Here is a 72,089-nt window from a genome sequence, read left to right as displayed (position 1 = left end):
TGTTTCTGAAATTGCTTCCACACTCCTGTAGCTCCAACAAACACTCTTTGTAATCAGAAAACACGGCTCCTGTCTTTCCCAGCAGGGATGTATTTACGCTTTATGTCAATGGGATCTCTTCCAAATGTCCATAGGGTGACATGACAAGTGTTCTTCAGTCTCCCTCAGCTGGCCCTGGAGTTAATGAGAATGTTGCAGACAAACTTTTTTCTTGTTCCCAATGTTAAAAATTAGGACTTAAAATTAATACTGTAAAAATCGTTGTATTTCCCATAGTAATATGGAAACCCATACTGTAAACCAACATTCCCTACCATCACCATATAGCTGGCCACTCCTTCTTTGCCCCTGGAAAAGATCCAAATCAGGGACATTTTTTAAAAGACCTCAAAAAATAAATAAAATAAAAAAATAGACCACTCGAATGGTTGGCTGCCCACTAAAACAAATAGAGCGAAATGGTAACTGTATATTCTAGGTGTTACTAGAGATAGTCACTGTAAAATTCTTCCGTATTTCCCCCTCAGTTTCCTCGGGGCCTCAATTTTCCTATCTGCAAAACAGGAGCATTGAATTAGTTGAGCTTAAAGGGTTTTCCTAGCTGTAAAGTTTTTTCCAAAGGGCCACTTCTCTAGTTGTCTTAATTGCAGAGAAAAACAGGAGGACTTCCCGCAGACTCTAAGGTGGCCCACTCATATCTCATCCTCTCAGTTTTCCTCTAAATCCATTCTGTTTTCCTAAGACAGTGGGAAGGGCACTGGCTTAGAGGTGCAACTACCAAAGAAAGGCACCTTATCCTGAGCAAGACCATTATCTCCCTAACCCTCAGTTTCTTTATGTATTTGGGGACAATAATATCCACATCACAGGTCCAATGTCTAGATAAACTGACATAATGAATGTTAACTCCACCCTCCCCCCCCCCCCCCCCCCGCAGGGGAAACTGAAAGTATTCTCATTATCTCAATCACTCTGTTAATTCTCATCACTTCTTCCTGTTGGCCAGAAGAGGTCATCAAAGAGTTTTCTTTCAGAATTGAGACAGGCTCCCAAAAGGCCGAATCCACCCGCCCTTCGTTCGGAGCAGCTGGCATGACTAGACATCGCATGACTAGCTCAAGGGTTCCCTCACTGGTGAATCACTCCATGCTCGCCTCTCTGCATTGAAGAGAGACCTAAATTCTAGGCTGATTTCCCTTATCTAGCACCTGCATTCCTTTCCCCCAGATATGTGAGCACCGACTAAATAGAAGGCACCATATTAAGCTCTGCAAATAGTTATCACTCATGTGAATAAGCCTTTATTGCAATGCTGTTACTGAACACCACTGTAGGTCAGTGCCTTTAAACTAATTTAATTCCCACAATAGCCCTGTTCTTATTTCTCATTTTACAGTTGAAGACATCTAGACTCCGGAAGTTTATTTTACCAGCCCAAGTAAAGCCTTGGCAGAGTTTGGACATGATTCTATAGACAATGGGAAGCTATGATTTGGAAATAGGCTTGATATGTTTATCCCTTCAACTTATCTGTTTTTGACCTTCAACAAATTATTTCACCCTGTGACTTTAGTCACCCACCTGTAAAGCTCTATCTCCCAAATTGCTGACTATAAAAACAATTGACGTAGCTTGTCATTAAAAAGCAGTCTATGTGAGACACTTATTAGTCTGTTTTAATTTAAATGAATCTTGTAACTTAATAAAAAATATGGGGCCTTTTGCCTAGGTATATTCCAGTATACAAAAATTTAACTCATATAATCTGTTAAATGCCAAGGAATACTATCTTGTACTAGACTAGAAATCAAACATCTTGGTCAAGAACCAAACAAGGCAATCCTTGGTCTTCATCTTCTCAGGACTTGGTCATAAATAATATAAACCTATCAGCCCACCTTAAAAGGTTGACAGCCTACTAATCCAGTGTTTGGTACATGAAGGATTTAGAGTTGATGTGGAGCCATGTTCTAGCTACAGAATTGTGGAAGAGTAAAAGGAGTAGGCAACACAGCAGTGTGGAAATCGATGGGACTCAGAGGACAGTGAGAACATGCTCCCTATTAAATAGTCCTGCAGAAGAGACTTGGATGGAATGACTTGTGCCTGGAATGACTTGGGTTTGGCTGGAATTGAGAGTAAGGACTAGATATTTTCTGGAAGTCTTTCCTAAGTCTGGAATCCCTTTAAAACATTCACTCAATTAAGACTAAGAACCTACTACAAACAATGCAAGGCACAGGAACCAAAGATAAGCGCTGTCCCTAACTAAATAAGTTAACCTTAGTGACGTGAGATGTGATATGGACATGAATTCAGCAACTCACGGGAAGATGTGGTAACGGAGACCAGAGACAGAATTCTGAGGCGAGAAATTGTGTCTTGGAGGAACAACACTCCAAGGTCTCTTGGGCGATGGGATAGTTGAGCTCAGACTCTAAACAAAAGGTTATTTTCCATAGCAGTCCACTACCTGGATTTAAATCTTTCAAAGGGTTAAATGCAAGTAACTACTCCCCCAAGCAGGTGTTCAGGTAAAGAGGGAGCACCTCTCTATGAGATACCATTGAAACGAGTATTAAGTGGCAGCATGACCAAAGTCCCAGTAAAGGAGGGTCTTCTAATGACTTTACCCCATCCATGCTCTGGAAATAATGTGAGAAAATGGAATTACAGGGAAATGTGGGAACATATCCTCTAACAACAAGAAAAATTTTTTAAGTAGAAGCTGCCGCTTGTCTCCCAGTCCTTTTGTTCCTGACGTTAACAACCTCCTAGGTGATTTGATGTATATAAATGAAGCCAGACCCATTCACAGGACAAGGCCTCTGCTTACTAGTTCCTTGGACCCACTTGGCCTTATCTGTCTCTCCACCTGCATCCAGAAGCTTGGCCTTTGGCAGAATAGGACCATGAGCTACTGCAGTGACCTCAGGATGTCTTAGCCACTGCTGAGGGCCAGGGCCAGTCCCGCATAGCTCTGCATGCTGGTGAGACAAATGGCACACTGAATGGACTGTTGAATGACCTCAAGTCAGGGTCAGTGGGTCTCCAGGTAGCTGCTACGTACTTGCCTTTGATTTTTTGAAATGTCTCAGCATGGAGAAAGCAGCTTAGCCTTTCAGAATTCAAGTCAGAAGTGGAAGCTCAGGGAAGAGGTCTCAATAGCCAGTGTCAGAGCCAGGACTAGAATATATATATTTTTTCTTTCCGGTTTTCTATAAGCTTTGTTTTTAACCTCCCTACACTTGTCATACATCCACAGGCTACTTATTAAATCAGTTGTGGCAAGGTGGTATACGATAAAAGCAGGCCATCGGAATAAAGCACAGCCTCTTTTCTTATAATATAGGAGGGGACAATAGAAATAACCACAATAATCACTAATAAGAATGCAGGGAATATGTGAGAAAGGAAGGTGCCATGAAGTGGGCAGAAAATAAATCACGGAGCCTTTCAAAGCCTAAGGGCCACTTGGGCAGTAGTACCTTAAAAAACAGGTGAGATTTTGGCAGATGGGAAAGAGTATTCCAGTAAAGGGACCAACAGGAGTAAAAACAAGGAGGTAAAAACCAGGGGCACGTACAAGGTACAGGGATTATCCATTTGGCTCCAGTGTAATGAATGGCAGGCTCAGCTGGAAAGATAAGACTTGGAGTACATCCTAACGACGTTAAATGCGGAGTAAGCTGCAGGGCTCTGTAGAGGATGGCTGTTCTCAAAGACAGGCCGTTAGCCGACACTTCCAGCCTCATTCAGATCCTCCTGTACTTATCTGGGGGGAACTTACCTTTCCCTTCATCTTAGGAGAAGATATAGCATCCACTAGAAACTCACATCTTCAAGGGCATCGGTTCAACCTGAAGCACTTAGGTTGTGCTCGGCAGGCGCTGGAAAGGGGACAGGGGTACGATAAAGCCCTGATTCTGCATTGAGACTGCCAGTCCACAGGAATTCTGAAAAACTTCTAGTTTCCCCTTTTGTCAGACAGACAGCTGATACTTAGTACAATGCAGGGATTTCTAAAGGAGAGCTTATGGTGCAAACACTATTACCTTTTGTTGAGCTGAAATCAGTACACAAAGCAGACCTAGAATAGTCTAGTCTGTCCTTATTTTCGGCTACATCTAAAATGACTTCTCCAAAGCTAGAGAGCATCTGCCGATTCAAAGCATGAAATCATGTCCATAGTGAAAAAAGGTAGGGAGGAAAAAAGCCAAATGTGAACTTTTCTCAAAAAGACAAAATGTAACTGGCTTTTAATCAAGCCATTGCTAGTATGTAAAATGAATAGTTTCTTCCGGAAAGAGTTCCTTTCTTGGGCGAACCCTTTAGAAAGAATATTGTGGGGAAAGAGATTAGTATTACCTACCCTAGTAAATGATTGGCCCAAATCTTTTTAAAAAGTGGTGCTTACATATTAAATAAGTAGTTTGCTAAGCTCAAATTTTTTCCACATTAGGTATTTCTACCTCATTCAAAGGTGTACGTACCATGCTCTCGGCACGCCATTTAGCCAGAATGTAGCAAGAAGCTAAAAAGCTGGATGTTCCCATAATGCATTTCAAAGCATTAAAATTAAAATTTATACCATGAATTTAAAATTCACACTATTTCATTATTTTAATGGTTCAGTGTTCCAATACTTAATCCATTATAGTATTTTCAGCACTAACAATAGTTAAAATGAGTGAGCAAAATCCCCAAGGGGTGGGTCTTGCTACCTGGTCTGTTGGACAGAGGCGAACTCCCTACCCAATGTGATTCTTGTGCATAGTAGACAAACAGTAGTGCAAGGGTCTCAAAAAGAACCCAAGAAAGCTACACAGCCAAGTTCTACTTTCAAGACAAATACTGCAGGGACCTCAGCTGCCTCCAATTTAAGTTTGAAAAACTGGACAGAATATACACACTTCAATTTCTGTAATTACACTTGAAATGTACAAAGTTCAATCGACCTGCTGGCTAAAATCTCGTCTCTAGACTGATGAGAATAACTAGTGTCATTTGGGCAAAGAGTGGCTGTTGAATGACTGGACAGTGTTTGCTCACTTTCTAAATGTCCAAACATACTACAGTGCTTCCAAATCACAAATTATTTGGTTGTGTCTCCCAGGAAGGCCATTTCCAGACACCTCATCCTCAAACTTGACTGGCCAGGGGAACCCATGGGAGGAGACCAAGTTAACTTGCAGCCATAGTTGTGAACATGTTGGAGCCATACTGGGCAACTGGCCCATAAAGAACTGGGGATGAACAGAGCTACTAGTGATACCTAACGCACAGCTAAGCATTAATGAAAAAGCAGTATTAGATTGACTTAAAACAGTCCAAAATGAGTCAAAACGTTATCAAATAAAGGCTCAGTCAGTTCCAGGGGAAAAGGGTATTTTATTTACATGATCTTTCATAAACTTAGTAACTTTTCTTTTTTTTACTCAAGATTATCCACAAACATAGGCCAATTTCTGCCAATAGAACCAGTGTTCAATCTCAAGTCTTACCCAACTTTGCCAAAGCAAGACTTCTGCATAATGGGCAGTCATCTCCAAAGGACGCACCCTTCATGTTTCCCTCATTTCATGCACATAGATATTTGCACAAAAGACCTACCCTTTGTCTTAGTTACCTGATTTGATGTTTAGGCAAAAGAGTAAATCCCATGTTACGACAATTCTTCTGCAAGTAATTTTACATCTCCTTTTTTCCAAAAAGGTAGCTGACTTAAATGAGTCGTGACACATGGGGGTACAGGTTCAGTATTAACTTTCAACAGCTCCAGGGGATGTTACCTGAAACCTCACTTTCCTTCATTACACTATAACTATTCAGTTATTTTTAACCCCAAAGAACAGAAGGAGGGCACCATGTAATTCTTTAGGTCACAATGTCAGTGTTTGGCTGTGAAGTCTGTTACAGGTAAGACAGTTGGAAGTTACAATTCTGTGATTCCAATACTTTAGGGAGATGTAAAACATATGCTGGGCTGGGCAGTGTGAATTAGTTAAGCTACAAAGTGCTTGATCCCCTAAGACAGAGGAGGAAGTTGAAGATCACTCAGACTTCCCTGTAAGAGACTACAAAAGTCAAGAGCCCACAGAGCAGTAACCGACAGCCAAAGTAAGAGTTCCAAGAAGTAGCCTGGGGAAATCTTAAACTATTACTTGGCCTGGAAAACTGGGTCAGAATTACTCACAAAGCTCCTCATCCTTTCCCACAAGAAAATGTGATAGTATGTCTTTTATATGGAAATTTCTTTGTATATATGTATAAACTTGTATGGCCTTAATGCTGCAGTTAAGGATTTGTTTGGCTACCACCTTAAGCAGCGTGTTAAGCAATCGCTTCCTTAATGTAACATTTTTACTTCTTACAGGACTCTCAATCTTGACCAGCCAATTCCCTTTTACCCCTTACTCTTCCCTTTTTTGCATGAAGTCATAAAAGTTATGGCAGTTATTTTTGGCTTGTAAAAAAAAAAATCTATTTCTGCAGTTTGAAGATGGAATGTAAAATTTCTGTGATACATGTATATAAAAATATATTTATTGAACCATCCATATACACATATCCATGCTGATTCCAATGGAAAAAAATTAAAGTTTTCTGAAATTTTCTCTGTGGTTAATCCATAGTTATTATTCAACCAACTTTACACATGAGAGAATTTTGGAAGTCTTGCAATTACCCCAGAAAGAAACCTACATCTGATCTGGAAAACATCAGTTCACTTACAACAGGCTTTACGTTATTCATTCAAGAAATATTTATTGATATGTGCGCTATGGGAGATACAAAGACGACTCAGACACAGATCCTGCCCATCAGGAGCTTACAGTCTAGCAGGGGAGATAGAACACATACATGGGATCATAGTTAGAGCTATGTTTCAGTAAGATGAATCTAGCATGGGATATAAGGTAGGCTGGGGTAAGAAGAGGTCAAGGAAGCTGAGGCCACTGAAATTATCCAGGTGAGAAGAGATGTGAAAGACTGTTGAGGTAGAACTGACAGGACTTAGCTGACTGGATGTGGGGAGTAAGAAAAAGAGAAGCAGATTAACTTAGACTTGGGGCATGGGTGAGGACATGAACCAAAAGAATGGAGGTTTGTGAAATGAAAACGGGCACATAAAATTCTTCTTCTGAGTAGAAACCAAGTTCCTGGGATACACTGGGCAGTCAGAAAGAAATGACTAATTACTCAGACCAGGGATGGAAGTATCCTCAAAATGACCAGCGATTTCCTCTCTCCCCTGCCCACCCCTCAAAATTTCCCAACAATCCCCTCCCTCCACTATGCAATGTCATAGTGCCTAAAATTTATTCAATTAAATCCGAGCTCTAGGCATGCCTCCCTTGTGAAAATGAAAAATACATTAATTCATTCAACTCAATGAGTCATCATTTAACGACTTTCCTATAAGTAGCTAGACCTTCTGGTGGAGTACAGGGCTTAATTAATTCCCCCAGTCCTTGTCCTCGAGGAGCTTATGGTCTAATAATGTAGTAAAACAGGTCATTCTCATTCTAGGCCGAAGGCATAAGTGTTTAGTTAGGACAAAGGTGTAAAGTGCTCAAGGAACAGTTTTTTTTAAATGGAGGTTGGGACTGTCAAACGGGAGGGACAACGTGGAAGTAAAGATGAGAATGAATTTGTTCCTCATTTCAAATTCTGGCCAGATCAACCACCAGAGATGCCCCACTCCTGCTGCAAATCTTTTCTTTCTTAAGAAAAAAACCCATCGGTTCTTGAACTGGATCTTCAAAAAAATGACTTCAATAGCAAGGGATCTGGACAGGGAAAGCAGATGCAAGTCTATCTTCATCAGGGAAGAGGCACTTAAAGCCACGGAGTGACAATGCCTGGCTTATGAGAGGAACCAGGAGTAGTTCAGGATGGCTGGAGCATCACTTCCATGGAGAATGGGAGAAACCACTGGAAAGGAAGGTTAGGACCCTGATACACACATGGCACTGCCAGGCACTGAACAGGGTACATGCCTAAGACCAAATTGCTGCCCCTTAGGAGCTTACAGTTATAACAATACAAGGTGGAAAAGCACCACAATGTACAGAATGTAAAATGCTGATAGATTTGAGAAAATTACAGCTGAGTTTCAGCTATTAACACATTAGGATACCCAATAGCTTTCTGACAGCTAGTAGTAAACCCATCCCTGAGGGGAGCACATGGTAATGTCCTTAGACAACAGGCCCTGGTAAAAGTGGGCATTAAAGACAGTTCTAAGAAAAGAGACAAAACCTAGGTATGAAAACTGAGCTATATAGAAGCAACTGAGTGAGCATATAAAATGTGGCTCCTTCCCCTTTCTCCCGCATCCTGACCTTTAACAGCTCTGGCTTGCTATAGTGAGCCCTGGGCAGACTAGTAACCCTTGACGGTGCTCCATGTTACTCCCACAGGCCTATTTGGGGCTCCACTAATAATCAATTCTCAGAGCCACCTATATCCTTTGAAAAATGAAGAGGTTACACAAATCACTTTAATCCTTTCCAGTACTAACTTTCTATGATTCAAGGAATTCTAGGAGCCTCTTCTGTCTCTTGTGGTAATAATCAGAGTGGGAAAACTTTTATGGGAATATTCTATTGTTTCTCATTTAAAATTATTATTGTCCATATAAATCACAAATTCCTTTATCAACAGCTAAGTTCCACCTCCACCCCACTCATCTTCAAAATCTAACAGCTACCTAATGAATTTATTTTTAACAAGACATGTCCAACAAAATTTACTTAAGTGTGCACTGAATCTTTAAAGAAAGGAGGTCCTTTTCTCCTCCCTACTTCCTTCTGCCAGCTTCTCGGTATGTCTTCGTTTAAAAGGGCCAAATCAATATACATGTACATTCTTCACAGCAACATTTAAGAATTTAAACCAAATCCAAAGTAAAACAGGGGACACCACAGCATGGGGAAAGCTTCAGTAACCAAAATGGTTAATTATAACAACAGTGTAGATTTCTGCAGTTTCCAGGTCACATGGTTTATGGAAGTAATAGTGGAACTGACTTCCAATACTCTTTTCTTCTCCAGGGAACTAAAAAAAAAGGCTACCAGGTTCAAGCGGAAATTGGAGGAGGGGAGACTGTCCAAGGTTTTCAGAACAAGTCATATAATCAAAAAGCGAACAACCTTTATTCTAAGCCATACATTAGCATAAATCAAAACTAAAGCTAGTGGTTTTAGGCCACCTCTAATAAACTCTTTATTCATGCGGGCCATGATGAGAGACTACTTCATGAAAGCACGAGCAAAGCAGTCTAATTTAAGCAGCATCCTAAGCTAGATAGTCACAAAAAAGAATGTAAATAAAAGTTTTATTTCACATGTGCCACCATTTTTCCTTGACCAGTAAGAGTTCACAAGCCTGCCTATGGTCCCCAAGACTTCAATATCACAGTATACAAATACAAATCCCAAAAGGTATTACTAGCTTAAAACCAGAAATCCTTACATAATTGTCTGGTACCACATGGCTATTACTTGATCAGAAACTTTAATCTATAACCTCATCTCACACAAGACATTGCTAAGTTGCTAACATATTCCTAAGGTTTTTAAACATTTGTGGAAGACTACCATAACTATCCAATGCCCATTTTCAGTATATTAGGCAGTTAGCTAGAACTTCATATTCAAATAAATGTTGAAGTTGCTTATTTTTCTAGGTTCAAAACTGCTGGACTAAAAGGTCACCTGTATGCAGGTCCTGCAGAGATTCTTTTTAAGTAGCACAAAAATAAAACTTCAATATAAAAGACATCTTTAGATCAGTAGGTTTGACAAATGCAACCATTTACATAAAAGAAAATAGGCCACTCAGCATAAACAATGATCTACAAACTTACACCTCACAGAAAGATTATTTCCATTTAGATTCTAACAAATTGTGTTCTATAAAGTGCCTCATTTTCCACTAACTCATTAAACTCTACAAGGGTTTTCAAATAAAGGAAGAGAAGTGTCAGAGGATGGCAGTAATAAGCACAAAACGTAACTGCTATAAACTCACCTGGATTATGATCTAATAAAAGTATTATTATCCACATCCAGCTTTCAAGACTGCACTGTTATTATCAAGTCAGATAAGAAAATAATTAAGAACAAGTCATTATTATTACCAAATAGTCTGCAATTGAAAGAAGCCCTATACAAATCAATGTTTACTTATATTGTTTACCCTAAAGGAAATGGAGAACAGAAATGCAAACCTTGCTATCAATGGTTTATATCTGGTCTCTATAATGTAGTAATTATATGGTCATCTGTTATTATCTTAATACTTCACTCAAAAGTACATATGTAGGCATTTTGGTTCTAGAGAAAATGCCTCAGTTTTGGAGGCCAATCTGCTCCTTGCTACATGGATAGCTTGGAGGTCTAGTCACGTAACTGCTCTGATGCCAGTTCTCTTTTATCTATTACTTTGGCGAAAATAGTACCTAATCCAGAGAGTAGTGAAAATTAGTTTTCCAACCTAAAACTAAAGTGCAATTTAACTAACGCTATGGCAGTAACCTACTCAAAGTCAAATAATTACTTTGGATTATCCATTTCACTGCTCCCCAGCAATAGCTCAAAAAGTTGAGAACAGAGGAGTACACAGGAAAAGCCCAACCTCACCATAAAATCAAACACAAGAACTTTTTTAAGTCCGAAGGTGTATTTATTTTCAACATGTCTTAAAAGACTAAGATGCACATTGAATCAAATAAACCTAGTATCTAGAAAGATACTAGTTAAGAACATCAGTGAAGGGCATTAAGCTCAGTAGAAAAGAACTATACTTGGGCCATTCCTACAGATGAAAATGTGCATTTTAAAACCAGAAAGGCTAAATGTGATGAGCTACTACCTATAGGAAAATCCTGCCCTAAACCTATTTTATTTTCACTTTCTACCTGTGTGAATATATGTATCTGTATGGTATCATGTTTATTCCATCAGCAATGTCAACAATGATACTGGGATTTTTATAGTGTTAAAAATACAATACTAAATCCTATTTTTAAAACTCCAATGCTATTCAAAACTCCACAATCACCCAAATGCTGATGAACTGAAATTACTGAAGCAAACTTGTTTTCTGAGATTATGCAGTAACACCCTGCAACAAGTTACAAGCAGCATTTACCATATTGTTACCTCTCAAAAATGTTCTTAAAACCACATATTGGTATAAATGAAAAAAAATGAGAGAACTTACAGTAGATGTGACTATCATTCCTAAAAGAGATACCTACTTGCTAATTTGTTTATTTTTATCTGAGGCTTTACTGCAAAGGAATGAGTCTTCAACTCCAGCTGTAATAATCTACCACTCCACCCACCATGCATTATAGGAATAGGGACTATCCGTGTTTTCAATGCAGTTGCTTCATTTTACAAAACATGTGGCCTTACTGGCTCTCACCCACTAAATGCCAGATGCAGTGCCCCCCTCCAGGACCCACCACGATCTCACATACTTCCAAATGTCCTCTAGGATATAACAGCCCCAAATAGAGTATCACTGCATCTAGTTAGTGCCCTTAAATCTCTGCGTAGGAAGAACTCCTATTTTGAAATGTATGGTTTAGTATCCACTTGTTAAAAATTATTTCTAGGTTATCCATAAATTATGACCTTACAGTTACTGCAAAAATAACTCAGGCTAAGCTTTCTTTCTTTCCACCAAAAGCTTAATATAAGCTACAGAAGTATAACCTGAATTTCTCCTAATTATCACTGGCCTGGGCCAAATGAAGTGGTCACCAAATAATTATTTAAACTGACCCCCAAAACAGCCATGCAATTCAGTTATGTAAGTTTCTTTATATGAAGGAGATGCTGCCAATTTTCAAATATTTGAGGTACTTAGGACTGACTGATAACATCGTATTTCATTTTAGTTTAAGACTACACCCTTCAGCAAACCTAGTTTCCCAGCAACAGAAAAACAAAACAAACATTCCTATTCCTATCATCCTATCCTCAAACAACAGTCCTAAAGATGAACACTGTAAGAAGAAAATAAATAAGTTAAATTTGACAACTTCACTGCACTTCAACTAGTAATGACAAGATATCACACAAAGGCCTGCTTCACAAATGTGTAAACAAAACCTTCACCCACATCACACACAGCACTCAACAAACAACATACTTTGTAAAACAAGTTTTAGTCTATATTGCCAGGTCAAATTTTCTTCCAGAAATATTTTAATAAAAATTGGCCATTTCCAAGAAACACCCACTGCATGCCCATCAATAAAAGAGAACCATTAACAAAATAGAAAATTTATCATATGGCTATGATTTAAAGGAAAAAGACTAGCAGACACTCAAGCACATCAGCAAAGTCCAATACGAAAATCACATTCCTTCTTGTGGGCTGATTAGAATTCTGAAAAGATACCAAAATAAAATGCCAAGCTATTTAGGTCTAAGAACCTCTAAAGAAGCATCCGTTCTCAAGGCATTCCAGTTTGAGACCCAATTTCAAATGAGGCATAACAAATAAACAGAAGACAGCAGGTGAAGAAGGGGTCCACAATTCCCAACATACTCTGAACCTGAAAAACAAATCTAGACTTTTTTTATTGTTTTTCTTTAAACAATTGCCAAGACTGTAATCAGAGATAAATAGAAGGCACAACAGTTTTGCTCTGGTTTTGTGGTATTCAGATTGTGGGGGAGGGGTGTTGGTCTTTTTTTGTTTGTTTTTACAAATACAAATAAAACATGAAAACAGATTCTACTTCAAAAAAAACCTAATAATTCAAGAAAAGCACATCAGTTGCATTCTAGACATTTAAAACCTATTTCACAATTTAAATTTCAATGGTTAAAGCAGATTTTAGAATTGTTTTGTGATCACATACCAAAAGAAAAAAAACTTTACTAACACCTTTTATTCAGTTTTTAACCATACCAGTGAGAAGCAGAATTGTCAATTTTTCCAATGGCAGTTTCTCCACACCAGAAGGTAGTCATGACTCTCAAAAGAAGAAACAATTTGGGTTTTTCCTGCCTTCAAAATGTCTATTAAATCTTGAATTTTTCAAAGGCTTTCGAAACACATAGAAAATAAGAACTATCCTAATGAATGAAATATACCAAATGTCAGTAATAAGCGAGACACATTCCTCTGGGGAAATGGCTTAAAAAAAAATCCAGTCTGTATATGCAAAGTGAAGCAAAGAAATTCAGTCTTTTTTTTCTTCTTTAAAAATCCATTTTTCCTAAAATATCATTCCACAAAATTGGAAGTGAAGGACTAAAAGGTGAGGGGAGGGAAGAGGAGGGGAGGGAACACACACCATTAACACAAAAAGTAAAATTGTACAAACTTAAGCAGTTTATAAGAGACCAGGGTCATACTGCAAGATGCCAAAGGGTGGCTGAAGAAATTCACCATTCTGCAGGAGCGGGGGTTTGTACTGCTGAGTGAAGATCAGAGCAGAGCAATTCACTGCCTTGGAGCAATTCCCCTTCCGACGCCAAATCCTGGTTTCTGCACCATGCCTCCACGGGGAGGGCCTCTCATGCCACCACCCAGCCCACCTCGAGGGCCTCCAGGTCCCCGAAGGCGGTTATCTCGCCGGTCCCCTTCCCGGGCAGCTCGATTCTTCTTCTCCTCCACATTCAGACGGACCTCACCCCTTAACATGATGGGCTGCAAGAGTCAAGGGAAGAAGACTTACATGCAGCACTGACAGGCTACCAACTATCAAAGCTAAAACATTAGACAGAACAGTAGCTTACAAATCACCTACATTCACACAGTTTTTGTTTCAAATTCAGAATACATAATGTTCCCATTAACAAATACATGGAAAAGTGATTAGGTATGCAAGGGTATGCAGGCTAGTTCAAAAAAGTCCATTTAAACAGCACAGCAGCGCAAGTAACTCACCTTATACTTATTAAAGTAAATCTTATTTTCCTATAGAATTACATAAATAGGATATAAGAACTGCTACCTTTTCGATGGGTTGCGAGGCTCAGAATAAAACCCCAGGATCACCTGATGTGTAAAGACTGTGCTGCACATATTTATGCAAAGTTCATATGCATCTCAAAAACATCATTTATTTCATCTAAATATAACTTTCACAAAATGCTAGTTGGCTTAACAGAATTTTGAAAAATACTGAAGACAATAAAGATAACATCTTAATGAAAGGAAAAAGAAGATACATGCACACCAAGTCTCTGGCCTTCTTTTTCGCCCAACAGAACTAAAGCAGGAAACAAAGGATCACTCAAGATTCTAATGAATTCCATGTACTCACTTCATTGGCACTCACTGGTTTGCTAAGTAAAATACTTTTTAAAATAAATATCTAACAACAAAGCTAACAGTACTTACTATAGATACATGTACTATATACTTCACATTTATTCTCATTTAATCTTCACGACAACCCTCTTAGGGTTGTTATTATACCTATTTTTAAGAGACCAGCAAACTAAGGGCCAAGAAGGTTAAGGAACTCTAATGAGTGATGTAAGAGGAGTGTAAACCAAGCCATCCTGACTGGAAAATACAAGCTTTGAACCACTATGCTACACTAAAGTATGTGAAACACCATGGTCATCAGGTTTATAAGCCACTCATAAAAGCCACTCATAAAAAATTACTGAAGGGACTTCTACCAATACAGTGAGATGGGGGGGGTGAAAAAAATAAAAAATCAAGATACACTTGAAGTTCCCAAAATACAAAGGAATAATCTAAAGTGTACATTAAAAGTAGCCTTTTTTTGAACTCTAATTCCAATTTGTATTTTAAATTCTGATTAAATATATATTTATATTTGTACCTTTATAAATATATTTTATTTAACTCAATATAAACATTATAAGTATTTTATATACACACTATAAAAATCGCTTCACATGCAATCTGAAGCACTGTTCCAGGCAATGTTCCAGATACAAAGGGAAAAATAAAATCATGTTAAATTCTGAAAGATCAAGGGGAGAGAGGGTGGGTCTAGTTATGGAAAACGCCCCTGAGGAGTTATCACAAGGGTAGAAGCAATCTTAATGAAAAGGTATCAGACATACAGCCCCTTTTCTGAGGAAATTTACCTCAAGCAATTCTTATACAAAAAGATGTCAAGGCTTAACCGCATTCATTAAAAGAAACAAACCCCTTATCTTGGGCAATTAACTAGGAAGCCAGTTATCAAGTCTGAGCTCCTCTGGCCCATTGGGAATATCATACCCTGTGAGGAAACAAAGAATTTAAGGCTGCACCAAAAAGGTTTGCCACTGGACCTATTGCATGCTCAATGATGGATTTATCCACAAAGCCTACTGGAGATTTCTGGGTTCGATATTCTGTGGCCTTGGTGAGACAAGCCCCTGTTCTCTCCTCACATCTCGAAGTTGTGCAGGAGATGCTTCACAAAAATAGTGAATTCAACGTACACACCTCACTGACACTCAAGACAATGCACACCTGCAGATTTAGGCTCACATAATGTTAAGACCACAACATCAAACTTTGCAGTACATACATTAACGTTCTGGAGAACCTCTGGGAAATAATGATTTACTACATTTCTATTACATGGTTAATAAAACTTGTAGCTTTAATTTGGAGAGATTGAAAGCAGAACAGTGGTTGCCAGGGCCTGAGTAGAGAGAATATGGAGAGAGACTGCTTAATGGGTAAGGGACTTACTTTTTTTTTTTAAATCTATCTTTATTGATTTCAGAGAGAAAGGGAGAGGGAGATAGAAACATCAATGATGAGTCACTGATCAGCTGCCTCCTGCACGCCCCCTACTTCGGATCAAGCCAGCCACCCGGGCATGTGCTCTGACCAGGAATCTCCTGGTCCTAGGTCAATGCTCAACTGCTGAGCCATGCCCAGCAGGGCAAGAGACTTACTTTTAATGAAAATGTTTTGTAACCAGATAGGCAATGGTTGCACAGCAATGTGTGTTAATAAATGTCACTGTACTGTACTAGACTTATTAGAAGGATCACCTCCTAAATTACATAAACGTCAAACCACTACGCTGTATACCTTATAATATTCAACGTCAACTGTAATTGAAAAAATTTTTTAAAAGAAACAAAACACATTAAAAAATTAAAAATGAAAATAAGATGGTTAATTTTGTTATGTGACTTTCACCACAACTTTTTAAATAGTGAGGTTTTTAAGGTCCCATACCCATCTCAGTAAATTCACAATTATTTACTCCTCTGTTCCTCTCTACTACTAATACTACAAAGTGTTTTTGCTAATGAAAGATGTGGGGGAAGGGAAGAGTTCTTCAGGAACTACACAGTAAAACAATTCAGATTCTACAAATCCCTCTGTAATAAGACTAACAGTAATGCTAATAAAAGTGGTTCCAGGCTTGATGAGTCCAAACCCAGACACTTTCTAGACTAAAAGGAGAAGCTCGTCATAGCTATAACCAAGGTAGCAGTTTTACACCAAGACTGCCCTGGGCAAACAGGCTGGTAAGTTATCTTTGCTAAATGTAACATTGTACTTCATGTTCTACACTAGAAGCCACCACCAAGAAAAGGAATTTGCATAAATCTCAGGGCATTGGTAACTATTAGTCATTTCATTCTCATCACTCACTTATTCAAAAACTAAATTATTTAGACAGAAGCTTTGTTTTTCTAAACTCCCAGGCAGTGCTTTTGATACTAATGGTTGAACGTGATAGAATTTTTACCCAAACATGTTAGAATAAATTGCACTTTACATAAAAGACATAGTTGTAAGGATGAATATTCAAAGAGCCAACATACATGCTTATTGGGAAGAAAAAAAAAAATCAAGATGAAAACTGCTTACCCTGTTGCTAAGGACCTTTTGGACAGGCTCAGAATCATCAAACACAACGAAACCAAAATTGGGTAATTTCCCACCACTGTTGATGCGCAGTTCCACCACATTCCCATAATCTGCAAGTGAAATACAAATTCTTAAATAAACTATTAGAACATTTCTTTTAAATATTACATGAACACTATACAATACAGCATAGCTACAGAGAACTCAAAATGTGGCTAGTCCGAAACAAGACCAGGTGTAAAAACACGACTTCGAAAACTGAGTATAGAAAAATGTATACCATCTCTTACATACTTTTACATGTTGAAATGACAGTTTAGACACACTGTGTTAAAGGATTACATATGTGGCCCATCTTCTATTTCTATTGTGCAGTGCCGCATTAGATTAATCCAGTGTTTAAAACTGAATCACCTACTTTGAAAGAAATCTTTAAGCTCTGATTTGTCCACCTCATGAGGCAGATTGCCAATGAAGAGTTGGTGACTGTCAGGGTGTCTCACAATTCTTCGGGGTTCAACATCACCTTGCTCACCAGCTTCACGGACTTAAAAGAAAACAAAAACAGCAATGAAAGGCAAAGACACCTTTTAGTGACTACTCCACATAATCGTTCTCTCTACCCTAAATACAGGTTAATTCCGCCAACTCTACAATTTTTTAATTTAAGTGAACAAATATCAAGCACCCCTACCCCCCGGAAAATAACGAGGTCCCCCCCCTCAAAATCCCCCAAACTAGGAAAATCACCCTTCTGAGCTCTTACTTGGTCTGGGTCCCCTTTGGGAAGGAGTATTTATTCGTTGTTCTCGAACTCTTTGATCCCTCTGAGGCCTCTGCGGTGGAATCTGAGATTCAGGCTTAGACTCCGGGCGAGGCTGAAAAATTTGTTAACTTTTGTGTAAAAACAAAGCAAGAATACTTTTTTCTTGTTAAGTTTCTTAGCTAACAATAAGGTTTAAACTAGAAAAATGACAATTCTCTCTCACACACATGAAAAATCTAAACCATCTTTTACCCTTCTCCTCTGTCCTATATATCAGTTCCCACATCCTCCATGAAACCACATTACACAAAATACAAGTATATTTGCCTTAACATATAAGCTTAATTAGAAATTCACCTGTGAAGCGGGTACTTTAACAACATGAGGTGGTATCCCAGTAACTGGAACAGCTCCACTGGGTGGAAGGTTCTTACTGGTCACAGATGCCCAGGAAAATGTCTAAGGTAACACAACACCAACACCAGCTGATTACACCACAACATCAAAACAACATAAAAGCTATTAGATCTTGATTTCTTGTATATAATATATGCATCACATTTTCATGGGCAGGATAGAGTTTACAAGTATCTTGAGATTCTTCCCTCCACCCCCATTTACAAATTTAGTACTAATTTCTTAGGACTGCTATGATACAAACATAATGATCAATTATACCAACTTTAGAATTATGGTAAACACCCCCCTTCAATCCATTTCAAAATCACAAAATCCTTTTAATTCTTAACTATCTTCTTTCCACCTCCACTGCCAAGTCCCTAATCCAAAATATTATTCTCTGCAGAATTACTATAATAGCCACCTAACAACTGGTCATTTATTTTCAATCCAGCCAACCTACTTTTCTACCTGCAAGCTCAAGTCATGTCACTGTTTCTTTCCTACTCACTCACTAGGCTAAAGGAGACCAAAAACCCTATCCGTTTGACGGATAGTTCCCATACCTAGAAGACTGCCTATCACACAGGCACTTGAATTAACTGTCAGAGACATACATGAATATTATAAGAACTCCATAAATACAGCACTAACACATATTCCTTCACAGAGTATCAAATGTATCAAATGTAAAGGTTCTGTGACTTCAATTAACATCCTCCTGATGTGACTTAGAAGTAACTGAAAAGCTTCAATATTTTGAAATCAGGTATTCTAATTAGGAATACCTTATATTTCAGCAATTTGCTTCTACTCCTACTATAAAGTTATCCTCAGTTAGGTTTCATAGGAAAAGGCAGGAAAGTCTGCCTTTATTTTTTAAAGATACATTATCACTTGTTTATTATAACAAGTATGTAATAGTCTGCAATTTAAAAGACGAAATATTAAAAAGATGAGGGGTTGTTGATATGGTGACAAAATAGCACCTGAAATTTCTGGTCTAAAAAGTATTCAAGTTTCCTTAGAGGGCTAAAAAGGCTACTTTTGAATATTTTATAAAGCAATATGCACATTCTTATCTGAGGCATGGCTCAATATGTAAGAAATTTCCCTGAACCGATATGCAAATGCACCTACAGAAGTCAACCAAGCAATAATGGAGAATAGAGACTTAAAAATAAACTAGAAAGAAAAAAAATGAAGGCATGTTGTATACCCTCAAGTCTTCCTGCACGGTCTGAGCGATGTCTGTGGGTGCTGGAGAAGAACTCTTCTGGGCATCCTCAGGAGTAGTTTCCTCCAATACTGGCTCACACTTTTCCTCTTGGATTTCAGATACAGGTTCTTGCTCTGGTTCTGGTTCAGGATCAGGCTCTGGTTCAACAACAGGTTCCTCCAGATGTTCTTCCAAGTCATTGCTTTCACAGAAAATTTTGAGAAATATCATTCTGCTTCCACTGATTTAGCAAGAAATTCCCAAGTGTTTATTAATTAACTATAGAAGCCTAAACCCAAAAAAAGATCTAAGAAATACATGTCTGAGTATTAAAACAGAACTTTTTTGAAAAGTACTCAATGAGCAATCTTAACTACAGTTAAGCAAATGCATCAAAATGGATCAAAATGAACCAAACTAGTTTCTCAGTTAGAATCCCAAAACCATTACAATTTACCTATCACACATCACAAAACTCTAACAGCTGTGAGGAGAGGACAAGGGCAGTTGAGCTGTTCGATGGGTACAGTTTCAGTTTCCAGGATGAAAAGTTCTAGAGATGTGCATTTAGTTAACACTACTATAGAGTACACTTAAAAATGGTTAAGTAAATTTTGTTATTCGATTTTACCACACACACACAAAAAAATCTTTCATAATAAAATAGGAAAAGACATTAGTTATGATTCAGAATAGTTCTTAAACTTCCACATAAATCAGCTTGTTAAAACTGCAGATGTTTTCTCCCCTGAAATTCTAATTTAATAGGTTTGTGGTAAAACAAATCGTTTTCAACCAGGTACCCAGGTGAGTACTGTGATTAGTTCATCAGTACACCTTGAAAAACATTTGAAAATATCCTTTAAGCACTGAATATTAACATTGCTAGTATCACATGGCAACAAGTAAATACTGTACTAATTTCTATTCCTAGCAAATACATTTCTGTTCTGGTTGCAAATTAAAACACACACACACACACACACACACACACACACACACACACACACACTCTTAAGATACAGTCATGCATTTATTGTCTGAGTTAATTAAGGAAATTCTTTATTGTTATAAATCAGGTCTGAATGTCCATTGGTTTACACCTAATCTCTAAATAAGTCCCTGTACACTTTATATCCAACCCACCCCCCAAGCACTTAATGCGGTGGCTTGATGTGTTTGTTAATTACTTGGTAAGAAATCCCAACTCTTTTTCACTTACCACCCAGAAGAAAACTAAGTCAAAAAAAGCAACTGGTGGATACAACTTAAATAGTCCTCATACTGCAAACTATATTAAACATGTTATAGATTTTTTGGAAGCTTGAAGGTCCCAAAGTAAAACCCTTCTTTGGAGAAATTACCACTATTTTCTGAGATAATTCTGAGACTACACTACCGCCCTCCAACAAAGGGAATGACCAGACAACCCAAATTCTCATGCAGCTCTGGACAGATGAACCAAGTTTTCCTTACCTGACAGTCTGATCATAGAAAGTTCCAGAATCATCAGGTACCACCTCAGGTGTCTGCTGTCTTTCTTCAGGTTCCTCTACTTCTTCCTCAGATTCTAAGTGAAAAAAATTTTAAGTAATTTGTGCTTACTTCACAAATAAATTCACTTTCACAATGTTCATCATAATAAAAAAGGCAATGACTTAAGTAAAGCAGATATTTATTTAAAAAGTCAAGAAGATAAGGCAATTCTGTAAAATCATAGAGCAGGCTTTAAGGGCAGGATTAAGGCGATTATGGTGCCGGGTTAAGAACATGGAATCTGAGATCATATTGCCAGTAATCCAATACAGGCTCTGCCACCTAACTAGCTGTACTGACATCAGCAAACAACTTCTCTGTGTTGCATTAAAAATGGGAACAACAGTATCTAAAGTACTTATCTATAAGGCTGTTATATTACATAATAAATACAAAGCACCTAGAATCATATCAGCCATACAGCTATTGTCTGAGACAATTCTCCATAGGTCTCTTGTGTTTCTACATGTCTTACAATTGAGGCAATGACTACCATTTGTTCTGGACAATCTTTTAAGAAAATTTACACAGCAGACAGCCTGGGAAAATAGGTCTCCCTCCAGAGCCAAGGGCAGGCATATTTACTGCCCATTCTAAAAGATTTGGGTTTCCTAAACTTTAGGTTCCATTCTTATTAACGCACCCCAATGTCATGCAGGTATCATATGAACTTCAATGTCCTGTGGAAACTGACAAAAACCCTACTATTTTTGCTGTAAATAACCTGTCTACTTCTGACTTAGGAGTTTTATGTCTTCTATCAATCCATGAAGTAGACTAACCTGTTTCAAGTAGGTTAAAAACTCAGGCCCTTCACACATCTTGACAATTAGAAGTTATTAGGGAAGAATAGAGTATGTTTAAAAACATTCAAGAAGCCCATATTCTATTCTGGCCAATTAATGCCATCAAAAAAAAATTTAAGCAAGTAACTTACCCTCCTGAGGCTCAGTAACAAATCCACCAAAGACCTCATCCTGGTATCTGAAGATATCATTGTGAACGTAGAACTTATTTGCAACAGAGCCCTGCAATGCCAACAAAAAGTTTTTACTTATTCAGCAGACTTTTAAAAAGCCAAATCACCCTACACTGGAAGTTCTCAGCTGAGGGCATTATTGCCCCCTACCACCCCAGAAGCCACATGGCAATACCTGCAGGCATTTCAGTTTTTCCACTGGGGAGTGCAACCGACAACTACTGAGTAGAGAGCAGGGTTGCTGCTAAACATCCTTCAATGCATAGGACAGCCAGCCACAACAAAGACTTATTTGGCCCAAAATATTAATAGTGCCAAGTTTGAAAAACCCTACTCTACATCATGGCTGTTAAAAACTACACTCAGCCCAGCCAGTGTGGCTCAGTTGGTTGAGTGTAGTCCCATGCACCAAGAGGTTGCCAGTTGATTCCTGGTCAGGGTACAAGCCCAGGTTTCGGGCTCAATCCCCAGTAGGGGGTGTGCAGGAGGCAGCCAATCAATGTTTCTCATCAATGTTTCTCTCTCCCTTCTTCTCTCTCTAAAATATCAATATATTTTTTTTAGAACTACACTCAAATATATGGCCTCCTTTATCTTATTTTATTCAAATTATAAGAGAAAGTTTATTTAGAAAGTTACAGAGGTAGAAGTGAGCCAGCTGGGCTTCGTAGGCTCAGGAAACAAGTTTCAGAGGCAAAAGAAGAGCCCTTTGAGCTCAGGAGACAGATAGGCAAAGGTAAGCACCTGGGGGAAGGGGGGGAAGGGCGGTTGCATATTCCCTAGAGGGAGAGCCTCAAATATATGGTTTGCTTTACATACCAACAGATGGATACCCAGTTTGATAAGCTTGTAAGTATGTAAGCCGACACAGTCCACACCAAATCATTTCTTGAACAATAAATACCTACTGGCAACTACAGTAGATATTTTAAATTCCCTAAATCTGTATCCAAGACTACTGATACAAGTACTGAAGGGTGGTGTAGCTAAAAGTTTTCCTATACTAGGTTAAGACACTCTTGAGTCTAAATCCAACTATGTCAGCTACTAGTTATTCAAACTCTAAGGCTGTTTCCGCATCTGTAAATAACCTGTCTACTTCTGACTTAGGAGTTTTATGTCTTCTGTCAATCCATGAAGTAGACTAACCTGTTTCAAGTAGGTTAAAAACTCAGGCCCTTCACACGTCTTGACAATTAGAAGTTATTAAGGAAGAACAGAGTATGTTTAAAAACATTCAAGAAAATGGATACCAACATTTACCTTAGAGCTTTGAGTATTAAATAAGCTAGATTCTTCCTCTTTGATATCCCACCTAATCCCATGCATATTTAGAAGTCCACCAACATTTTTACATTGCAGATAATCTAAGCCTTCCTCTAAAAATCATGACAAAATGACCTCACGTAATTTTTCAAAGACAATGGATTATTTTATATTCAAACAGTAAAATGATAGGGGTTTTAGATTCACTATCCTAAACAGAAAATTATCTTCAGAGAAATGCTAGAGAAAACATTTAATCAGCAAGTCCTTACTAAGCCACTTCCGCATGCTTATGCAGACAGATAAGCTTCCTGCCGTGGTTCAGTCTGGACCAGTTGGGAAAACAGTACAAATGCAATTACTCTATAAATCTAGTCCTTTCATGATAAGCATGATAACTAAAAACAACCATGGCTCCTTGAAGAAAACAGCTGATCCCAGGGCTGGGGCTGGGGCTGGAGCAGAGACAGTGCAAGATGAACCTGAAACATCATCTGGCACAAAGTTGCATAGTACACACACACACACACGCGCACGCCAGCTTAAAGGGGGTCACACTTACCATGTCTAGAACATTTTAGACATTGATATAAAGTTAGCAATGGATTAAATTCATTAAATAAAGACTCCATTAGTGATAACAGATAGGAGAAAAGGAAAAGTTCTTTACAGTAGAATACCAACTAATAAATACAGAATGATAGAATCAGATAATCATCATTTGTAACTATCAGAGTAGCTGTTAGTTCTGGCAAGAATCATTAAGGAACGCAAAAACTAGAACATAAGTTTAATGAAAAACAGGTATTTGCACAGTCTCCAAAAATCACCTACAATTTACTTACTAATGAGTAAAGTAAAAATACCAACTTCACAATCGTGAAACCTATTGACCATCACCTTAAGTAAGCGATCCAAGTTAACATCACTAATAGGACTAAATGACATCAAGAGCTTCCCTAATGTGAGGCACTGAAAGGCAGTATGTGTATAACTTAAATCTAATCACAAGTATCAGACAATTCCAACTGAGGCATTCTACAAAGTAACTTGATCATGCTCTTTCAAAATGTCAATGCCAAAAAACCAAAATATTAAGAGAATTACTGCAAATAAAAGGAGACAAAGAGACATCGTAGCTATATACAATGTGTAATCCTGGACTCAATCTTGGATAAGAGGTAGGGGATTACTGTAAAGGACATTATTGGGAAAGATAATCAAAATTTAAATATGAACTATAGATTAATAACTGTATTACATCAATACTTCATGAATTTGACAACTGTACTATGGTTGTGGAAGAGAATTCTTTATTTTCAGGAAATGCTCACTTAAGTATTTGAGGATGACTAGCCTAATATCTCCAATTTACTATCAAATAGTTTAGAATTTAAAATGATAGGTTAATAGAAGAATTATAAATGTGTGGACAAGTGTTGACAGTGGCTCTAGGTAAGGAGTAGGTGGAAGTTATTATACTATTATTATAACTTTTCCGTAAATTTGAAATTTCAAAATGAGTATTTTTTAAGAGATGCACAACCATTCATTGGTTTTTTTCCCCATACCTCAGGAGCAAGAACAAATGTCTGCATGAATCTCCTCAAAGCCTGGTTGTTATTGGAGAGCAACCCCATCACCTGGACCACCACACCATCATTCAGAGTGGCGTGAGCATCAACATGGCGAATCTTAGTGTGGCAATTGGTGAAGTTTTGTGACATCACTTTCCTATGGATTTCCTAAGGAATGGAGGCATGGGTTAATGCTTTAAAACTGATGTAATCTCCAACAAAAATAAAAACTTTCCAACACAACACAGGTAAAGAGAATTTGCATGTTTAAATTAAACTACACATACCCTACTTGGATTTGTCTTCTTTGTTAATATGAGTTTGAGCCAAACTGATGACATAAACCAGGCAGCAAGATCTCAAATGCTCCCCTAATCATTATAACCACCTCTCTAAGCCTTTAAAATTATTGTCCTGAATAACATACCTAAAAACTGTTTACAATGATGATCCCCATGCTAAAACCAATAATCTCCTAATATAAAAAAACTTCAGAATATATCATACAAAATAAGCAAATGTGACATCATAAGCATTTCAATAGCTATCATATTAACCAAATAACTACTGAATACCTGAATTTCTATAAAGCTGACAAATTTGATCTTTAAATATCAGCAAATCCATTAAGCATGCATCTACTTCAATTTTAGGGGTTGTTTTCTAGCTGCTCAAAAGCCTACATAAAGCTTAGTATACTTACTTTCTGTCCATAGACTGCATCTGCTGGCTTTCCATTTGAATCCAATCCCCCATGGACATAAGAAGAGTTCTTTCCATAAAATCTATAAAACAGGAATATAATTTACTTCTCATTTTCCTAAGACCAAGTATTAATTTTTTATGTTTGGTACCTAACTGCCTCAGCAGCAGATTCTTGGAAGCAGGAATATTTTCCTCTTCATCTTTGTTTGCAATCATAGGTGCATCCTCTGCATATCAGTAAACACTGCTGAATGGGAATGCATTCGTCAATGAGGCGAATACTTATTTTACAAGTCACAACTTCCAGGTTTCAGGGTAGGATGATCATGTTGGGAAGGATCTTGCAGTTTGTGTCAGGAAGGCCACTTAAAGCAAAAGTTCCTCTTTTCAATCAAGAAGAAAACAGGCAGTTTTGATATAGATGAGGATACCTATATTCTTCATAGACTTAGAGTCCTTTTGTATCTAAGAATGCAAGTGAGGAATTCCATTAAAACCCAGTAACTCACCATGCAGAGAGGTTGTAGGAGTAGTTTTTAATAAATTTTGCTGATGAATTTTGCTGAGAATTTAATTCCCATAGCTTTCATTTTTCTCTATCCTCAATTGCTGTGTTTTCATTACTATACTATACTGGATCAGAAGAGCCAACCCAGGGTTAAACACACTATAAAGATTACTTGATATCTGTACTTCAGATAAACAAATTTTTTAAAATATTTTTTATTGATTTTAGAGAGATGAAGGGAGAGGGATAGATAGAAACATCAATGAGAGAGAAATATCAATTGGCTGCCTCCTGCACACCCCCTACTGGGGATAGAGCTCGAAACCCAGGCTTGTATCCTGGCCTGTAATAGATCCTGGTTACCTCTTGATTCATGGGTCAATGCTCAACCACTGAGCCACATCAGCTTGGCCAGCTAAGCAATTTTTCACAAATGAGCCCATACGTGACTTCACCTCCCCCGCTCCTCAAAAGGCGAAAAATCTGGGCCCACAAGACCCAAAGCATACTTTTGTTGTTGCTGTCATTAATCCTCACCTGAGGACGTTTTTTCCATTGATTTTTTTAGAATGGAAGGGGGACGAGGGGAGAGAAACAACGATGTGAAAAAGGAACAGCTATTGGTTTCCTCCCACACGCTCCTGGACTGGGGCCAGGAATCAAACCTGCAACTTAGGTACATGCCCTGCACCAGGAATCGAACCTGAAACTCTTCAGTGCACAGGCCAGCACTCTAATCACTGAGCCACGCTGGCCAGGGCCCAAGTATACCTTTCAATTGTTAAAGTTATTAAAAGATTGCACATCAGCTAGTGAAATCAGTTCACTGCTGCCTAAGCCACTTCTCATACTTCTTAGAGATGAAATGTGAAAAAAAGGATGTCTTAGAATCAGTAAAATATCAATATTGACAAGAAATATATGAATGTACTTGGTCAGTTTCTCTCAACTCCTGCATCCTTTTTAAATTCATATTTACCTAACTTCTAAGGGCACAGAATAATGTGACCTAATACACAACAAAAAGAAATAAAAGTTTGGAGACTTTTTCTATCCCTAATAGTCATATGAATACCAGCAAATTCTTAACTCCTTAGCATCTTTATCTGCAAAATGAGGTTAACTCTCTCCTACAATACCTTACTAAAAAGTTTGGAAAAGATCAAGAGGAAACAAGTGAAAGTGTTTTGGAAATTATAAAGCCTTTAAAAAAAAAGAGATTTTCCATTTTCAGAGCAAGGCCTCAAAGAACCCTCCCACACTGCTGATGGGAATGTAAAATTGGTGCAGTCACTATGAAAAACAGTATGGAGGTTACCCAAAAAATTAAGAATAGACCTACCACACCGCCCAGTAATCCCTCTCTAAATACCTACCCAAGAAACTTGAAAACACTTATTTATAAAGATGTATGTACCCCTAAGTTCACTGTAGCATTATTCACAGTGGCCAAGACAGAAACAACTTTAGTGTTCCTTTGACAGATAATCAGACATAGAAGATGTGGGACATATATACAATGGATACAACACAGCCATAAAAATATAAATGCATTGCCATTTGCAGTAGCACGGATGAGTCCTGGGAGCACTGTGCCAGGCGAAGTCAGTCAGATGGGCGGGAGGACAGACTAGAACTTCACTCACGTGGGGCATGGAGCAGTGAGCAGCGAAGGACAAGCAAACAAGCGCCAACACCAACAGAACAGCGCTTACCGGGGGCCAGGGGTGGGGAGGGCGCAGGTGGGAAAGGGGCCAAATACAGTGACAAAGGAGACTAGACTTTGAGTGGTGAGCACACAACCGGGTATACAGGTGTTGTATTATAAAGTTGTACACCTACAGTCCACATGTTACTAATCAACGTCACCGTAATAAGTTTAACTTTTTTAATTGAATATAGTAAAAAGAATTTCTAATTTTTCTTTTGCACCTAACAGTCATGTGTTACCCAATATGCAAGCTCGTCAAAGTATAGAAGAAAAACAGTTCCCATCCAGCAAACAGACATTTTGGAATTTCTAAGAATTTCAACATAAAAAGTCCACATAAATAGATTTAAGAGTTATGTATAATGCAGCACTGTTTATAAGGGGAAATAATGGAAGCAACTCTTCAGGGGATTAAAGTATGCTACATCTCTATAAATACAAACTTTGTGGATACTAAAATTAATGTGAAACATGTATTACCCATGTAAAATGACACCAGATTATCAAATAAAGAAGTTAAAAAACAGTATATTGAAATGTTTGCATATACATAGAAAAACTGTTAGCATGGTTTTACTTCCATGTTTATTTCATGCTTTAACTTAAAACAAGCATGTACTGTTTCCACTAAAAAGATACCCCAAGTTTTTAAAACACATCAACACAAAAGTATGTTATTATAAGAGCAGTCTTCAATACTCAATACAGTCTTACTAAATAATTCAAGTTACTTCACCAAAAACAGCAAAACAAAAGCATGAATATTACACCTTTACATTTTCAGGCACTATTTTTCTGATAATGTATAAGTTCTGGTAACCTAAGTCTAATTTTTAAATAACATTTACATATTCTATTTTAAATGATATCATTTTAACAACAACATGTTATCAGCATTTATACAAAGCACTACTAGACTTCTTGACTTGGGGTGGTAAACGCACAATACAATATACAGATGATATATTGTTGAATTGTATACCTGAAACCAATATAATTTTATTAACCCATGTCACCCCAATAACTTCAATTTTTTTTTAAAAAAAAAGCACTATTATGCAACAACCCTGCAAGGTGCACGATGAATAAGAGATTCTCAAGGATAAATGCCCACATACTGAAAAACAGCACTTGACGATGCAGGCAGAAAAACTTACCTGTGTAGCATGTCTGGGGCCTGGTTCAGCAGTGTGTAATACTGTCTCACGAATTCCCGCCCGACCAGCAGGGGACTAGGCTTCTCCGTAACCATTGCTTTGGTCAATTCAACCTGGGGGGGGGGAAGTTAAATATGTTCAACCAGAAAGATCAAGTACAAAGGGAAAAAGTGGTAGGGGATGAGATAATCATTTAGCTAAAACCAATTCAAAGTAAGACAAGAGGACTTCAGAAATTCTTGGTTTTGAAAAGAAATAATTATAAAATCAAAATCCAGACCAGGTAAGATTTTTTAAAATTTATCTTTATTGTTGAAAGTATTACAGATGTCCTTTTTCCCATTGACCCCCTTCTACCCTGAATCCACCCCACCCCCCACCACAGGCCTTCACCACACTATTTGTCTGTGTCCATGGGTCAGGCATACATGCTTAAATTCTTTGGTTAATCTCTTCCCACCCACCCACACCAGGTGAAATTGTGTACATTCAAATTTATTGCAATCAGATAAATACGGGGAGAAAAAAATTACTATGATTAATTAATCATTATTCCCAATAAACCTCAAAGGTACGCATTTCTAACATGCATCCTAATTTTCCTAAAGTCAATTAAGAATATTCGAGTTATAAATTACAAACATATTCTTATTTATGGAATTATTTCATTCCAGAGTGATAAAATCAAGCAATAAACATAGCTTAGACATATAGGAAAACACTACATTTCCAGTCAAACTAAGAGAAATATTTGGTATCTTTAAAAATAAGACCACAACAACTAGAAGTTCTAAATATGCTTAATTTATTCTATAATGGGACCAAAAAAAATCTGAAAATAATATGGGTAAAAGTTAACAAACAAAATGTTTTTACTCAACAAAATAATCTCTATCATCTCAAAATTATCATGATTTAAAGTTAGTACTTTGAGTGTTGTCAAGAAAGGCACCTGACAATCCTCAATCATTGTCTGTTATTTTAAAAGAAACTTTTTAAGGACATGATTTTTCTTTTCTTTTTTAATGTTTTTATTGATTTCAGAGAGAGGAAGGGAGAGGGCGATAGAAACACCAGTGATGAGAGAGAAAGTCATCGATCGGCTGCTTCCTGCACAGCCCCCACCAGGGATCAAGCCTGCAATCAGGGCATGTGCCCTGACTGGGAATCAAACCATGACCTCCTTGGTCCATAGGTCGATGCTCAACCACTGAGCCACACCAGCTGGGCAGTAAAATCTCAAACTTAGAAAAAGAAAAACTTTGAAAAAGATATTTGGCATGAGATTAATCCATTTTAAGGAGATAAAATTACCTTGAATTTAAAAGCAAGCAGAGGAATATATACAGATTAATTACAGTATAAAAGGAGACAGATTTTTAGTTTTCTTAAAGGATGGGGAAACTGAGTATGGTTGGTCAATTCCTGCACAAGCAACTGTGGAAACATGTTTACCTTCATCTAGCACAATTCCTCTCGATTCTTTTTTTTTCTTTTCCTTTTTTTTAAACTTTATTTTTATTGTTCACACTATTATAAATGTCTCTATTCTCATTATTCTTTTTTTTTTTAAAATACATCTTTATTGATTTCAGAGAGAGGAAAGGAGAGGGAGAGAGAGAGATAGAAACATCAATGATGAGAGGGTCACTGTTTGAGTCCGCAACCGGGCATGTGCCCTGACCCGGAATCGAACCCCAATTGCCTGGATCCTAGGTCGATGCTCTACTGCTGAGCCACGCCCAGCTGGGCCATCCTCATTATTCTTAAGTCTGTCTCACCTACTACTTGTTTCACCAATATCAAAACAGCAAAATGCCATAATAGCTCATGATATGTAAATACAGGTCTAAATTAAGAAAAAAACACAGCAGCATACAATAAAAGATTAGTACCCAGAATGTGTATAATACTCCTATACAAACTGCTGAAAAAAAATAAATAACCCAAGAGAAAAATAGCCCAAGGGAATGGAACAGAGAATCCTCAGAAAAGTAAATGGACCACAAACAAAAGATAAAGTAACTAGTGAAATGCAAATTAAACCTAGCACTTCTCAACGGATTTCCCCCCCTCCCCAGTATTAAAATAATACCAAATACTGCCCTGGCCGGTGTGGCTCAGTTGGTTTAGCATTGTCCCAAGCACAGAAAGGTCACTGGTTCAATTTCAGATCGGGCACATGCCCAAAATGCAGGCTAGATCCCCAGTAGGGGCCATGCAGGAGGTAGCCATTCGATGTTCCTCTCTCACATCTACGTTTCTCTCTCTCTCCCTCATTCCCTTCCTCTGTCTCTAAAATAAATTAAATAAATAAGTAAAGCCTTTAAAATAAGATAATACCAAACACTGGCAAGGAAGTCAGGAAAAGAGAACCTGCAAAAATCGTTGAAGGGGTGTCAAACGGTACAACCACAGGGAAGAAATATTTTGCAGTTATCTGAAAAATAAAAACATTCTGATGAATTTAGCAATTGTCTTCTAGATATTTATTGGGTGTCCTCAAAAAATGTATACACACCTTGCAGCTGATAGCTCAACTGATGTTTCTTTCTTTTCAGATTTAACCCATTGGAATTAATAATTATTCAAAGGCCCGGCAGGGCGTGGCTCAGCAGTTGAGCATCAGCCTAGGATCCAGATTGCGGTTCGATTCCCAGTCAGGGCACATGCCTGAGTTTTGGGATCAATCCCCAGTCGGGGGCGTGCAGCAGGCAGCTGATCAATGATGACTCATCATTGATGTTTCTCTCTCTCCCTCCCTCTCTCTGAAATCAATAAATATATACTAAAAAATAATAATAATTATTCAAAGTACGTATACATTTTTTTGGGACACCCTGTATATAAAAGAAACTCACCTGTCTGCACAAAACATAGAACTTAACTGCCATTCTAGTTATAAAATATAAGACAGGTAACAATGTGCATGTCTGTCAAACTAAAAATGGATTAAGTTGTGGTTTAGTCACAGCATGGAAACCTCTATATCTAAAATAATCATATAGGGCACTTATAAGACTGAAAAGTGGTGCTATTAATAATTATACCAGGTTAAATGGAATAAATTAGGACTGTCCCTGGGAAACCAAAATATAAAGTCACGCTATTTATAGCAGTCATAAAGTCAGCATGAAAGAGAAGTCAAAACCTGTTAAAATGAAGTCAGTCGCCAAGTATGTACTGTATAATAGCCTTTAAACATGTTTAGCCCGGCCGGGCGTGGCTCTGCGGTTGAGCGTCGACCTAGGATGCAGGTGATCGGGGTTCGATTCCCGGTCAAGGCACATGCCCGGGCTGCGGGCTCCATCAATGACTCTCTCATCATTGATGTTTCTGTCTCTCTCTCTCTCCCTCTCCTTTCCTCTCTCTGAAATCAATAAAGATATTAAAAAAAAAATCAAGTTTACATATGTTTCTATGAACAATATCTGGTATTGTTTTGTGTATACGAAAATCACTTTTAAACATGTTTGTTTATTTTTTTAAAATGTATCTTTACTGATTTCAGAGAGAGGAAAGGTGAGGGAGAGAGAGAGATAGAAACATCAATAATGAGAGAGTCACTGATCGAGCCCGCAACCCGGGCATGTGCCCTGACCGGGAATCGAACCCCGATCGCCTGGATCCTAGGTCGACGCTCAACCGCAGAGCCACGCCTGGCCGGGCTAAACTTGATTTTTAAATAATCCAGATGTAATAATAGATCCATTGACCAGAATAAAGTTAAGAAATATACCCACACATAAATGGATATAAATTATTTTCAACAGAAGTGCACACAGTTCAGTAGAAAACAGACACTCTTCTACAAATGGTGCTAGAACAATTGCATATCCACATATGGGGGGGAAAAGAACCTAAGTTCATGCCTCACACTACATTAAAATTTAACTCAAAATGGTTTTAGGTAAAATCTAAACCTATAAAACTTCTAGAGAAAATCTGCATGACCCTGGGTTAAGCAAACGTAGATACAACACCAAAAACATGATCTATGAGAGAATAGATAATATGGACTCAACTAAAATTAAAAACTTCTGCTCTGCAAAAGACACTAGAGATGAAAAGGCAAGCCAGACTGGGAACATATATTTACAAAGCATTCATCTGATAGAAAACTTATATGTAAGATATATAAAGAACCCTTGAAACTGTGTAACAACCCATAAAATATGAACAAAAGATATAAAGACATTTCACTAAAGAAATTATTTGAACACATGAAAAATGCTAAGCATCATTAGTAATAACATAAATGCAAATCAAAACCACAGCGAGTTACTACTACCCACCTGACAGAATGACTAAAATTTAAAAGGCTGACCATACAGTGTTAGCCAGGATATCAAGGAAATGGAACCCTCAAACATACATTGCTGGTGGAAATGGAAAGTGGTACAAACACTTTCCATTTGGTAAGTGGTACAAATGTTAGGTAGGTTTTTGTTTGTTTTAATATATATTTTTATTAATTTGAGAGAAAGAGAGAGAAAGAGAAAGAGAGAGAAGGAGAGAAACATCGATTTGTTGTTCCGCTTATTTATGCATTCATTAGTTGCGTGTGTTTGCCCTGACTGGGGATCAAACCTGAAACCTTGGCCAATCGGGACAACACTCTAACCAACTGAGCTACACAGCCAGGGTTTAACGTTTCTTTTTTTTTTTTTTTCTATTCCTCACTGAGGATATTTTTTCCACTGCTTTTCAGAGAATGAAAGGGAGGGAGAGAAACATAGATATGAGAGCGCCGCATCAATTGGTTGACTCCCGCACTAGCTCTGACTGGGCCTGAAATCGTGCCTGCAACCAAAGTACGTGTCCTTGGCGGGAACAGAATCTGGGACCCTTCAGTCCATGGGCCAAGGCTCTAACCACTGAGCAAAACTGGTTAGGACTTAAGGTAGTTTCTTAAGCAGCTTTTGTAATGGCCAAAAGCTGGAAACAAACCAATGTCCATCAACAGGTGAACAGATAAACAAAGTGTAGTATACTTACCGAACAGTACTACTCAGCAATTAAAAATAATAAAGCATATTATATGATTCAATTTACATAAAAATTCTACAAAATGCAATCTAATCTTCATTGACAGAAAGCAGGTAAGGGATTTCTGAGGGCAGAAGAGGTGGGAAGTAGATAGGAAAGAGGAAATGCAAAGGGCTCAGAGAAAACTGGGGGGAGGGGTGATGAATATGTTCATTATCTTGATTATGGTAATAGTTTCATGGGTATAAACCATGAGTGGGGAATGTTGGGCCTGTGGGCTGTATACCGCCCAAGAAATCTTTTGATCTGGCCTTTCCGAGGCCTCACCAAAGAGAAGCAGTTCCAGCCATCATATTAGGGGTGAGTAAATTGAATGTTTGAACAATATAGCAGGCTAATTTTTAAGTTGATAATTTTATATCGCCCACAAATGATGTTATAAATATCCAAATGGCCCTTGGCAGAAAAAAGTTTCCCTACCCCTGATATAAATGATGCCAAAAATTACCACTGTACACCTGACATGTGTTCAGTTTATTTTATGTCAGCTGTATCTCAATAAAGCTGTTGTGGTAGTTGTTCTTCTTTTATTTAACCCACCAATAAAATAGCCTAGAAAGACAAAAGGTCATCTCAGGGGAAGAGATAGGATGGAAACCTATACAGGAAAATAAGAAGTCAAACATAAAAGAATGAGGCAAAATGTTAACTGTCAATTCTGAGTACAATGGTATTTAAGTGGTATCTTTTTACTCTATTTTAATTATTTATCCAAAACACTAAGGGAAAATATACAAGGGTTTGTGTGTACTAACATGAATATCAATTATCATACATTATGTTGCAAGGTTATGCTATGTTGCAAACATTTGAAACTTGGTTTAGTTATTAGAGAAACAAAAACGTTTTCCCAGAACCTAAGAAACTTTAATACAGAAGCCAAAGTCTGTCCTCAGAGGAAGAGTAGTCTCACCACCACTGGATCTACTGTTCAATCTATCTTCTAAATGCTTCACATTTACCACCTGTCACCTCCCTTCAAAATTCTTCCTGACAGCTCCTTGGAGCAATAGCTGATTCTAGGGCAGGACAGGAAAAATACAAGATGGGCCTGAAGCACCTGGTAAAGAAAGAAAATGCTTAGCCCAGGCAGGTGTGGCTCAGCGGTTGAGTGTCAACCTAGGATCCAGGCAATCGGGGTTCAATTCCTGGTCAGGGCACATGCCCGGGTTGTGGGCTCGATCCCGTTGGGGGCGTGCAGGAAGCAGTAGATCAATGATGGATCTCTCATCATTGATGTTTCCATCTCTCTCTCCCCCTCTTCTTTCCTTTCTCTGAAATCAATAAAGATATATTTTTAAAAAAGAAAGAAAATGCTTAAAAAAAAAAAAAAAAACACCAAAAAAGGCACAGGAGAACATGATCATCAAAAGGGCAGAAGAGCCAAAACTGAAAAAATTTGACCAATAAAATAAAAAAGCAAAAAAAGTTCAGAATAGCATTGGACTACAATTCAAAGAATAAAATATCCATGAAAAAATTAATGGGTAAGGAAAAAGCCTTAATAAAAAATAAATGGGGGAGAAGAAACAACTCTTCCTTGCAGTAAATGCAGAAGGAAGGAAGGAAATAAAGAGTCACCATTAGACCACAACAGTTGCAGGCAAGGCCACATTAATACACGTTAAAATTAAGGGGGGAAAGTTTAGAGAAACAATATTTGCACAGCTTCAAAGTGTCTAGTAATTACAGTGGTAGCTTTAACTTATGGCCAAAAATTCACAGATCCTCCCCCCTCTTACTGAGTGTAGCTTCTAATGAAGAGAATATGCAAAGGGGGAAAATTCTAACCTGGTAGATACCACCTTAATCAAGTAATCAAAGTTAAATTCAACCAGTAATGATTATTATGGACTCCCCGGTGTAATAAGGCTCAGTCACCTCTGTGGTATTCTCCCCCAAAATCCATAACCTCAGTCTATACCAGACGCACCCAAATTGAGATCAAAAGTGTCAGGGTCATAAAAGACAAAAGAAAGACAAATTGTCACAGACCAGAGAAGAGAGACTAAGGACACACGAGGACTAAATGCAATGTGCTGTCCTGGATTGGATCTGGGAACAGAAAGACATTAGTGGAAATAGTAAGGAAATCCAAGTAAGGTCAATCATTTAGTTAATAGTATTTTATCAATGTCAATTTCTTAGTTTTGATAAATGTACCATGATTATGTAAGCTGTTAACATGAGGGAAGCTGGGTGAAGACTATATAAGATGTCTGGCCCTGGTTGGTGTGGCTCAGTTGGTTGGAGCATCGTCGAGTACACTGAAAGACTGCGGGTTCAATTCCAGGACAGGGCACATACCTAGGCTGCAAGTTTGATCCCCAATCAGGGCGCATATGGTGGGCAGTCTATCGATGTTTCTCTCTCTCTCCCTTCTTCTCTCTCTCAAAAAAGGTATCTCTGCATTGCACTGCAACTCTTATGTAAATCTAAAATTTATCTCAAAAACAAGATTTTCTGAAAGATAAAAACTTCATGACAGAAATTAGATAACGTAACAATTCGCTAGCTTTTCTTGGTCTTTAGCATCCCTTTCCCACTCCAAAATTAAAAGTTAAGTCCGGCCGGTGTGGCTCACTAGTGGTTGAGCATTGACCCACGAACAAGGAGGTCATGGCTCGATTCCAAGTCAGGGCACATGCCTAGGGTTGCAGATTAGAACCCAGCAGGGAGCTTGCAGGAGGCTGCGGACTGATGATTCTCTCTCCTCACTGATGTTTCCCTCTTTCCCTCTCCCTTCCTCTCTCTATAATCAATAAAAACATTTTTTAAAAAGTCAGCTGTGCTTAAAATTAAGCAACAATCTTTTCTTTCTCATAAAGATGCAAAAAAACCCCGGCCAAGCGTGGCTCAGCGGTTGAGCATCGACCTAGGATCCAGGCGACCGGGGTTCAATTCCCGGTCAGGGCACATGCCCGGGGTTGTGGGCTCGATCAATGACTCTCTCATCATTGATGTTTCTATCTCTCTCTCTCCCTCTCTTTTCCTCTTTCTGAAATCAATAAAGAGATATATAAAAAATAAATTAAAAAAAAAGTTTCCAGACATTGTCAAATCTTTACAAAAAAAGAAAAAAAAAAGATGCAAAAAAACTCTTTATAGTTAATACTAATGCCTCACCTATGAAATTCCTAAAAACATGAATTTTCGATCCTTTAAATCTCATACAGCATAGGTGGACATAGCCCAGGAAACCCTAAGAGCAAGCTCACAGTTCAAACATGGTGTGTGCTTGAGGCACAGCCTAGGAGAAGAAGGTGTTACACTCCAGCCTTCCAGATTCTGAATCCTTCAGCTTTTTCTGAATAGCTAGATACACCATATACTTTACAAAATACTTTAGACAACTATTCAGATATCAGATTATCGGTTCTTGCTCTTTTTTTTTTTAAAATCCTCACCCGAGGATATTTTTTCCATTGCTTTTCAGAGAGTGGGAGAGAAAGAAACATCAATGTGAGAGAGAAACATCAATTGGTTGCCTCCTGCACTCGACCCAAACAGGACTGGGGATTTAGTCTGCAACTGAGATATGTGCCCTTGGCCAGAATCAAACCCGGGACCCTTCAGTCCACAGGCCGACGCTCTAACCACTGAGCAAAACCAACCAGGGCTATCAGTTCTCTTTCAAGTAAAAACATGAGAAAACCTATGATATGTGAAAGCACTTTTAAAATATGTAAAGGCCATACAAATATACAAAATGCTGTTATATAGCCACGTAAGTTAACAGCCACCACAAAATGTATGACATCCCTACAAAATGTATCCCACCCAGGAAGCCAGCTTTCTTGCTCTGAAATATCTAATACTTTTTATTAAGTACCTCAATCACACACAGGCTAAACTGCTAAGCAATATTATGAAATAGGACAGAAGGGGAAATCTATCCTAAAGACCTTATTTACTAAGGCCACAGCCTGTGAAATTTTTTTCATATTTACTTTCTGCTTTATAAAACCCACACTTCATGGGTCAATTATTCCTAGCTCTTCACCATTATCACTCGGCTTGCATTTTAGCTTGCCCAATCAAGACCAAACAAGGTGTCCAAGAATACTTAAAAAATTTTTAAGTAAACAGAAAGCTTATTTTTGAGATTTGAAAACATAAACCTGGCTAACTGCCACCGTGTGATCACCAACTACAAGTGAGATTACAGTTGCTCAATCTAAATTTAACTCCATGGATGGAAGGACAGTATTGCACTGAAGGTTTTGCCTACTAGGTATTAAGAACTGACTAGCCAGGGGTGGGGAAAAGAGTAGTTTTGTTTTGTTTTTTAACCTACCTACTCTGACAATTATCTCCCTCTGTAAAGTAGGCTTTTTAAGATTTTTAATTGATTTTTAGAGAGGAAGAGAGGGAGAGAGAAACATAGATGTGAGAGTGAAACATTGATCAGCTGCCTCCTGCCTGCCCCTACCAGGGATAGAACCCCAACCTGGACATGTGCCCTGAGCAGGAATGGAACTGGCAACTCTTGGGTGCACAGAACAATGCCCAACCAACTGAGCCACGCTGACCAAGGCTCCAAAGCAGTCTTAAAGCACAATTAATTGAACATACAATGCATATACAAATTCTGAAATATCATTTTTAAAAAACAGTATTTGCTGAAAGGTCAAGTGGGTAATTTTATTAAACTGGCAAAAAGACTGGTTTAGGTCACAAATTCAGGCTTTATATTAAATTTCATTTTTTAATTAAACATTACCCCATCCATCCTACTAAAAACCATATATAATTCAGAAACCTGTAACAATTTAAAACTAACCTCTGCCCTTTATTTTCTATGCAAAGTACTAAAACAAGTAAAAAATAAAACAAAATAAATTACGAAAACTGCTGCAAAGTAGGTCACTAACAAACATTACCAAATCTCCTGATGTTCCCTTAGCAGACTCTCAGCTGAGAAGAGCAAAGTGAATTAAATAAAGAACAAAGAACTGCCTACTTTTCTACCAGTTAAAAGAGGTACAAAAGCTTATATTCAAAGGATTTAACAATAACAAAAGTAACCTCTGACTTGGCTGGGAATCAAGGTGGCAACCAAGTCTTGCATTATTACAATTTTTCTTCAATTCATTTGTTCTCGATGAATGAATGCACAAGAGATCAGCTGGGCTACCAATTTGTGAAATATCAGTTTTCATATTTCTGCCCAACTGATACCATTTACCTGAGGCCAAGAACAGTGTGTTTTTTTCCTTAAAAAAGTATCTGAAGGGAAAGTAACATAATTTTCCCTGAATTAATGCATAAGATAACTTCACTGATACACTTTACCTCAAGCAGTCATAAATTAGCTGGACTCAAACTTGAATTTACTTATTTTTTTATCCTCACCCGAAGATATTTTTCCACGGCTTTTCAGAGAGGAAGAGGAACATCCATGTGAGAGAGACACCAACTGGCTGCCTCCCTCACCAGCCCCAACCCGGCCGGGGATCCAGCATGCAATCCAGGTGCATGCCCTTGGCCAGAATCCGACCGGGACCCTTTGGTCCACAGGCCAATGCACTAACTGAGCAAACCCATTATGGCAAACTTAACAGTTTAAATGTGGGTCACTATGGTGTTTTAACACTTGATAACTTAAAATGCTAATTCAACAGGAATCACTAATGGCAGGTAAGTGGAACTGCTACAGGAAGGCAAGTTCCAAATAAAACAATGTTATATTCTAAAGCAATCTGTTATTTATTGCAACACCAACATAGGTACAACTTCTCATTACAAAATTTCGACCCTCTGTCTACTGCTACTTTCTGTTAAGAAACATGGAAAGCCCAGCTCGCATGGCCCAGTGGTCCAGCATCGACCTCTGAACCAGGAGGTCATGGTTCAATTCCCAGTCAGGGCACGTGCCCAGGTTGTGGTGGGATCCATCCCCAGTGAGGGGCGTGCAGGAGGCAGGCAATCAATGACTCATAAATGATGTTTCTCTCTCTCTCCCCCTCTCCTTTCCAATCTCTGAAATCAATTTAAAAAAAAAAAATTAAAAATTAAAAAAAAATTAACATTTAAAGGCCAGGCAGGCATGGCTCAGTGCTTGAGCATCGACCTATGAGCCAGGAGGTCCTATGAACCAGGTCATCGTTGGATCCTGGTCAGGGCACATGCCGGGGCTGTGGGCTCCACCCCCAGTAGGGGGTGTGCAGGAGGCAGCAGATCAGTGACTCTCATCAATGTTTCTATCTTTCCCTCTCCCTTCCTCTCTCTGATATCAATACAAACATATTTTTTTAAAAAGAAACATGGGAAGTATTGGGTAAATGGAAACACAAATATTAAGCTCCCTCATAGTTTTTTAAATTTACTTACAAGAATTAAATTCTGTGTTCTCTCTGCAAAAAATCAAGACCAATCCTAAAGTGTCTGTACAAACAAAAAAGATAAACTTTTTAAAACGGCCGAAAGCCATTCCAATCAAAATTAATTCAGGTGAATTAGTCTCAAAACTTTTTTTGTAGTTTTATCTCAAGTAGAGACATCTGTGATAGAAGTAATGACTTGGACCTGCAACGGAGGAACTATTATTATTTCACAAAGCCAGCAAGTATACTCGCTTTCGAAAAACTAAAACATAACTTTACTACAAAAATATACACTCAAGTCTCTGAAAATGTCTTCTACGTTTACGTATACTCAGGAGCCTCACAGTAAATGCTCAATCATGAACTGAGTACAGACAGGCTGACATCCACAGACGATCCCAACTACCTACTAGGGTTAAGATTTCCAAAGCATCTCAATCGCCCCTAATTCACCTCGCACAAGCTCCGCAGAGGTCAAATTTATATTGTCACTGAGCACCACCCTTGCCGTTCCAACTTCCAATTTTAATCCATCGATGCTGGCGAGATGTGAAACTCATCTCTCGGAACCTCATTTTCTTCAATTCTAAAACAAGGACGTTAAACTATGTTCTCGCAGGTCTTTCTCTAAAGTCTGCTCTCATTTAAAAAAAAAAAAAAAAATAGAGAAATGATTCAGGATCTAATATCAGAGCCTAACTTCCTGCTGGCGGGAATTTCCCATCACCGTGCCCTGAGTTTCAAATCTGACCAGGGAAACACTGTCCATGCCCACTGGCACGTATCCGTTTTATCCTATACGTCTTCCAGAAGCTCTGGGGGCAGAACACCATGCGGATACATACCGCAAGGAAGCCCCAACGCTTCCTTTCCCTTTGTCTTAAGCCCACGTCCAGCCCTGGTCGCCCTGGAAGCCCAGCCTGGCTCAAGCACCAATGCGGCCGCCGCCTTCGCAGCAGGGCCTTTCCAGGCGGATGCTGCCCCTCCCCGGGCGCCAGGGGTGCTCCGAGGGCGCAAGGGCCCTGGGGCCGCACGGGGCGCTGGAACCCGGAGCCGGCTCGGGGACTAGGGCTCCGGCGACCAGGGTCCAGGCACACACCTGCCCCTCCCCGTCCGCCCGCTTCTGACCGTGTCCCTCCGCCGCTGGACCTCGGAGCCCGCTGTAAAAAGAGGAAAACCACCGAACCTACCTCACCAGGTCGTTGTGGGAGTAAAACGAGAGGCGCCCGGGTTGCCCGACACGGTGCCTGGCACACAATGAGGGCTCAGAAAGAAGATTGGTTACCACTCATTACCCGTGCGCGCGCGCGCGCGCGCCCGGCTCCCCCTCCACTCCCTGCAAAACCCGAGAGCAGCGCTTCTGCTTCCCAGCTCGAAAAAACCCTTTTCCTATCGCTCTTTTCGCCACGTTCCCGCCCCTAAGGGGAAAGCTTCCTCTGGCCCGGGCCAAGCCGGAGCCCCTCGCCGGCGGAGCCGAGCCCCGCTGGCGCGTGGGGAGGCGGGCGGGAAAAGGCTGCGAGCCGACCGCGCGGGGCCCCAGGCCCCCAAGATCGCCCTGGAACTCCCGGGCGGCGGCCGCGACTCGCTCCCGCCCCGCGTGGCAGTTGGGCGCGGCACGCGCCCGCGGCGGACACGGCCACGCACGCCGGCCGGGGGGGCCGCGGGGGGCGGGGAGCCTCCGCGCGCCCGTGCGCCCGCCTGCGGCCGTTGAAGGGGGGGGCGCGCCTTGCGCGGCCGCCGCTGGGGCTTCCCTTCCCTCTCGCCGCCGCTGCAGCTCGTCCTGGACCCCGGGCCGCACAGCCCCGCCCATACCCCGGCGTACCTGCGCGGCTGAGCGGGAGAGGAACAAGCTTTGCTCCACAGCTCGGAGGGAGGAAAAAAAACCCTTCACGCAACTGCGTCCGCACACGCGTGCTCCGTCGCCGGTCTATATAACCGCGAGTCAGCCTAACCTGTTGCCGCCATGTCAGGCGCGCTGAGGACCAATCGAGACTGCGTCCTCTGGGATCCTCGAGCGGCCATTGGGTATTGACTCAGGATGAAGGCGTGACTCTTGATTGGCTTTGACTCATGCCTATGAGACTGTGAGGATCTCGTTTCCCTAGTAACGGATTGGCACAGAGAGAGACCAATTACTCAAAGGTACCTGGAAAAGAGGGTGGAAGTTTTTTGACCGATACTCACAGCGGCCAATAAAGGCGTGGGGCCGCTCCCATTCGTCAAAACATCTTACCCTGGGCGGAGACCCGTTTTCCCTTGAAGGAGCGGTTGCTCCACAAGATGGGGCCCGTGTACTTTGGGGAAGTAAACCCCAAGCAACTAGGAGGTGGGAGCGAGGGAGGCCAAGGAAGCCTTCGGCCAATCGCAACTCGAGAAGGGGGTGACTGACACGGGGGTTGGACTGCACCAAGGAGACCGAGCCCCGGGGCTGCCGTGCCTTCAGGGGCGGCTCTGAGGCTCTCTTGTCCCGGGCTGTGTCCTTTCCCCTTTCTCGCCTTCACTTGTTGGGTCCGGCCCCTGAGGCCCCTCTGCCGCCTCTTTCCGCAGATTGGGACCAGGGAAACCAAGTGTAAAGTTTTCCGTTGTTTGTTTCTCCTTATAACTTTTTATTTCCATGCCTAAGGGCACTTGCTGGCTTTTCCCCACGAGCCTGCACGACCGTTGCACAACTATTAGGAGGAAAGTGACTCCCGTCGCGCACCTAAGATCTTGTAGAAAGTCGCGCGTGCAAACTGCTGCCGAGCTGGAGCACACACGCTGCTGCCCCGCGGGTTTTGCCAAGTTTCGGCCCGAAGGCCGGCCCGTGGCGGCCACCGAGGTCTCCCCTTTTCCCCCGTAGCCGAGGAGCGGGAGTTTGCAAACTCTCTGGCCAGCTTGGGCCTCGCTGCAGCCCAGCGCGTCCCCCAGCATTGTCACCCGGCTCTCTACTCGCCGTGGGTGTGGGGGCGTCTGTCTCCAGGTCGCCCCATCTTCCCGAGGTAACTGGTCCAGCTCCTGTGCGGACGCCCCGAAGGTTTCCCGACGCGGCTCTGCGGCCGAGGGGCGCCTCAGCCCGGCCCAGTCCGCGTCTCCCGACCCTCCGTCGGTGACCAAGGGCACTTTAGGTTACCGAGCTACAAAGACTCGCCTGGGGCTCTTCTCATTCCAGGCCTGTGACCCCCGCGGGGGAGGGCGCCGGGGGGGAGGCTCTCGTGCAGTTTCGCAGAGAAATTTGTAAATGAAGCACGTGGAGCGTGTCTGCGGCGAGAGGAAGGGGCGCGGGCCGCCGCGGGGTGCATCCGGGCGCGCCCCCGCCCGCGTCCCAGCGGGGGCCCGGCCCCGGGAGCGGAGCTAGAGCGCCCCCCTCCCCCCGCGCACCCCCAGGCCTCGCTCCGGCGGCGGCCTCGCTCCTGGAGCGTTGACTGAGCTCCCAGGGCTGGAATCAAAGACGACCCAGTGGCTGCGGTCGCCCGTTCAGAGCGCTGCGGGGGCCGGCAGCTCGCAGCCCCGCGCGCAGGTGTCCGGGGCGGTGCAGACCCCGAGGGGAGACGCTGCGGAAGGTTTTCTGGAGTCGGGAGCCTCGGGCGTGGTGTTAGCCAGGCTCGGGAATGTGAGCTTGATTCGGGGAGCAGAGGAGCACTCCCGCAGGCAACGTTTCTTAAAGGCCGGCTCGAAACTTTTGCATTTTACGAGGATGACTCTCCAAATTGTAATGCTAATGAGAGCAAATCGGGGAAACTGAATTCACAGATTGGTCATTTAACCCAAGGGGCCCGTGGTAGGGGTCCAGGCTATTCTGAATTTCATTTGGAGGGAACTTGAAGCGATCACAGTTCTTTTTTGTAAGTCTATTTGGCAGTCTCTATTAAATTGCGTGTGTCCCACTGCTTGGTTTGATAGCCACATTTTTTTTTTTTTTTTTTTTACATAGAGGCATGTACAGGGTGAACATGACAGTATTGTCAGCTTTGTTAGACTAAACTAAAAAAGTAATTGCTCATCAGTTTGCAAACTAATTGTTAATATGCATGTAATATAGAATATTATGCAGCAGTTTAATTTTTTATTGATTTTTAGAGAGAGAGAGGAAGGGAGAGAAAGAGAGAGAAACATCAATTTGTTGTTCCACAAATTTACGCACTCATTGGTTGATTCTTGTATGTGCCCTGACCAGGGATGGAGCCCACAACCTTGGCATATGGAACTACACTCTAACCACCTGAGCTACCCAGCCAGGGTCCTATGCAACAGTTTAAAAAAGAATGAGAATTGTACAGATATGGATGGGTATCCGATTGTTAATTGGGTGATTCATTGAAAAAAATCAAGCCCAGCTGGGTGTGGCTCAGCAGTTGAGCATCGACCTAGTATCTAGGAGATGGAGGTTTGATTCCCTGTCGCACTGGCCTGGGTTGCGGGGGTGTGCAGGAGGCAGCCGATCAATGATGACTCTCTCATCATTGATGTTTCAACTCTCTCCCTCTCCCTTCCTCTCTCTGAAATTAATAAAGATATATTTTTTTAAAAAATCAAGTTCAACAAAACAGTGAATTCTCATTTGTGTTAAAAAGGAAACAAATGAAAAAACATCTCCCTAATTTTTGTATGTTAAAAAAGGTATCCAAGTGCATAGGGAGAGTTCTAAATTTAAAACAATAGTCATTCCCCCTAGGGAATCCCCTAGGTTGGAAGCAATGAGGACAATGTATTACTGGGAAGTTTTACAATGAGACCTGTTTGTGCACCGTGTTGAGTAAGGGAGGGAGGGAGGGAGGAGAGAGAAATGGATTACCAGAGGGAGAATACGGACAAGACCTCAGGTGGCTGTTGCTGTCTTCCACAGGAGAGAGCAAGTTGACATCTTCCTTTGGTAATTTCTCTGATTGAGTCATAAACCCTCAGAACCCAGATGCTGGATACTTAGTGAATGTTCAATGTGTATTTTACCACCAGTGAATTGTCTGGAGTACTCAAGGTGAGGGAGGCAGGGGAGATTTTGCCCCCAAGAGACATATGGCCTTGTCACAACTGGGTAGAGGGGAGACTAGCCTCTAGTGGGCACAGGCCAGGGGTGCACAGGAGGGCCCCCCATAACAAATGATTAGCTGGCCAAAAACTCAATAGAGAAACTCTGGCAAGACGAGACCTTGGTTCTTATCTTCTTGAAGGAAAGATTTCAATCAAGAGACAAAGTGTAGCAAAGCAAGCAAGAATTTATTGGCCACAGCAAAAACACACTAAGGACAGTGAAACAAGGAAGAGCATAGCAGAAGCGACTGGAGAGCCTCGGCTGGGCTGCTTTGGCTCACTGGGATGTCAGAAAAAAGGGAGCCTTGGAAACAGGTTCAGGGGATTAGCCCAGGAGGAGCTGCCTCAGCCCATTGCTCCCTCAGTTGCAAATCTCTCTCATGGGGTCCCTTAGAGTTTAGGAGATACTGTGCCTGTGGGGGAAGGAGACGAGGAAGGGAAAGGCACAGGGGAAGGGAATGGCACTGGCGTGCTCACAGAGGGAGAGCCCAGGATAGGTCCTTTGTGTTGAGGGTATTTATCTCATAGGTGGAAATCTTAGGGGAGGTTTCTGGGGAGGGTGTCAGTAGAATATTCATTAGCTTTCCATGTGTGTCCTTTCAGGGTCTCCACTGATTGGCCGGAGCCAGGGCAGGGGTCAATGTAACTGGTCCTGAGGTAGCCATAGCATCATCTGTCCAGTTTTGATGCTTTTCTGGGCCTGGAGCTGAAATACAACTGAGACCTAGATGTTATCGTGAGGGAGGAAAGGTCAGGGGGTCTATACCACATGACCAGCGATATGAAAGGTCAGGGGTCCAAACCACATGACCTATGCTAGGGGAGGAAAGGTTACCCTGGGGATGGGGGGAGGTCCTTGTTTTCCCAGTTTTGCCCCTTGCTAGGCACCCAGGGCTTTCTGCCCTGGTGACCTTCTTCCTGTACCTGGCCTATTGTCCTTGCTCCACTCACACCTGTCTAGCTGCCTATTACATAGTTATTAGTCATCTAAGGGAGAGTCCCACCCAGCCTCCTACTGGTCTTTCCACTGCCAAGCAAAATCTGCAAGCCCCTCCCATACACTACTTCACCCCTCTCTTTCTGCCAATTCTCCCCAAAGATCTGAGAATCAGTGGAAAGAAACTGGTAAGACCCCAGAAAATAGTTTGGTGGGGGGAGTGGAAGAGTGGTGGGAAATATTTGGTAAGGAATGATGCTAAGACTATCATCTGGATCAGTTGCCCAAACATAGCTAATCATTCGTGAAGGGTGATTAAAAATATGTGCCTGTATGTAACTTCAACTGTTAAACTCCCACCTGTGAACAGTATAATAGTATTCATTGTAGCACTGCTTGTGATAGAGAAACCCAGCTGTCAAGCTGTATGGGACTGGTTAGATACAATACTGTGACACAGAGCACACTTATAGTGGACGATCATGTAGCCATAGGGGAAATGAGGCAGGTCTGTGTGCATAGTTACAGGGCAATCTCCAGGAAATACCAATAAATGAAGAAATCAAAGTGCAGAGTAATGGGAAGAGTAAAAAATGGGGAGGGACGCCAGGGGCTGATTATTTCTATTAAGACATACTGTAGTGCTATAGTTATCTACACACATTCCCATATGGTGTCGGTGTACATGCACAGGTTATGTCTGGAAGAAGTCACAAGAAACTGTCCATGATTGCTAACAGGGAGGAGAACTTGGGCCAGGGTAGGAGAGAGGCTTAGTTTTCATTCTGTACTCTTTGGTACTGTATGGTTTTCCAAACAAAATTCAATGTTATACATCTTCATAGTGATATTGATATAGTAGGCAGTTAGACAGACTTGAGCTGAGTAGGAACAATAGGCCAGGTACAGGAGGTCACCAATTACAATGTGGGACCTCACCCCCAGGGGGACCTTTCCTCCCCTAGCATATCACTGGTCATGTGGTTTTGACCCCTCTGACCTTTCATATATCGCTGGTGATGCGCTTCAGACCCTCCCCTGACCTTTCCTCCCCCGGCATGTCACTAGTCATGCGGTAGATTCCCTTAGAGGAGGAACAAAGGGGCAGGAGAATAGCCTCATATGACTCCCATACCAGCCCTTGCACCGCCGCTCCCTTAATCTTTAAGCCCTCAGGACAATGAGGTTCCGACCTGCACCAAAACAATCTTAGGAGCAAAGCCTCAGGTCTGTTGACCATAGAGACAGAGTTTTGGTCAAACTAGAGATGACATCTAGGCCTCGGTTATGTTTCAGCTTCAGGCCCAAAAAAGCAGCAAGGCCAGGCAGGATGATGCCACGGCTGCCATCAGGACCAGATGCAAACACCAATGACGCCCAACCCTAGCACCGAGCAATTAGTACAGACCATGAGACCCTGAGGAGACATGCCTGGAAAGCTGATGAATATTCTATTGAATTCTCCCCTGAGATCTCCAGATAAAAGCCCTTAAGACATGTGTGCTCTCTTGCGCTGGCTCTCCCTCCCTTGATAGCTCTCCTTTTGTTTTTTTAATTCATTTTTTTAGAGATTTTCTCACTGATTTTGAGGGAGAGAAAAAGGGAGAGGGAGAGAAAGAGAAACATCGATGGGAGAGCACATCAATCATAGATCAACTGCCTCCTGCACGCACACCCTCCCCTCCCCGGCCACTGGGGATCTCGCCCACAACCCCAGCATGTGCCCTGAACAGGAATCGAATCGGCAACCTTTAGGTGCACGGGATGACGCCCAACCAACTGAGCCACACTGGCAGGGCTCTTTTCCGTTCTTAAGCACCTACCCACCTTTCCCCCTCTCCTTCCCATAGGCATGTTTTGCCTTCTTTCTCCTAAGCTCCTAGGGCCCTTCTTTTGCCTCTGTAACTTGTTTCCTGAGTCCATGCAGCCCAGCTGGCTTCCTTCTGCGACTCACTTCTTCTACCTCTGTGACTCTAAATAAACTTTTTTTTTTTAAGTCTTTATTGCCCTGCCAGGCATGGCTCAGCGGTTGAGCCTCGACCTAGGATCCAGGCTAGTAATGAGACTGTTGGCAGTCTGGAACTCAATTCCTGAATTCTGTTTTTAAAAATTTTTTTTTTGTGATTCTTTTCTTAATATTCATTATAGAAAATATGGCAAAGAAAAACAGAAAAAGGGAAATTTTAAAATCACTTATAAAATTGGAATGGGTGAGTGTAGTGCACATAGATCTGGAGATACAAAAATGTAGTTGATTAAACTTAGGCAATCTGGCTGTGTATCAACACTGAAAATGAATAGTGATTCCATGTCTAGGAACTTATTCTACATGAAATTTTAAGAAAGATGTATGTATATGGATTGTCATTATATCATCGTTATTAACATTGAAAGATTGGAAGCAACCTATATGTCCATCAGTGGGGGGCTATATTGAGAATGTGTCGGGGGCAAGTAACAGAAAGTCTGAATAGCAGTAGCTGAAATAAAGAGGGACTTACATTTCTCTCATAACAAGTCTGGAGGCAAGTTGTGGCTGGCATTGGTTCAGTGAGCAGAGTCAGAATCAGCCTCTCCAGTTCCCTTGGCATTTCCCTCATAGTTGCAAGAAGGTGCACTTGCACTCTAAATATCACATCAGTATTCTAGGCAGGAAGGGGAAAGGAGTGGTATCTGTTCTCTTTGTGAGAAAAGCAAGAGCTTTCCCAAAAGCCTCCTAGCAGACTTCTGCTTTGGATTCATCATCCAGAGCCATACCATATGAGCAAACTGGCCACAAGGGAGGATGGGAAAGCAAGTATTTAGGGATCCAGCCTCTATAGTAGCAAGAGTAAAAAGCCTGGGAATGCGTGTTGGATCAGTCAACCAATGGTTTCTGCCATAGGGGCTGGTTAAATAAACTATGGAACAACTGAATGATATAACAACACTAGGTAGCCAAGATAGTAACATAGAGCATCTACGGAAGAATCCCCCCACCCCCACCCCACCGCTGCCCCTAGGCTGAGATCCAGGCTTGGTTCACAGAACATCTTGCTGGTGGAACTCACTAGAAATCCACCCTCTTGGCTGGAAAACCACCTGCTAGGATGCTGGGAAAAGCTCTTCACAGAAAGAGGCATCTTACTAGAGGCACACAAGGTGGGTAGGTACTGGGGAAAGCTGCTGGCTGCCAGGTGCTGCTGGTCCTGTGCACAGCAGGATCCTGGTGCTGGAGTGGAGAAGCCATCCTCAGAAGCTGGGCCTGGGGCAGCCACACAGACTGCAAGGGCCCAGTGAGTGAGCAACCTGGAACCAGGAAGGAAAACCTTTCCCCTGCCAGTGTCTCTACAGAACCTTTACTGAGGAAGCTTAGCATCCTGCCAATGGGCAAAGGAAAAGATATTTAGAGGGTCGGATCCATTTTCATAGAGCAGGCCAAAAGGATGAATTTGAGCTGAGAGACAATAACCAGCACCCTGTCTCAAAAAAGGTTTCATGTATTAAGACTATAGTTTTCCTGAACCAGTGGTTCCCCAAACCAGAGGGGGGGGGAACTAAAAGTATGCCTTGAAATTAAGAGACAACGTATCCAGGGTGAGGCCCAGAAATCCGAGTGTTTTTTTTTTTTAAATATATTGATTTGAGAGAGAAATATATATTGATTTTTTTGTTCCACTTATTTATGAAATCATTGGTTGATTCTTGTATGTGCCCTGACTGGGGATTGAAACCTACCACCTTGGTGTATGGAGACGATGCTCGAACCAACTGAGCTACCCAGCCCAGGGCTAAGTCTGAGCTTTTAATAAGCTTTCCAAGCACGCTGTTGACAGAGAAATCTTTGAAACTACTTAGACCGAGCCCCTTCGGCAGAATCCTTGACTATTCCAAGGACAGAACCACCCTGGTGCTGTGTGTGCGTGCAGAGGTGTGTGTGTATGTCCGTCTGTCCGTCTGAAGTTCCAAATGCTGGCATGCCTGTTTCCTGGAAGTGTCCTAGAGCATCTGCCTCCATCCGTCTTCCCCCATGGCTGTGGGATGAGTCCCACATCATGTCTTTGCTGCTTCATTCTTCCATCTCTCTGTCTGTGCCCGCCCCTCAAACCATGCTCACTCCCGTCTTCCAACTTTTGTACTTGCTGTGCCGCCTGCCTCCCTCCTTCCCAAATTTCTCATTTTTCTTTCATCATGTAGGGCTTCATAATAGGTCGCCCCAAGATGAGCCTCTGTGATATGTGGATTATTTTCTGCTAAAGGCAACTGAGTCCCATTGCACTCAAGAGAAAATTCTACCCTCCTCCCTCCCCCCAAAAATAATTAAAAGAATTTAAATTAGGGGCCTTAGCCATAATAAGAATTATCACCAAAAATAACTTTCTGTGGTGTCTCCATAGATCAGGGCAAACTTCTAGTTGCTGAACTTCTGCTCTTACTCTGAGAACGACCTTCCTGGCCTCTGAAGCCCAGACACCGGACTGCAGTCTGACGCCTCGCAGAGCTGGCTCGGGCTGGGGCTCCACAGTGGCGGCGTGAACGCACCAGGTTGTCCCTTCAGGGAGGGAGCGGGTCTGTCGCGCTCACCAAGGGGCCCTTGTAGTCCCAGCCCCCTCGCACGAACCTGAAACGGAGCAAACGCCCTGAAAACGCCGCCAGGCGGTGCACGCCAGCCCCGCACGGCTGCCCGCCCCGCTCGGGAGCGACGCGCGTCCTGGGCCACGCCCACCGGAAGGCGACTGGCCAACCGCGGCCGGGGGCGGGGCCTGGCCGCGGGTGGGCGGCGGGGGCGGGGCCTGGCCGCCGGGCGGTCCCTGCGGCGCGCACACCCGGAAACCCAGCGCGCCGGCGCTCAGAGCCCGGAGACGCTCGCCGCCGCCGCCCCGGCCCCTCCGTCATGCCGGTGAGTGCCCGCGCCTCCGCCCGCGCAGGCTCGCGGCCCCGGCCTGTCCGCGGCCGCACGGCCGGATGTCCCCCTTGCGGCGCTCAGGCCTCTCCCAGCCCTCCCCACCCAGCCCCTGCTTCCGCGACGCTCCCGAGAGGCGGTTGCGAAAGGGTCTCATGTCGGAGTCGGGCTTCGGGTCGTCGGCACTGCGAGGCCTCCGACGTGGCCCTTCCCTGCAGAGGCGGGGAACCGAGACCGGAGCAGGGCCGCGGCCAGCCCGGGGCACAGCGGGAGTGGGGGCGTGTGTGTGTGTGTGTGTGTGTGTGTGTGTGTGTATGTAGAGGGGGGGGTATGTATAGAGCTGTGTATGTATAGTGTGTGTACGTATAGCGGGGGGGTGTGTATAGAGGTGTGTGTGTGTAGAGGGGGTGTGTGTATGTGTAGTGGTGTGTGTACGTATAGCGGGGGGGCGTATAGAGGTGTGTGTGTGTATAGAGCTGTGTGTATGTATAGTGTGTGTACGTATAGCAGGGGGGGTGTATAGAGGTGTATGTGTGTATGTAGAGGGGGTGTGTGCCTTACAGATGGGGCAGGTTTTCAGAGGTCCCTGTTTTCCTTCCCTTCCCCTGTCCACTCTGGCCAAATTTCGGGTCATTGATGGGCGAGGCTGAATGGAGACAGTGCTTTTCCCCGTCACTTTCTGAACCTGAAGCCATGAGCCCAGAGCAGTTCAAGGACCTGCCCAAAGTCTCCAGTTGCTCACTGGCAGAGTTTGGGGAGGAATGAGCAGGTCTCCACTAGTCTCTGCAGCTCCCTCAGTCTTTCCACATATTCCTGGTTGCTCCTGGCCTCACTTTGTAGATTAGAAATGAAAACCTTGCCCTGGCTGGTGTGGCTGGTCGTCCCTTGCACCAAAAGGTTGCCTGTTGGATTCCTGGTCAGGTCATTATGCGGGTTGGGGGTTGGATCCCTGGTAGGGAGCGTGCAGGAGGCAGCAGATCAACATATCGCTCTCACATCTATGTTTAACTCACTTGCTCCCTCGCCCTTCCTCTCTCTTTAAAAATCAGTTTTTTAAAAACTTTAAAAAAAAAAAATTAAGGCCTCCTGGCTCACTTTCCCCCTCTGGAGCGCCCTCCTGCCTCTCCCTTCCCTCTCTTCCTCCCCGCAGGGGGTAAGAGGGGTCCTGCCTTTGCCTTTCTCTCTCCTAAGCTCCTAGGGCCCTTCTTTTGCCTCTATAACTTGTTTCCTGAGCCTACACAGCCCAGATGACTCACTTCTACCTCTTAAACTTCCCAAATAAACTTCCTCTTATAATTTGGAAAAAAAAAAAACCAAGAAATTCAGGCCTTTTGGAAATACAATAACCCAAAAAACCCATAACTTACTCAAGGTCATGGTGGAGCCAGGATCAATCCCCTTATCTTCAGACTCCCAGTCTCCTGGCCTGGCTGGGTGTGGTAAGTGCACACAAAAGTAGTCACGCTGGCTGGGGAGGAAGCTTTGATCCAAGTTTCATCCTAGAGATCCTGGTTGGGTTATGTGGTGTTTAGCACTTTCCCTCCCCGATGGTGCCTAGTTGGCAGCTCTGCCCCAAGTGAGTACTCAGAGGTGTCTCACAGTTGCCCTGTGTCTTAGCAGCCTCACTTTGGGGAAGCTGACAGGTGAGCCAGAGGCCCCCTGGGCAAACCACAAACATCTCAGGTGTCATTTCCCTTAGGTTTTGCCAGGTGCCTTGAGATATATCCTCAGACAACACAAAGTATGCACTAAGAACCTGACAGCATCAGCCCTCCCAGTTGAGCAGGTCTGCCTGTGGCAATGGTAGAGGACAGCATTAATCACCCTGGGACTGGATAGTGAAGGCCACCAGGTTTTAGTGGGGCCTGACAGTGAGAGGAAGGCCAGCTTGAGGATCACTCTTCTGTGTTCACTTCTGGGGATTTAGACAAACAAAAGACCCTTCAGAGAGATGATCAATATGAAGCTGGCACTTGGCGCCGTATCATGAGGTGAACAGCTGAGGGAGGAGGGGAGGACTGTCATCTGGGAGGTTTCTCCAACACTTGGGATCTCAGAAACCTGTTTGAAAAGCTGTGCTCCTGCTTGCCAACCAGATGACCTCAGTTAAGCTGCTTTCCTTCTCTGTGCCTTGATCTCCTCAGCTGTAAAATGGGGATACAAACTGACCTCCCAGGACTGTTAGTTGTAACTGGAAAAATGCCAGTAAAATATTTGGCATAGCCACTGACATAGCTAGTCCACAAGAAGTGGTAGCTCTTGTGTAGACCTAGCACAAGTAGGGTAGAACTACAGGAAGGCAGATTTCAAACCCCATCTTAACAAGGTCCACAGTGGTTAAGAGTTTAGGCTTTGGAGACTATGTCTGGTCTAGGCCCTGCTGCTCACTAGCTGTGTCACGTTGAGCGGCCTAAGCTCTGAATCTCAACTTCCTCATTTGCCAAGAAGGGACCATAATAATGATTAACTCATGGGGTTGTTGTGATGATTAAACAATTTAGTTCACGGATGGTGCTTAGAACAGTGTCTAGCACAGAGGAGGCACTCAAACATTATTAGAAGTAAACTCCTAGGACTCAGGGTGATCAGAGGCTGAATGTCCTGGAGAGTTGAGAAAGAATTCCTTCTCTGAGAGGACCTAGACAATGTGACCCACTCTGTTCCCGCCTTTCCAGTTCTTAGACTCAATGAAAGAGTTGTACAAGTTATTGGGCTTTTTCATCAACTTTAAAGGACCCGTTTTCTACACGATAGAGCAGAGGCTCTGCGGGGCTGGAACTGCACAGTCAAGCACTCGGGTGCGCTGGTGCTGGGATTCTCCGTGAAGAATGGCTTACTCTGTCGTCAAGTAGATTCTCCACCACCCCCAGATTTACTTTGTAATTCAGAGGTGAAGGAAGAGAACACTGAATTGTAATGTTTGCCACCCAGAAACTTCCTCCTGGCTTCTGACCTCTGTACTGTGGGGGATGGAAGGAGACCCACCACCTGTAGTCTGCAGCAGAAAGCTTCAGGTATCTGTTCACTTTAGGTCCTTGGGCAGCAGAAACTCATGCTACTTCACAAGCTGTTCCCAGAGCTCCCGCTAAGTGTCCAGGTTGTGGGGGGTGGCAGGTGGCAGTGCTGTTTGCTGGCCCAAGACCAGCAGGATGTCCCTGGAGCCAGGAAAGCCTGGGTTCACATCCCAGCCTCAGCACATACTCGCCACTTGACTGTGAACCTTGGTTTCTTCCTGAGTAAAATAAGGTGACCAGCTCCCTTTCCAGGCTGGGTAAGGCCTAACTCAGATACCAGATAAAGAACATTTAGCACATAGTGAGCGCACAGTAGATTCAGGTCTTATATCGGTCTTGCAAACCCTTGAAAGCTTAGGATGGGGCCCAGCTGGTGTGGCTCAGTGGTTGAGTATCTACCCATGAACCAAGAGGTCCCCAGTTCAATTCCCAGTCAGGGCACATGCCTGGGCTGGGGGCTTGATCCCCAGTAGGGGATATGCAGGAGGCAGCTAATCAATGTATCTCTCTCATCGATGTTTCTATCTTTCTATCCCTCTCCCTTCCTCTCTCTCTAAAATCAATAAAAACATTTTGAAGCTTGGGATGAGTGTACAAGTACAAAGCATTGACCCATCATGACCATCTTTTGTTTGTTCTGGAGCAGGAGTCAGCAAACTTTTTCTTAAAGGGTCAGATAGTAACTACCTTAGGCTTCACCAACTAAGTGGTCTGTTAACAACTACAGGTGTACCTGGTTTTATTTGCATTTTGCTTTATTGCACTTCACAGATATTGTGAGGGGGTTTTGTGTGTGTGTGTGTTTTTAACAAATTAAAAACAACACCCTTCCACCAGCAAAAATATTACAACTTGCTTAATTGTGCTACCTGCTATATTGTGGTGGTCTTGAATCTAACTTGCAGTATCTCCTAGCTGTGCCTGTGTTGGGGATGCAGCAATGAACTACTGAACAAAGCCTCTGTCTTCTGGGAGCGTAGTTTGTTGGATATCATGGAGACTGTAGGATGTCGGGCCTGCATGAAGTGGCCAGGGGCCTGGGTTCCCTTATTGGTCTGCCCTTTGACTCACTGGGAGCCCATGCAAATCCACTCCCTTCCCAGGCTTTAGGGGCTGCCTCTAGGAATGAGGCATTTGGATAAGAATAGTGGTCACTATATATCAGAATCACCAAGGACGCTTTCTAGCCGTTGTAGACGTCCTAGCCCACACTTGCAGATCAGAACCTATAGTTTTTGCAAGCTCTCTGGCAATTCTAATGCAAACGGTGATCTTCTGATGCATAAATAAGACCACCAGATCAGCATGGCTCCGAGGATGGGTGTCCACCCATGTCAGAGCTGATGGTCCTCATAGTCCTATAACCTCAGATAGCTCAAGAGTCAGGATTTTGAAGTTCACACTAGTAACCAACACGGTAAACTAGCTTCCCAGCTGATTAAATTCACTGTGTGCCAGACACTGCTAAAGGAGTTATAGGGATTATCTCTTTTAATACAGCAGCCTGTGTGATATAGAAATCCTTAGTTACTCCACTTTATCATTGAAGAGGGGAGAGGCCAGAAACAGGATACTGGTGAGTCTGACAACAGCCAGATCTTGCCCTGTGTCTCTGCCCCCTGTCTTGGCCCTTGAGTGGGCCTGCATGCTGGTAGGGTGTATGGGTCTCTGCAGGACTTGGCTCATGGTCCCCTTTGTTTGTTTCAGAAGCACGAGTTCTCTGTAGAAATGACTTGTGAAGGCTGCTCTAATGCAGTCGCTCGGGTCCTCGAGAAGCTAGGAGGTGAGTGAGTGGACCTCGGTTGGGGGTGAGGTGGGGGAGACCGATAAACTTTATATTGTGTTCAAATGCATGCAGACATGGAGCAGGAGAAGCTTGGGTTAAAGCTAATGATAACATTAAAACTAAGATATGTTGAGTGCTTAGCATGTGCCAAGTACTCTGCTTAGTGGCTTTCATTTAATCCTCACAACCATTTAGGTAGTTTCTTTGACTATCTCCATTATAGCAGGAGGGAATTGAAGTTCAGAGAGGTTGAGTAGCTTGACTGGGATCACACAGCCAGTAAGTGGCAGAGCTGGGATTTGACCTTGCACTTTGCTCCAGAGCCCTGTCAGTACTAGTCAGTATGTTGGTAATCTCCAGTGGGATCACTAATGTTATAGGACATGTTTGAGTGTTATTTTCTATTAAGATTTTTTATTAAATTGTTACAATTTAAAAAATAAACTTTGAATCATTTATATGTAGAACTCCTAAAGCACCTCTTTTGGACATATTTAGGAAACCATTATTCTCATCCAGCCCCCTCAACTCTCAGCTGGGGAAACTGAGGCCCAGAGAGGGCTGAGGGCTGGCCCTGGGGCTCCAAGAGGTAATAATGACTGAGCAACGATCAGAATTCTTGTAGTGCTGGGGCAGTCAGTTTTCTAAGATTTTCATTTTTAAAACCCTAGGTAATAATAGCACCCAATTTCCCAAGGGCTTGCGTATAGAAGTGATCTGGTTGGCAGTTAAAGCAAGTCTTCTGAGCTGTGCATTCCACCTGTGGAATGGGGATGTTGACACCAGTGCCCCAAAGGGAAGTGACTTGCTCAAATTCCCACAGTGAGCCACTGGCTGGTTTCTAGTTCTATTAACTAGAATCTTAATTTGAAAGAATCAGTGGAAAGAACCTGGCTCCTGACCTGTCATGTGACCGTGGCCTCTTCTCCTCAAGGCCTGGATTTCCCCAGCTATAATATGGGAATGTCAGTCTGAATCTGCTTTTGCTGTGGATACTTTGAGTATGGTCTGGATGAGATGAGGGTGGGTCTTCTTTTGGACAGCTTGAGGACACCTGTGCAGGAACCTGGGCTGCAAGAAGCACAATTTGAAAACCACTGTGCTGGATGGTCCCAGAGCTTCTATTACCTCACCAAAATATTTATTTCAAAGAGGAGGGAGACACTTCTGAACCAAAAGACAGAAGCCCAGAATGCAGCACGTCTACATTGTAGCACACACCCACCCCAGGTATCCATTAGATACAAATTCAGACATGATAAACCTTGTGCCATGTGATTGTTGAGGTCCCTTGACTGATGCTTGGGGATCTGCCTTTGAATTTGGGCAGGTTTCTCCCCATCTTTCACTACTATCCCCCACTTGGGTGGCTTCTTGAGATGGGTCAGAAGGGTTTCCAGTTGTTTGGGGCCCCCAATGAGCAGTCCTTGGCCTGAGGAATCACAGATTAATGGCATATTTTAACTTGGAAAGACCATAGGGACTGGCCAACCCCAACTTCTTCAGTATGAATGGGGAAACTGAGGCCTATAATGGGCAGGGCCCAGAAAGTCAGTGGTGAACCTATTAAGGGCCTTCCCTCTGCATTCTCTCATCTCAGCAAGACCCATTCTACTTACTCCCATGTGCTGCGCCAGGGCTTTATTTATTTATTTTTAAATATGTTTTTATTGATTTTTAGACAGGAAGAGAGAGAGAAACATCATCAGTCAGCTGCCTCCTGCACTCCCCCTACTGGGGAACGAGCCCACAACATGGGCATGTGCCCTGCCTGGGAAATGGGACCAGGGACTTCCTGGTGTATGGGAGTATGCTCGACTGAGCCGCACCAGCCGGGCTCGCGGGCTTTAAATTGGCACAGCCCTTGAAGAGGGCAATTTTGCAATGTCAGTTAACAAAGGAAAGGTTCCAGTCTGTTGCCCGCTAGTTTCCATTCTGTGAATTCATGAGACAAGTATTTTCACAGGTTTTAGAAGATATGTTCAAGTATGTTTCCTGTATTATTGTTGCAGTAAGAGGGAAAAACCTCATTGTCCTTCAGCAGGGGATCAAGTAGGTGTATGGTACATCCACACTATGGAACACAGTGTAGCTGTTAAAAAAAAAAAAATGAAGTCTGTATGTGCTAAGGAGGCAAGATATCCTGGCTGTTGGAAAGTGAAATATAGCAAGACCTGTTTGTATAGTATGATGCCATTTGGGAGAGTTATTTTTCATTTGTCTATCAGGGAGAAAGACTGGATAATGTCGTACTGTTCGCAGTGATCTCTAGAAGTTGAAAAGAGGTAGGGGCCTTGTCCTTCCCAATTTTATTCAGAAAAGTTTGCCTTTTTTTTTAATGGTGTGTCCCTGTTACTTTTGCAATTAAAAAAGACACTTAAAAGGTGCCCTAGTCTAGAGCAGGGATGAGCAGGCTACAGCCTTACAGGGAAAGTTTCCCGATCCCTGGTCTAGAGGAAGGGGGAAGAGCAGTTGTGAATGAGAATTTAGAGCCTGAATTCTTTCGTGCTCTGACTGTGAGGGTCTCTGCTTCCACTGTCCCCCACCCCCACCCCACTTCCTCTTCCTGCAGGAGTTCAGTTTGAGATCGACCTGCCCAACAAAAAGGTTTACATCGATTCTGAGCACAGCGTGGACACTCTGTTGGAGACCCTGAGGAAAACAGGGAAGACGGTAACTTACATCGGTCTGAGTGATAGACCAAAGGAGGCAGGTGGGTGAGGCCCCAGCACTTCAACAGAATAGTTCATTATCTAATGCAAATCACGTGTCCAGGGAATCCTTGCATTGCCCTGTGAGTAGAGATTGCACAATGATAATGTCTCCCAGGGTCACTTTTTAAAGATTTTTTAAAAATTGATTTTTAGTGAAAGAGGAAAGGAAAGGGAGGGAGAAACATAGATGGGAGAGCGAAATATCAATCAGCTGCCTCCTGCACGCCCCCTCTTGGGGATGGAGCCTGCAACCCAGACATGCACCCTGACCAGGAATTGAACTGGCAACCTTTGGACGCACAGGATGAAGCCCAACCAACTGAATCACACAGGCCAGGGCTCCCAGAGCCTCTTTTATAAGGAGTGCATTTCATGATTGGCCAGCTTTAAGCTTAGAGCAGTGACCCTGAGCAGTGTCCTTTTGCTTTGATAAGCTGCCTGTCCCATCAGAGCTAACACCTATGCCCTGGGCCTCATGCGCTGACCAGATGAGTTAATTCGGACTGGTGCAAAATAGTTGAGTGTCTAAGCTGGATATTCCCATTGATTCCGTGTAATCCAGGAGGCAAATAAGAGGCACTGTGTCAGCACCCTTCACTAGGGAACTGGGCAGATCGTACTCACCCATCCAGCATTCCTTCTGTGCCCAGCCACAGTTTCAGAATCCTTCACCGCACAGCACAGCCCTCCTGGCTGCTACTCTCCAGGTAGTGCATTTGCTGTGTGAACAGCAGTAATGGTCACATCCCTGTGTTCTCACTATGTTTGAGGAAAATGAGGCCTGGAGAGGGGAAGTGGCGTGACTAAAGCCCCACGCAGGTGAGTGGCAGAGTCAGGAGGAGAGTCGGGCATCCTGAATCAGAATTCTGTAATGGCTGGTGGCATTGTCCCGAGTGGGCCCATGGAGAGCCTTCCAGGCAGAGGTGGCCAGCCACAACTGACCAGGGCCATGTCCATCCGCCATGAGTATAGCCTCCTTCCCAGCGGTGTCTGTTGGAATCTGAGCAAGGGCAGGGTCCTATGTATATAGTGACCTAACATGCAGATGATGTCAGATGCACCTGTTTTCCTTGCCCCCTTTTCTGTCTGTGGATACTGCCCACATTCAGGATGAGCACAGGACGCACAGTTGGAATCCCAGGGTTCTGGTCCCAGCCCTGCCCTCATTTTACACCATGACTTTGGGCACTTCTGCTTCCATGCCTGAGACTCCACCCTACCATCTATAAAAATGGGGCTGCTACCTCTCCCCTGCTTTCCTGCCTGGTGGGGATCACTGTGAGATCCCTCAAAGAGAGGCTGATGGCCCCAGCATGCTGTAGATTGGTGTTCACCATTATTGCTGCATCCCTAGGGTTTTTTTAGGGGGGGGGTTGCTCTGATTAAAGGAATGGGCTAAAGGAAGGAAGACAAAAAACTCCCTGAGCTGGTTATACACATGGGGGAGCCCCAGTGCAGACGCTGAATTGGAATCTTGGCCTAGGCATGTGAATTTTAACTAAAAAACTAATATCTGCCAGTGGTAAACCATGCTTGACTTAATGTTTTTCTTATAGTATTTTTTTAAATTGAGGTGAAATTCACATAGCACGCAGTTAACCATTTCCAAGTATATCATTCATCAGCACTTAGCGTATTCACAACGTTGTATCATTACCACCTCTCCCAAGTTTCAAAACTTTTTCATTACCCCAGAAAACTTCCCTATACCCATTAAGCAGTCTCTCCCCACTGCGCCCCCTCCTCCATCTCCTGGCAACCACTAATCTGCTCTTTGCCGCTCTGGGTTCACCTATTCTGGACATTTCATAGAAAAGGAATCACAATATGTGACCTTTTGTGTCTGGCTTCTTACACTTAGCATCATGTTTTCAGGATTCATCCAAGCAGTAGCATGAGTCAGTACTTCATTCCTTTCTACGGCTGGACAATTCTTATAGTAGTATTTATTTTGGCTTTTTGTTTTTAATTGATTTTTAGAAAGAGAGGAAGGGAGATGGGGAGAGAGAAACATCGATGTGAGAGTGAAACATCGATCAGCTGCCTCCTGCACTTCCCCTACCAGAGATTAAACCTGCAACCCAGGCATGTGCCCTGACCGGGAATTGTACAGGCAACCTTTTGATGCACAGGACAACGCCCAACAAACTGAGCCACACCAGCCAGGGCTTGCCTTTTATTTATTTTTAATCATAGGAAGTTTCATACATCTACAAGTAAAAATGAATCTCCGGGTACCCATCACCCAGATCCAATAATTGTTCAGTCACTGCCTTCATTGTTTCATCTATGGGCCATTCCCCTCACCCCCATATTGTTTCGCAAACATTCTAGACATAATATAATTTTATCTGCACACATGTCTGTAACCATGTGTAGTATGGGAAGGCTCTCTGAGATTTAGGTCATGGCTCTGGGTGAAAATCACCTTTTAAGCGCTTTGCCCTACACACCCAGGCAGCATCTCATCTGTCTCTCAGTCTGTTTTAAGGGCCCCCTCAATAACATATCAATCCAGGTTTGGGGGTCAGAGCTAGAATGTTGGTTATAAAGTCACCTTGACCATTGGCTCTTGGTAGATTTGTTTGCCCATGATTTTGTTCATTGCCTTCCCAGTGTAAGTTGAAACTGGACAGGGAGTGCTGTCCAGCAGCCCTGGGAGTTCCCCAGAAGAGGCCTCGGCAGTGATTGTCTTAGCAAGGTTCCTGGCTCCCGGTCAGGCTGAGAGTAACAGGCTGGGAAGCAGTGAGCAGGGCTAGACGCTGGGTTTTTAGGTCTCCCCCAGCCCCCGGTTTCCCACCTCACCTCCCCCAACTCCCTTAGTGAACCTTGACTGCTTCTGCAATGCTTCCGTGTGCACAGTAGATGGCGCCTCTGTCCCACCTAACGTCTCATCTCTTCCAGGGCCCTGATCCTCTCCTGCCTTCCAGACAGATCTGGAACCCGGCAATGCTGCTCAAGGTTGGGCGTTCCTACGGAGACCCTCACTTCCCTGCTCCTCCGTAGCTTCCCTGCAATAAAATCGAACTGCTTTTGTTGATGTTTCTGTTATGTTGTCCTGATGTCACTTGCTTAAACGCTGTGCTGTGATGTCTCACGTTGCTATGAAGGCAATAACTGCAAAGTTTACTTGGGTTGGAGTTCTGAGAGTTGCTGATTGGGGGTAAGAAGCCCAGTGGATTTTGATTCTTTGCTGGGTGATCTTTTTTTTTCTTTTCTTTTTAAAGGTTTATTTTATTTTATTTTATTTTTTAAAATATATCTTTATTGGTTTCAGAGAGAGGAAAGGAGAGGGAGAGACAGAGACAGAAACATCAATGATAAGAGAGTCAATGATCAAGCCCACGACCTGGGCATGTGCCCTGACCGGGAATCGAACCCCGACCGCCTGGATCCTAGGTCGATGCTCAACCACTGAGCCACGCCCGGCCGGGCTGCTGGGTGATCTTTTGCAAATCACTTACCCTCTCTGGGCCTCACTTTTCCTCACCTATAAAGTGAAAGTGTTGGGTCAGATTGGTGATTTTATTTCTTTTCATTTTCTTAGACTCCATATTTTGAAAAACTTTTGTACTATCAAGTGAATGTCAAATCTTAAGAGTGGGAAGAGGCAGTGAAGACAGACTGCCTGGAACAGAGTCCAAGCACGAGTACCTCTCACCTGGGCCACTTATCCCCTTGGTGTCCACAGGACAAAATGTGATAATAGCATCTCCTGCAGATGGTGGTTGTGGGATTAGATGAGGCGACACATGTAGCTCACTTAGAGTAGAGCTTTCCCGCAAGAAACCACTCAGTAAACATTCTCTATTCACATGTGTTTTTTGCGTGTTTCACTAATCAAAGATCCGTAGAAATGTCAAGTACAATTTCAGTCAGCCTAAAAATTAGGATTCAAATCAACTTAAAAATTAGTGCTTCACAGCATAGAGTTGGTTCACTTATATCAAAACAAAGGGAATGTTTCAGTTTGTGTAACTTTATTCTTTTAATATTTCTTTAAACTAGCAGTTTTCAAACTTTTATCCTAAGGCCTGTTTATACTATGTATACTCTTAAAAATTGAGTATTTCAAAGGGCTTTTGGTTGTATATGGGCCGTGTCATATTATAAATTAAAACAGGAATTTCTGAAACACAAGTGTACACAAACATGCATCCCGTCAGCCATCAGGACGAGATGAGGTCATTGCACAGCATTTAGACTGGAAATTTCACTGTGCGATTGTAAGCAAGAAAAAGGCATCTTATGAAAATAGTTTTTACCTTGTGTACCTTCTGAAAGGTCTTGGGGACCACATGTTGAGAATCACACTTTAACCATTAACTGTTTATTGGGCAGTGATTGGGGGCCCTGGGGTAAGACCTGGCTCTGTACTTGGCCACCTTTTTCCTTGAACCAGTCACCTAATCTCTCTCAGAGTCAGCCTCCTCATCTGCACAATACACAACACCTGCACCTCAGGGAACCTGGCAGCCAGAAATAAGACTTGGTTTTTACTCTAATCTGTGTGCCAGCATAATTTTGGTTCCATTATGAAATGAGTTCAAGTCAGCCATTTCTGCCATTGTGGTCCCTCTGGGGCACAGGGACTCTCCCAACCTTCATGGTGTCTGGGTTTCTCTGCCACAAGATGGCAGTGTCTTTTGGCTTTAAGCATCCTTGGGGAAGTCTGTTCCTGAGGGCTCTAGGAATAGGAACTTGAGGAGTTTTTCCATTTCACAGCTTCCCCAGGAGACCTGCTTCAGGCTGGCTGGCCCATTGGGAACGCCTGAGGGTTGAGACACTGGTGTCTCTTGGGACAAGTGGCCCTGGGAGGAGTTCCTTTCCTTCTGCTCTTCTCTAAATCCAAGTTTCCAGCTGAGGCCCCAGAGGAGCTGGGGAAGCTCCCACGCCTGCCAGCAGCCCAGCTGGCTGCTCTGGAGCAAATGAGATCACAGCGGAGCGAGGGCCTCTGCAGGGCGAGAGTGGGAGCAGATGTGTGCTTCCCCCGGCACCTTCCCCAGCCCACCTTCCCCAGCCCACTCCTCCAGTGTCTCCCTGATCTCTCCCTGCTGTTCACGCTGTGTGGAATGACTCCCTCCAGCTGCCTCCCGGCCTCGGCTACGGCCTTGGCCTCGTCTCCGTGTACAGATTCCTCTCCCTCCCTTACATACCAGGCCCCCCCCCCCCCCCCCCCCGTGAAACCTCTCCACAACTGGAAGTAATTTATTTCTCCTCTTCGCCCTCACAGCATTTATCCCACCAGCTTCAGTGTTGTGGCAAAGCTCTTGGTCCACGTGTCTTTCCTGTCTCCAAGGGTCAGGCACTGAGGGAATATTTGATGGATGTGTAATAACTGCCATTTGGGGAACAATTGCCTTCATGCCCTCACATTAATCTCATTCCATCCTGTCTGGTCCCCAGGAGTCAGTGGACTAGCCCAGCAACATTAAGCCATGCTCCGGCTTCAGCAGATCTGAATTCAGATTCTGCTTCCACCACTTAATAACAATGTGACCTTGGAAAAGTCACCAATTCTTTTGTGTAACTCAGTTTTCTCATCTGTAAAGTGGGGATTATGACAGTAGCTACCCCAGGTGACTACTGTGACTGAAATAAGATCCATTATGTGCCTAATGCTTGATGGTGGCATTCTACACATAAAGTTTGAAAACGGAAAAATTCAGATCTCGATCCTTTCAACCCTGGCAAACTGTGAAAAGTAAAAATGAAGCCTTGGGCACGGCACTGTGTGGGAGGTGAGCGGTTGTTGTTCAGGACGTGGCCCTCTCCTTTAATTGGTGCCAGTCTTAAAAAATCCAAGTCTGTAATTTCTGGGGAGTGTCCGTTGGAGCTGCTTTTAGATCCCATGTCTTTAGGGGCTGTGGCCACATAGTTTAAGTGGACAAGTTTCCTAATCTGCTTCCTAAGAGGGGGGAGGTCTGCAAATCTCACGACTGTGGCCTGGAGCCTTGAAATAAAACATCAAAGGCCCTGGAAGTAGGGATGTTATCTGCCATCGGTCTTCTTATCATGGGGTTCCTGGCATCCTAATCCTTTTAGAAAGTGAGAGCCCAGCAGCTAGAAGCAGGCTGTATCTTGGATAAGAAAGCAGCTCTGCATGCTGAGTTCAGTCCCAGCCCTGCTGTTCAGCAGCTGTGTGAGCTTGGGCAAGTTGCTTAACTGTCTAGGATCTTGTTTTCTCATCTGTAAAACGGGAATAATAACAACTAGCTTCTTGGACTGGAGTGAATGTGTGCACACAGGGTGCCCAGCTTTGCTACTGTGGTCATCACTGCAGGATCTTAGGGAAGGAGAAGACATAGCTGGTCATCCAGCCTATGTGCACATCCCCTCCCTCTGTCCAGTGGCCCCTAATCTCGGCCTGCCCAGCACTGCTGAGAGAGTGCCAGGAGCAGCTTGCTCTACCCTGGACAGCCCTGTGAGGGGAAATGCTGGTGTTGAACCCACCCTGGCACTTCTCATGACTGGGCTGGGATTGTCCTGTCATGTGGGGCATCCGTCTAGCCCTTCCCCATGGGGGTTCCTCAGAGGCAAACACTCTCCTCCTTTCCCCTCCCCACCACCCAACCACTCCTCTGCTCTACCCCACAAGAAATACTCCAAATGCCCTCCCTCAGCCCTTCCTCGGGCAGAGCCGGAGTTACCAGCTACCAGATCACTTCCCGTTTGTTGCCCTTTGGATAGTGGGAACTGAGAAAACATGGCCAAGGGCAAGCAGTTCTGGGCCCCACCGATCCAGCTCACACGGTTTCTGACTCAGCACGGAAAAGCCGGACTGAGTCCAGAGAGCACAAGTCACCAAACAGAGGGAACCTGGGCAGGTCACTCAGTCTCTCCTCCTCGATGGCACCTACTTCACAGGCATGGGGACAAACACCCAGCACGTGGTTGGCGCTCAGTCAGTGCCCGTACTGTATTTTACGTCCTTGAGAAGGTGTCTCTGAACCCTGCCGCTTTGTCAAAGGACTGTCGGCAAGACCACACCCAACATCAGACCTGGGCCCTGCTCTGCTCGTCACGGCCCCTCTCAGCGTCCCATTTGGAAACAGCCCTCACTGAGGCTGCCATTTGTGGGTGTCTGACTCCTTTCTATGGGGGGGTCTAAACAGAAGCTCTGATTCTCTTTCTGTTCCTAGTAATTAGAGAGGCCAGAAAAGCCATTGAGGGGGTAGGAAGGGCTCAGGGGAGAGGCTGAAGGCTAAAGGCTGGAGTCACTAACAAATTCCCCTCCAGAGCCAGGAGACTGCCCCAGAGCCTCCCACCCTCACCTCTTCCTCAGACCAGACTCTTCCAGAGATGCCAGGTGCTAGAGGAAGCCTAGAACGTTAGAACTGGACAGGTCTTTAGAAATAAAAAGTCCTACCGCCTCATTTAGTGGTGTTATTATTAATGGAAGTATCTAATTTCTGATGATACGGAAGAATTACAAAAAATGTTTAGAATCTTATTTATGTATCAGCTGCCTCCCTCCCCCCCATCTCCACGTGACAAAGAAAATCCTTTTACTTTCTGGTGTATAACCTTCCAGATCCTTCTTAGGCTTACATAAGTATACATAGGTAAACATAAAAGGCGATGCAGCGGAGCATTTCAAAGTTCAGGCCCTGGTGCTAGACTGCATGGCTTCAGATCCTAGCTGCATATCTTACTGGCGAGTTATCTAACCCATCTAGGCCACTGTTTCTCCACCAGTAAATTGGAGATTATTGCATTTATGTCATACAGTGGTTCTGAGAATTAAACAAGATAATCCACATAAATCATGCTGCACAGTGATTGGGGCATAGAAAACTCAATAAGCATGAACCATTCTATTAGTATTGTTGCTTTGTAACCTGCTTCTTTCACTAAATATTTCATGGACTCATTTTCATCCCAAATATATGTTATCTGTAGCTGCTTTTGTACTAGGTGGCTCAGTTGAATGGTGCATTATGGCCCACAAAGCCTAAAAAATGTTTACTATCTTGACCTTTACAGAAAAACTTTATTGATCCATGATCTACATTAGTGATTTCAAACTATGTTCTGTGGAAACCTAAGGTTCCATACAAGTGTCTCAGGGAAAAGAGAGGAGTGGATGGTGGGACCCCAGGCTCCCAGCACCTTTCTACCAAGACTGGTCTTTGAATTGGTTTAAATTAACTAATTATTCCACCAAGCACTTAAGGAAAAAATTATACCAATTCTCTACAATCTCTCTCAGAGACAGAAGCAGAGGAAATACCTCCTAACTCATCCTATGAGGCTGGCATGACCCTAACACCAAACCCAGACAGACATTACAAGAAAAGAAAACTATGGACCAATATCCCTTACAAACACGGACGCAAAAATCTTCAACAAAATATTAACAAATCAAATCCAACAATGTTTAAAAAGAATGATATACCACAACCAAGTAGGATTTATTCTAGGTATGCAAAGCTGGTTCAACATTTGAAGCTCAATTAATGTAATCCATCACATCTACAGGCTAAAACAGAAAAATCACATGATCGTGTCAATAGATGCAGAAAAAGCATTTGACAAAATCCAACACCCATTCATGATAAAATCTCTCAGTATACAAGAGATAGAAGGCAACATCCTCACTTGATAGAGGATATCTTAAAAAAAAAAACAAAACTAAAAATAACATCATACTTAATGGTAAGTAAGAATCTTGAAGCTTTCCCACCAAGATCAGGTACAAGACAAGGATGTCCCCTCTCACCACTGCTTTTCAACACTATTGGAAGTCCTTGCTAATATAAGGCAAGAAAACAGAATAAAAGGTATGCAGATTGGGAAGGAAGAACTAAAACTGTCCTTGTTTGCAGATGAAATGATTGTCTTTGTAGAAAATCTAAAAGAATCGGGGTTCGGAGAACTTCCAGGTTGGTGAACACATCCATGTACCAGCAGGGTGTGCACCCCAACTCTATGGGGACAGAAGATCCTGTGCTTGGGACCCTCCCAAACCTCACCCTATGAATCTCTTCATCTGGCTGTTCAAGTGCATCCTTTATCATCTCCTTTAATAAACTGGAAAACGTAAGTAAGTGTTTCTCTGAGTTCTAGCAAATAATCAAATACAAAGGGGAGAAAGTTATGGGAACCTTGTAGTCAAACCAGACAGAAGTTGTGGGTAACCTGGGGACCCCTTACTTGCAACTGGCATCTAAGTAGGGGGAGTCTGGTGGAACCGAGCCCTTATCCTGTGTGATCTGACACTACCTCCAGGTAAAAGGTGTCAGAATTCAGTTAAATAGTAGGACAGCTGGCCAGTGTTGCAGAATTGCTTGGTGTGGGAAAAACCCACATGTCTGGTGACCGAAAGTGTCAGAAGTGTTCTGTGTGCAGGTAAAGGAGACACAGGAGGAGAGCTGTAGGTTTTTCCCATATAGTCATCTATCGCAAAATGTGAAGATTTGTCAAAGCCAGCAGGTAGAAACAATGATATTAACTTTATTATCCTCTATGCTTTGTATGCTGAAAATATTTCATAAATTAAAAGAAAACAGACTTGATGTATGAACATGGAAAATATTGCCAATAAGTTCAAAAGGGTATACAATGAAAAATAAACATCCCATTCATTTCAGGTCTGTGGCTATTACCAGTTTCGTATGTACCCGAAAGAGTCTGCAAATGTGAATTGAATACCTGGAAGAGCCACTGCGCTGAGAAGAATCACAAACCATCCTCACACACAGAAGTCTGCTGCTCCCCACCCACGAGGGACGCGGGCCTGCACACTGAGGCCTTCCTTTCAAGAGTCTGCCGCCTGACCCTGTGTTCCAGACTTCACTGGAAGCCACTCTGCTTCCCCTGTCACTGGGCCTGAACCCATCTTGTGTGTCTTTCCCAGTCAGCAATTATGTGGGCCTCTCTTGTTTAACCAGGGCCAGCTTCTCCGGGGAAGGGCTGCTTGTCTCTCTGACGTGTCCTCCCCAGGATCCCCAGAGTGACATTTTCATATGACAAACAACCTGTATTTTAAGTCAGATCATCGCAAACAGATCCTCAAAATTTGGTGCAAATCAGTCCACCATTCCCTTATGATGGGGTGCACACATAGACAGGAAGCCACAAACTTCCCTTTGCTATGTGGATAAAACCCCACTGTCCCCTGCTCTGACCTTTAGGAAAAACAAGAGAGAGAAACTTTCAAAGTGAGAGCACACTTAGCACCCTGCGTTTTCTTCTTACTCATCACTATGTCTTGAGATGATTTCATGTTCCATATCAGTCCACACAGTTTTGCTTTTGTAGTTATAGTATCAATACTGGTTCAATTCTATTTGTGAACATACTGGGAGCTAAAATTAATAATGATTTTAGTCCGGCTGGGCGTGGCTCAGTAGTTAAGCATCGACATAGGATCCAGGCGATCAGGGTTCGATTCCTGGTCAGGGCACATGCCCGGGTTGTGGGCTGCAGCCGATCAATGACTCTCTCATCATTGATGTTTCTATCTCTCTCTCTCCCTCTTCTTTCCTGTCTCTGAAATCAATAAAGATATATTTTAAAATAATAATAATAATAATGATTTTATTCTTTCTAACATAAAGTCTTCAAAAACAGAAAAAGAAAAAACTACAGAATAGCCCTGGCTAGTGTGGCTCAGTTGGTTGAGTGTCATCCCAGGCACCAAGAGGTTGCCGATTCGATTCTAGTCAGCGCACATGCCCGTGTTGTGGGCTCGATCCCCAGTAGGGGGTGTGCAGGAGGCAGCCGATCAATGTTTCTCATCAATGTTTCTCTCTCCCTCTCCCTTCCTCTCTCTCTCTCAAATCAATAAAAACATATTTAAAAAGAAGAATAAAATAAAGTCCTCATTTCTGTCAAGTATAGTGTGATCCATCCCTTTGCCTGGGATTTTCTCAGTTTTATAACTTAAAGTCCTGTGTCCTGGAACACCCTCAGCTCTGGGCAAACTGGGATTTTTGGTCACCAAGTTTAAGGACTATATAAACATTAAACATGTTTGGATAGGAGGTGGTACATGATCCTCATCTTTGCCCTAAAATAAAACTATTAACCAAATATTCTCCATACAAAATAAGGACTTACCTAGGACTTTTGTTATTATTGTTGGAAATTGCCTTGTGCTTTTAGGTGGCTGCATAATATTCCATTGTATGACTTTGCCATAATTTTATTAAATTTGTTCCCTACCAGTGGACATTTCGTTTCTTTCCAGCATTTTGCTGGAAAAGTCTACCATAAACGTCCTTACTTATGCTATAAACTGGTAAATTGTGCATAATAATTTGTTTTGAAAATAAGGTTTTCCTGCTAAAAACAAAACTCAAAAAGCCACAGGATTAAAGGCTCTTTCATCTTGGGCCTTCTGTGAGTCTCTTTTTCTTCAGGTGACCGACTGGGCTGAGGATGAGTTTTAAATGGACTGGCAGCCAAAGCCCGGGAAGGAAGCCCAGGCACAGGGGAGGCTTCCTGGGGTGCCTGAGGGAGAAAAACAGCCCGAGCTGTGGCTCCCAGCATGGAGGGGTGTTGATCAAGGCGGTGGGAGATGGGCTGGCCAGACTCTGAGGGTCCGGTGCCGGCTGTGAGCAGGGCTGAGAGACTGGATCCATTCAGCTATGTTCTAAAAGCAGCCGGGAGAGGGAGGGAAACGAGCCCAGACACACACTGGGTGGCTGCCGGCTGGCCGGGGCCCCTGGCACAACAAGCCCGGTGCCAGGCCGTGGGCCCGGCCAGCTCGGCCCCTGGGGAACCCACCCCAGACTGGGCAGGTTTAGGTCAGTTCCGCAATTGCTTCTTGGGGCTATGAGGAATGGACTTTTACTGAGGATGGGATAATTCAGTACTTTTCCAGAGAGATGGGCTACCTGGGCGAGAAGGGAGATTTTCCACGGTGCTCTGAGTGCGACGCTTGTGTACCGACGCATCTTTATCCATCAACAGGGTTATTCCATGCAGAATGCGCTTAGCGAACACAAGGTCCCAAAGACAAAAAACTGGGGAAACGCCAGGTCATCACAATCACTTCACTGTGGGAATTCTCAGAGCCTTCAATATGCTGACACTGTACTTCATGAATTTTCAAAAAGGAGACCTATAGGTGCCCTGGCCAGGTAGCTCGGTTGGTTAGAACATCGTTCCAATATGCCAAGGTTGGGGGTTCAGTCCCTGTCAGGGCACATGCAAGAATCAACCAATAAATGCATAAATGGGTGGAACAACGAATCGATGTTTCTCTCTCTCTTTCCCTTTCTCTCTCTCACTAATAAGCCTGGCCAGCTTGGCTCAGTGGTTGAACATTGACCTAGGATCCAGGAGATCACGGTTAGATTCCCAGTCAGGGCACATGCCCGAGTTGCAGGAGGCAGCCGATCAATGACTCTCTCATCATTGATGTTTTTCTCCTCTCTCTCTCTCTCTCTCCCCCCCTTCCTCTCTCTGAAATCAATAATGACATATTTTAAAAATATATATAAAATTAATCAATAAAACAAATAAATAATCTTTAAAAAAACACACAAGGAGATGTATGTGGAGCGAGCCGGGCTTGCTGTTGGTGGAGCATGGAACGCCCTGTGCCAGGGGCTCTGTCTGCAAGTCTCCCCATCCTTTAGTCACTGGGTGAGGCTGGCACCTTATATCTAGGGTCCCTTCCCCGGGAAAGAACTCTAAAATGAAACGCTAAGGAGCCAGAGAGAACCCGGACCTAGTCCACTCTGCCACTAACTGGCTGGTTGATGTTAGAAAGTCCTGTTCCCTCTCTGAGCCTCACACCCTTCCTCTAGAACACGAGGTGGTCAGACTATTTCAGTTATTTTCTAACTCTTTGAGCAGAGGACGACTTCTGTCAAAATCTTAAGCATAAAACAGACAAAAGTGGTCTTTAACCAAAATGTTTTTAAGGTAACATTACATTATTCTAACATGGCAGTGTTCACTGTAAAAGTCAGGATGGAGGTACTTTTAGGAACAAGGAGGCGGTTGTGACTGAGGCAGGCACACAAAAGGCTTCCGGGGTGGCTGTAAAATCCTTTCCTGACCTGAATGGAAGTGACAAGTGGTGTTTTCCTTAGAATTATTCAGTAAACTATAAAAATATTTATATTACTATAAATATAATAATTTATAATGCATTATAATGAATTTATAATGCATTATAGGGTCAATCGCTGAGACCCCAAACGTGTCAATTAGGTTTAGCTACAAAAGGCAGAAGCTCCAAAATAAAAGTAGCTGAAAGGAGATAGAAGTTTATGCGTCTTTCATGTAAATGAAGCGTGGGGGTGAGCAGCCCCGGGCACTCAGTGACAGTAAGAGACTAATGATCATCAAGGATGCCAGGTCCCTTCTCTCCATTGTCCACCACCTGGAACTTCCAGCTCAAAGTCCAAGACGGCTGACTGAGCTCCACCATCACGCCCACCTTAGAGCGATGCACGAAGAGCGAAGAGAAGGGCAGACGCCCCCTCTTTAAGGAAACCCCCACAAGTAGCACTCACACCCTTTACTTACATTCCATTGACCGAAACTTAATTACACAGCCTTACCCAGCGGCAAGTGAGGCTGGGAAATGTAGTCTTCGATTCGGGTGGCCATGGACCCACCCAACTGTAGGATTCACAGCAAAGGGAAAAGGGGAGGGTAGATTTAGGTGACAACCGGCAGAATCTGCCACAGCCCATTAATGGATTTTGGTTTCTGACGTGTTAAAATTTAATGGGCGGCCCATGCCA

The 72,089-nt window shown here is 42.8% G+C and overlaps 2 protein-coding genes across 3 annotated transcripts; one reads left to right on the top strand and one right to left on the bottom strand.

Moving 5' to 3' along the window:
* Window positions 1–12,586: 12,586 nt before the first annotated feature.
* Window positions 12,587–41,968, bottom strand: G3BP1 (G3BP stress granule assembly factor 1). The gene is made up of 12 exons (XM_016213825.2): window positions 41,863–41,968; window positions 28,666–28,778; window positions 25,288–25,369; window positions 24,579–24,752; window positions 21,700–21,790; window positions 20,703–20,796; window positions 19,227–19,428; window positions 17,966–18,067; window positions 17,609–17,720; window positions 17,261–17,389; window positions 16,843–16,952; window positions 12,587–13,683 (listed from the first exon to the last, which is right to left on the bottom strand). The coding sequence occupies exons 2-12, from the start codon at window positions 28,758–28,760 to the stop codon at window positions 13,477–13,479; spliced, it is 1,398 nt and encodes a 465-aa protein (XP_016069311.2). The 5' UTR covers window positions 28,761–28,778; window positions 41,863–41,968; the 3' UTR covers window positions 12,587–13,476.
* An 8,818-nt stretch (window positions 41,969–50,786) lies between these two features.
* Window positions 50,787–61,420, top strand: ATOX1 (antioxidant 1 copper chaperone). 2 transcript variants are annotated; one of them, XM_087816936.1, is made up of 4 exons: window positions 50,787–50,863; window positions 55,588–55,663; window positions 58,239–58,379; window positions 61,285–61,420. In XM_087816936.1, exons 1-4 carry the CDS (start codon window positions 50,858–50,860, stop codon window positions 61,290–61,292), a joined length of 231 nt encoding a protein of 76 aa, XP_087673062.1. In that variant the 5' UTR covers window positions 50,787–50,857; the 3' UTR covers window positions 61,293–61,420. The 2 variants fall into 2 exon arrangements, with proteins under 2 accessions (XP_087673062.1, XP_016069322.2); XM_016213836.2 differs by lacking the exon at window positions 50,787–50,863 and adding an exon at window positions 52,862–53,880.
* The last annotated feature ends 10,669 nt before the right edge of the window (window positions 61,421–72,089 follow it).

Source organism: Miniopterus natalensis, chromosome 4 (genome assembly GCF_054644295.1).
Source record: "Miniopterus natalensis isolate mMinNat1 chromosome 4, mMinNat1.hap1, whole genome shotgun sequence".
NCBI lineage: Eukaryota > Metazoa > Chordata > Mammalia > Chiroptera > Miniopteridae > Miniopterus > Miniopterus natalensis.
This window is presented reverse-complemented; position numbering and strand designations above follow the sequence as displayed.

What these genes read in the sequence shown, in the direction of transcription:
- G3BP1 (XM_016213825.2), bottom strand. Translation starts at nt 28,760, where the DNA reads ATGGTTACGGAGAAGCCTAGTCCCCTGCTGGTCGGGCGGGAATTCGTG. An exon ending in ATGCAGTCTATGGACAGAAA is followed by an intron (nt 24,753 to 25,287) that starts GTAAGTATACTA and finishes TCCATTCCTTAG; the next exon opens with GAAATCCATAGGAAAGTGAT. An exon ending in GCTTAAAGATTTCTTTCAAA is followed by an intron (nt 16,953 to 17,260) that starts GTAGGTGATTCA and finishes TTTCACTTGCAG; the next exon opens with ATTATGGGAATGTGGTGGAA.
- ATOX1 (XM_016213836.2), top strand. Translation starts at nt 53,836, where the DNA reads ATGGAAGGAGACCCACCACCTGTAGTCTGCAGCAGAAAGCTTCAG. An exon ending in TCTGCAGCAGAAAGCTTCAG is followed by an intron (nt 53,881 to 55,587) that starts GTATCTGTTCAC and finishes TGTTTGTTTCAG; the next exon opens with AAGCACGAGTTCTCTGTAGA. An exon ending in GGTCCTCGAGAAGCTAGGAG is followed by an intron (nt 55,664 to 58,238) that starts GTGAGTGAGTGG and finishes CTCTTCCTGCAG; the next exon opens with GAGTTCAGTTTGAGATCGAC.